This window comes from Theobroma cacao, chromosome 9 (genome assembly GCF_000208745.1).
Source record: "Theobroma cacao cultivar B97-61/B2 chromosome 9, Criollo_cocoa_genome_V2, whole genome shotgun sequence".
Classification (NCBI taxonomy): Eukaryota; Viridiplantae; Streptophyta; class Magnoliopsida; order Malvales; family Malvaceae; genus Theobroma; species Theobroma cacao.
The window spans coordinates 17,060,495-17,132,583 of NC_030858.1; the positions used below are offsets into that span (position 1 = coordinate 17,060,495).

Below are 72,089 nucleotides of genomic sequence, written 5' to 3' on the forward strand. Positions count from 1 at the left end.
AAATTTTAATATATGTATATATATATATATATCTTCTTTACATTAAATCTAAAAGTTTTAAATTTATAAAAGAAAAAATCTTATTATTTCAATAAAAAGTTAAGTATTAAAATGAGATATTATCTGTCTTTCTTTTTTCGGATAATTGAGATATCATCTGACATTTATGACGTATTGTCCGTGAATTTTACAAATTAAGTTGGGTATTGGATGGTTCTTAAAGTAAAAAGCAAGGAGTGTTTTATACAATAATAAAAAGAGTAAATTTCACCCTCACTATTTGTGGTTTCAATTTTTTTCTTATTGTATTCTTACTTTTTTTTTTTTTTTACAGTTAGCACATTGTGAATATATTTTTTTTTCGAGACCCTACAGATGACTTCTATTTTCACAAAAGGTTAAGTTAATAATTTTGTCTGATAAGACTGTAAAAATACTTTTGAATGTGAACAAATAGATTAATTTTGATCTGAAAATATGTTGGCAATTTTATTAGGTAAAATTAATAATCTAACCTCTAGTGTCATGGATCTCACAACAGTAAAAGATTGAAGTAGTTTTGAATATATAAACATGAGTTTTCCTTCAGTTATTATTGTATGTAAGATCCCATAAAAGATATAAAGGTCGAAGTAGACTCAAACCAATGTAAGAGATAAAATATCATGGATCTCACAAATAAGGTGGTTCTTAGGTATTTAAATATGAGCCTTCCTCTACCCAACAAGTAGGAACATAAATTACATGATGTAAATTAGGAAAAACAGATATCCATAGAGTGTCAATTGCAAAAAACGAAATTACAAGTCACCATATGAAAAAAGTTAAGGCCACAATGTCAATTACAAGTCGCCATATGAAAAAAGTTAAAAACCACAATGGGCTGGTGACATCAAGTAGGAACATAGGTTGCATGCTGTTAATTGGGAAAAATAGATATCCAGAGAGTGCTAATTGCAAAAAAAAAACCAAAAAAAAAATTACAAGTCGCCATAAGAAAAAAGCTAAAACCATAATAAGTATAGGTGGAGTTTATCCTGTGTTAATTGTAAAAAAGGAAATTACAAATCGCAATTTGAAAAATGTTAAAACCACAATAAGTATAAGTGGAGTTTATCTTGATAAATAATAAAAGATAAAGTTCAAATTTACCACTTTACTTAAAACGATCGATCGAATATACCACTCATCTTTTTAAAGATGCAATTTTAATAGTCAAAAGTTTATAAAAAAATTCCATTAAAAAATAAAGAAATCTTTTACTAAATATTTTAATTTTTGATCATAATTAAATTAAATTAAATTAGGAAGTACAATGATAAAATTGCACTTGATAAAAAAATGAATGGTGAACTTGACCCATGGTCATAAAAAGACTAATAAATTTGGATCTTATCCCAAATAATATTTTTAAACAAGTAAAACATAAATTTAATCTTTGTGATAATAAAATGCATAATCTTTTAGTTGAATAACCTTTTTTGGGATAGTCTCTAATTCTTATCTCTGTAGTGTTAATTAACTAATGGACTTGACTAATCCTTTAATGTCTTAGCCTTTCTCTTCTTAACGTTTAACTTGCTTTTGTTTTAAGGCTAAATAAAGATTTTTGCTAATAGAATACCTGTAGACTGAAGCACACACGTTAAACACTAAATGAGGTATGGTTTATTATCATAAAAAAATAATATAGAATTAACAATCTCTTCTTTTTTTTATAGTGACAAAACACTCCTTGATAAAAGCGTAACACCAATTAGATTCAAAAGAATATAAATAGTCTATGTGTGTTTGTATCAAAGTAATATCAAAATACTAACTTATTTATATATGCACGGTTAGGGAAATTTTGAAAAAGAAAATAGAGACATTTAATATCAAAACTCTTCTTGAATACGTGCAATAATATTTAAAGAATCATAAAAAGTCAAAACAACATAAAAACTCCCATGTTTAGTAGACACAACAACAGAAGAGATATTTTTCATTTCTCATTTCTCCAAAGAATATAAAGCTCCCCCTTTATCATTCAACTTCTCCTATTTTTGTAAGAATAAAAAAAGCTTAAAGAGAAATATACTGCATAATAAAGATCATGCAATATCATATGCTGCAGTATGATTACACATACACATATATCAAATGTCACTAGAATCATATATATGATTCTATGCAAGTCATAAGGTGTAAGCACACAAAAAGTTATCACGATCAACTACTATCCTATGCGTGAACCAAAATTCTCGAGTTGGTGAAGTTTTTTCATCAAAACTTTGAGATCAAGGTTTAGATTAACATGGAAGTCTAGAGAGGTCGTCAGCAAGAGAGATTCCAAGATTAGGATTCTATTAAAAGCCATCATAAAAACAAGGTCGAGAAGATTAGGATTATAGATATCCCTTTCGACTTCACCCAACCTTATTTTAATGTACTCCAATATTGTGTTAAATTCTTCAAGTCTGTTAATAATAAAATTCATATTTTTCTCCATTCTTTTTACAGCTCTAGGTATGACCTCAAGTGTTAATGCATGTTGCCTTTCTTTTGCAAATGATTGTGAAAATGAAGGAGTGATAACTTGAACTACAAGCTATTCTTCACAGTTTGAGATTTTCTTAACTTCTTCCCTTTTTTCCAACTTGTATTGCATTGAGTGAAAGGATTTGGTTCCATAGATAATAGCTAATTGAGTAAGTTTAAGACTGTATCTCTCACTCAAAACACCTTTGTTCATGGCAATAATAGTAATGATATTTGCATAAGGAAGAGCACCTTTCTCAAACCTTTATAAAACGTGACTAAGTACTCTTTGCTTTTCATCTTCTTTATTAGCTTCACTCTTTATCTTCTCAAATTTTCATACTTTAGTATTTAAGGTTAGTCTTAAAACATTCTTATTTTTAACTCTACTTTAAAAGATCAAATTTTTATTTAAGAAACCAATTCACCCCTCTCTTGATTACTTTACTTTAAGCTTCTTTATCTAACAATTGGTATCAGAGCTTGGTTCTCAAGTTTGCAGGTTTAATGACCTTTGAGTGATATAAAAGAAAGATTAAAGTAACAAAGATGGCACTTTCAAGCTTTTTGGGGGAAGGTTAGTCCATGATAAGGCCTCCTCTATTTTCAAAAGAAAACTACATCTTTTGAAAAATGGGGTTTGAAAATTTTATTTAATCTATTTATCTAGATTTATGGGATATCATTAAAGAAGGACCCCATGTTCTTAGTAAATTTGTAAAAAGTATAAGAGTGATTAAAACTAGAGCTGAATGGGATGATTAAGACAAAAAATCAATTCAACTGAATCACGAGGCAGTAACAGCTTTGCAGTGTGCACTTAATGAAAGTGAATTTAATATGTTAGCAATGTATACATCAGCTAAGGAGATTTGAGATACCTTAGAAAACTGTTGTGAAGGATCTAGCCAAATAAAGGAGTCCAAAATTGGATTGTTGCCTCTAGATTATGACTTTTTTTAAGATGAAGGGGGAAGAACCAATAAAAGAAATGTATGAGATGATTACCAAAATAATAGGTGGATTAAAAGCTTTAGGAAAGGAGTTTCCCAATGCCCAATTAGTTAAGAAAATCCTTTATAGTCTTCTAGATCATGGAAACCTAAGGTTACAAGTATAGAAAAAGCTAAGAATTTGAACAACCTTAACCTATATGAGCTGTTAGTTCTCTTCTCACTTATGAGATGACACTAAATTATGAGAGTGTAAGAGATGAAGCACTTAGAAAAGATAACAAATAAAAGGGTTTTGCTCTTAAAGCTACCCAAGAAGATGAAGAAAAGAGTATAGAGAATGATGAAGAAGAAGATTAGGAAGTAACCTTGTTAACTAAGAAGTTCAATAGATCTTTAAGAAACAAATAAGGTGGTAAAGTTAAAAGACCTTTTAAGAGAGATGAATCAAAAGGAAACCTAAGGAAAAAGCCACAAAATGGAGAATCAAGCAAAGATCACATCATTTGTTATGAGTGCAAAAAATTGAGACATACCGAATATGAATGTACTAATGTCAAGAGAAGTTATCCAAAGCATGCAAAGAAAAAGGTAATGAAAGCTACTTGGAGCGATGAAGATGAGTCATAAAGTGAAGAGGATAAGGATGTTGCAAATATTTGCCTTATGTGTCACAGCCTAAATTCCCGGGCCATGACCGGCACATGGGCCCAATGGGCATAGCCCACTAAGCCCAAGCAAGCCTCTTTATGCAATTTTGTTTATCATTCCCATCCATCATCTTTAAAATGAAGTGTTGTAACTCTCAAAAGTAAATGTTTTAGTAATATTTTATAACAACTGAATATTCATTTTTATATTATATCAAAGTACTGTCATCATCAATCCAACATATACATACTTCATTTTTAACATGATTCTTAGTAGTTTACATTACATATACATATTTACAAGTAATAGACTCGAGACCGTCAGCAGAGTGACTCTAGATGAAGATACAGCTACTGAGATGCCATAGTACCTACCAAGAAGACGAGCATATGTATGCGACTCAATCTAGGTCCCAACTACCTCCAAATCTGAAAACATGAATTTTAAAAACGTGAGTACGAAACTCAGTGAGTGAACATAAGAAGGGAACAAGCAATCAATAAGAAGAATTTGGAAATCATGATGCACTTGTTTCAAAAACAATGCAATTGATTTAATTTCTTACTAAAAACCCCTCATTTCAAACTTTGATTAATAACCTCATAGTGTTGCAACAACCCATGATCAATCCATGAAGTTAAATGGGTGAAAAATATGTCAAAAACCGAATAAGGTAGCATGCAGGGCATAATGTTTCTCGTTGCAGCGAGAAATAGTATTAGTTTCTAGCATATATCCCGTTACAGAAGTCAAATTGACCTGATTTTTAGACCATTAGAAAGCTAAGAGGCAGGGCTACAACTTTGATGTTTACCACTTTTCCCAGTTCGGAAGGGAACATGGTAAAAATCTTCATCAAAATGAAAGCACTGCACTAGAACCTGAGAGTTTCTCACTGTAGCGAGATTTATTTTCGTTGCAGCGAGTTTTCTGCTGTCAAAACATAACGTTCCTCACTGCAACGAGAAAGCATTCTCGCTGCAGTGAGAAGCAGGGCACCTAAGTGAAAAAGGGACCTCTTTTGCACAAAAAATCCATTTGGTGCTGCAATAAAGATCAATTTGCAAGAAAATAGGAATTTCTCAAGATTCATCATGCCAAATTTCACATGCATTTCAATCATATATCATATTCATGAACTTTCATTTCATAAGCATAGATATGCATAAATACATAGATAAACATCAATATCATCATAATCACACCCGGCTCATGTGCATCCCCCCACATCGTGCACATAGCCGGCGCCATTGTGTGCATCCCCCCACATCGTGCACATAGCCGGAGCCATCGTGTGTATCCCCCCACATCGTGTACAATCAGTGCCATTGTGTACATCCCCCCACATCGTGCACACGGGCACTATCATCATCCATCTCCCACACCACCATCATCACCGGCATGTGCATCCACCCACATCGTGCACACACACGATTATAATCATCATACACAATATCAATTATCATGCACAACATATATATATATATATATATATATATATATATATATATATATATCATCATAATACAATAGTGCATGAATCCATAACAACCACATATCACAACATAAAACCATTTAGCAAAAGCTTGTTCCCAAGGCACTTGTTTTAAGAAAAAGTTGTATAAAATCATTCAAATGCTTTGTACAAAACAATCACATTCCCAAAATGATTTTGAAATGCAGTTCACTCACCAGTATTGCTGAACCTCTAATCGACTCTAACCTCCACTAATGGTTCAAATGGGCAAGTGAGGCCTTGTTGGAACCTATACACACACAACATCACAGCCAATCCAATTTACATTAATATCACTCCAAAAGCTAGTTACTAATTCAAATTCTTCTAGTCATTCCTAATTGGCTTTCAACTATATCAAATGGCTACTCCTTGCACTACTCTAATCACACTAAAAATGAATAAACAACTCAACAATAAAACAACTTATAATCCCAATTACTAGCCATTATCAACAACTTAAAACCAAGCCTAGTTCATCACTCACCTTACGGTTTCTTTGTAGTTAAATTATCTTCCAATAGCTTCCAAACAATTGTGAAAAATCTCTCGTTCTCTCTCTAAACCTCCAACTAGTGAGAGAAAGTGTTGAACAAGGACTTTTTGAGGGTTTTAAAGTGAGAGAGTGAAAAAGCACAAGGGTTCTAGTCAAAAGGGCACAAAGGTATAAAAATTAGAGCTAGAGAGAAAAAGTTGTGAAAGTTTCATATCAAGCTTCCATGGAGGATGGAAGCAACATGAGATGGAAGAAGAAGAAGAAGAAGGAGCTACTAGAGAATGAAAAGCTGCTAGAAGAAAATGATATTTATAGCTCAAGCTTATCCATTCCACTTGAAATTACGAAAATGCCCTTAGCACATTAACTTGTTCTCCTTCAATCCTTGGTGCAATCTTTTTACTCTTTTGATACTAAAACAAGTCCATAATAGTCTAGACATGCTCGGGTTTAAGAAACTTAAAAATATTTACCCGAGATGAAAAATGATCATTTTGCCCTTATGGTGAAATTATTGAAACTTCTAATTTTCTTCGTGTTTTCATCATTACACATTATTTATTCGGTCTTATGCCTATCTAGACCTTAAAATATCATAAAACCTTCTTCTGGGAGCTTTTTAGAGGAAATGACAAAACTACCCCTAGCCCGTGTTATTGGGTCTATGCGTAGTTATGAGCCTATAGGGGTTGAGGTCTCACATTATGACTCTTGATGATCACAAGAATGAAGAAGATTATTTGAAATCAAGTTCACATAAAAAGGAATTATATACCTTGAGGGTGAATGTTCAAGCCACATAATCGGTGTCAAAAAGCAAATTGTGGACTTGAAAGCAAAAGAAGAAGATATGATATTTGAGGACAACTTAAAAAGTAAAGGTGAAGAAAGTCATGTTATCACTTCTATGGCCATTGACTTCATTGCAACAACCTCCAACAAAGGATAATCAAGTGTGAAGCCTCCAACTTTCAAGGTTGAGAATGACATATATTGGAAAAATAAAATGAAGTTATTTGTTCAAGTAAATGACTATGAAGTTTGAAAGATAATTGAAAATGGTTCACTCAAGTTAACCAAGAAAATGGGTGAATGGGACAAAAATGACTTAAAAGTACTAAAACTCAATGCCAAAGTCATGCACATCCTTTTTTCTGCACTTCGAGATAAAAAATACAACAAAGTCTTTGTGTGTGATAGCTTTAAAGAAATATTGGAAAAATTAGAAAAGTTGTATGGAGAAAAAAAGAATTAGAAAAAGAAGATTGTGAGAGCTATTGTTCAACAAGTGACAAGGAAACTAAAGAAGATGAGTCAAGTAAAATCCAATCCTCAAACAAAGAATGGAAGGTAAACTCTTCAACTTGTGGATTCTTTTCTTATTCATTTGGAGAATTGGAAGATGCTTTTAAAGATCTAACTTGTAAGTTTGAGAAAACAAATTTAAGACACAAAGAAAAGATTTCAAAATTTAGTGTTGAAAATGAGTTTTTGAGGAATGCAAAAATTGATATGCAAAATGAAAATAAAAGATTGAAAATAGATTTTAAATTTTTCTCAAAAGAGTCTTGATATTTTAGGAAAAGAAAATAAAAAATTGAAAAATGCCTTTGATACTTGCAAAAAGAAAATGATTAAGTAGGCACCAAAAATTAAATTCAAGAATAAATAAATTCTCACTTTTATTATTAAATGGATTCATAGAATACTTTATTGATTTATGCATGCATGTAAGAAATATCTACCTTATAGAGGTAAACAAGTATATATAGCAAAAAAGGACTTTGTGTGTTGAGACTAACAAGAAGGATCCAAAGAAACTTGATACTAAAAACAAATGAAAATGATTTTTGTAGGTACGCTAAAGCAAGGAAGAACAAAATCTTGAAGTTTAAATGTTCTCTAGACACGCAATGAAAATGGTGATTCATAAAGTGAACAAGCTTATTTCATGATAACTTGTTGATGATGAGATAAAGACAATGGTGATGGAATCTTGATGAATTGTCTAATATCTTGATGAGCAAAAAATTCAACAAGTTGAGGAAGAAACAAAAACTACTCATCCTAAAAAGGAGAAACTATGCAAGTCTTGAATACAAGAGAAATGCTCAAAGATTTGGCATGAAAAAACACTAGATGATACAACATATCAACAAGTGTGTCATCGAGGCTTAACAAAGATAAGCAAGGTGAGGTTCTTGATCAAAAGCTCTATAGGCCTACAACTAGTTCATTACTTTACTTAACCATAAGTAGACTAAACATAAGCCTTAGTTTAGAACGGATGGACATGCCCTAGATATATCTTTCTGCCTAATATTGTGATATGTTGATTATTAAAATGAAAGTGTGTGCTTAATTGTTGCATTCATATCCTTTCATGCATGAACGTCACCCAAGCCAAAAGAGCTATGTTGTTGAACTTATTCTATCTCTCAAAAAGGTACTTTGCACTTATTTTGAAATAAAGACTTTAAATTTTCAAAAGGTTCAAGTCATAAGTCTGATTCTCTAGAATCGATCTCTACTCACACAAGAATCGATTTTTCGAGAAACAGAATGCTTTTGATTGTTTTTCAAATACCTAGAATCAATCTCTCATCATATGAGAATCAATGTTTCAAAAATACAAAAAACCCTTAAAAGTTTTCAAAGTATAAGAATCAATCTTTTTCTATCACAAATCGATTCTAAGGATTTTAGAATGTTTTTTAATTATTTTCAAGTCAAAGAATCGATGTCTTATACTCTAAAAACCAATTCTTAAAGAATCGTGAGAACTTTACAGGAGTTAGGGCATAAGAATCGACCACAAAAACACCAAAAGTCAATTCCAAATCGTTAAAAAGAAAAAGCGTTTGAACTTCAAACTTTAAAACATGATTTTTCTTCATAAAAAATCCTACCAACAACCTTCAAACAACATAATTCTTCAAAATGCTTTCCCCAAAAACTTTGATTCCTAAAAAAGCAACCTTTGGGCATTGAAAAATTTGAATCTTTTCAACAAAATCTTCCAAATTTTGGATGATAAATAGGGGTTCTCATTGTCATCTGTCAAAACATAAAAACCCATTTTCTTGAGAAAGAAAGAGTCAGTTAAAAGTACAAAGAATTGATTCTCAAACTTTAGACTCTCAATTCTCTAACTCCAAATAGCCTTCAAAGTCAATTCTTGATACTCAAACCTCAGTCGATGGCTCGCAAACGATCAAGAAAGGAAAAGGGGAAGACGTCAATGAGCTCTTCAAAGGCTCAGAAAACTCAAACCCTTGATCCATTTGACATCAACTTCTCCAACAAAAATGAAAAGAAGAACTATGATGATATCTATTCCTCTAAAAACGTAGCTCATGGAAGAGTAGTTGATTTACACTAGTTTGAGATTGAATTCAACCTTTCGTATACTAAGAATCTTAGGGAGTTAAGGTGGTTTGATTACTTGATTATGAAAAGATTTGTATATGAAAAGTTAGTTAAGGTCTTTTATTCCAATGGTACCTCCATGTATCGAGGAGAAAATGATAAAGATATTATTGATCATGAAGACTCCTTCTTCACCATCTTACTGGAAAGAAGTTCATCATTACTCCCACACTACTACAAACATGTTGAAACTTAAACCTATTATCATAAATGCAATCACACACATCACTAAAAAGAATGTAATTTTTGAAACAGAGCTATCTATAGAGTTTTTGGTAGGTCCTATCACCACAACTAAATTTCCTAACAGTGCCTCTAAGCTAAGTTTAAAATATAGGATTTTACACTTGATAGTGACTCATAAAACATCAGACAATTTAGGTCTAAGCATGCAATTGTGACAGTTGAGGAGATGTGGTTCATACACCATATTAAAAGAAGAACACCAATTGATCTAGCATAATTCATCTTTAGGGATATGGGTTACTTAGCTAAAGGGTTAAGAAACAATTTGGTTTATGGAATGGCAGTATTTAAAATGATTGATCAATGAAGAGTTGAAACCTCAATTGACAAATCTGTAATGTAGAACAAAATTAACTTCTTGGACAAATGAGGTATGAGTATAATGCTTCCACAAATAGCTGGCTGAAGAAAACAGGGGAACCAAAAACACTACCTTCACTAAAGAAAATAAGGGTAGCAAAAGCACCATCTCTACAAGCTACAACTGCACCTCCTTAACCTTTAGTTGATCCTTCCTTAATGGTCAATCTAGCTTGCCAAGCACCATGTATATCAGAGAAAGCCTATATTACTTAAGTGGACAATCAACGGAAATTAGTTGAAAAAGGTATCAATACAATTAAGAAAAATATTGAAGAAATTATAGGTGCATATGCTCCAAAATATCAAAACATGTTTGATCATTGCTACTATTTAATCAACAAAGTAAATGCCACCATATTCAAGCTTAAAGAATTAATGGTATAACTTACAGACAATCAAAGGGAATTGGCTCACAACCAAGAGAAGTTGCATGATAGACTTGACAAACAAGCCTCTACCTTCATTATAAACCTTGATGATGAAAGCTTTGATAGTTCTGACTCTGAATAGCCACACCCCAATCACCAAAACCATAGCATTTGCATACATACTTATAGCATATTTTGTATTTGTTTAATCCATGTTGCTATGCTTGCTAACTTTTGTATATACTTTCTCTTATTTCTTACCATTTATTTTAAAAGCTTAATTAATTGTGCTATTAATCTTCTTACGTTTTTCCTTGAGCTTTAAAATTGTCTTCATGCTCTGTTTTCAAACTCTATAATTGAAGCTAGAAAAGTGAGAATTTCACTCATCAAAGTAAGTTTGATCTCATTTTGGTTGGTTTGATTAATTAATTTCAAGAAAGAAAGGCTTACTGCCCCTATCAGAGTTTTAAAGTTCCTATGGATTTTTAGTCAAGCATTTAAGTTGAGTTCAAGCTCATTATGACCTTTTTAAGAGCTATTAAGCTGAAAATGAGCTAAGTAAGTTAAGTTTACTCCCACTTAGCTCAATCTTGAAGCAAGTTAAATATATTAGCACAATTCTAAGAATTTTGACAATGATAGATCCATAAATTGTCGGTTCATTGAAAGAAGCTTACCAAGGAAAAGAGCAAGCTGAGAAAGAGGATAACTAAGTTGAGTTAAGGTAAGTGTGATTAAATGGCACACTAATGAGCTATTAAACTTAAGAGTGAATAGCTAAGTATAGCTATGTAAGTTGGGAATTGGGTTAAGAAGTAAAAAGACATAAAAAGGAGAGTGATCAAGTAAGTTAAATGAAATCATGGCAGTTATGAATTTTAAAATCCTAGGCAAAAACCCAGTTAGAAATATGATGGAGAATTAAGCACATTATTGATTTTTATTCTTTGACTGAATGATAGACTACCTTTGGAGCGCTAAGCCTTGTGGACAGGTTTAATCATTTGTGCTAGCTAACACATGGTATAGGCAAATGCCAAGTGAGTGATATTGCATCCAAATGGTTTTGGGAAAACATGAAATAAGATTTTGAGACTATGATAATATGTAAATGATTTTATAGAAAAGTGCAGGGAACGAGCTGTTTTAAAATGAATTCTATGATATTATGTGAACCCTAGGTTTGGGCGAATGTTTATACACATAAGTAAATGTGTTGAGATATGAACAGCTTATGATTGGATGCAATGTTTATGCACATAAGTATGCATTGAGCTATCAATGGTTTATGATTTGATGTGCACTAAGGGGCATGGTAGCTGAGCTACATGCCATTTGATATATAATGATTTATGACTAGATGCTATGTTATGTAGATATGATGTTATGTGTTATGTGCTATGAATGATATGTTATGTTTGATGATGCATTGGATAGCAGTAGTGGGACTGCAAATACCACTAAGATTATGTAGCCAAAAGTAGGGATTGAAAAATACCATTAGTCTACAAAAAGGTCAGAGTACGCAATTAAAATGAGGGTTAAAGTACCTTAAATGTGCATTTAGCCTTGGTGGGGTCTATAATACCACTAAAGATACATGCACGATGATTAAAGATAAGCATGCATTCTGTTATGAAATTGCAAGTGATGTATGTAACGTTTATGTATGTTACGGTGGGTAAAACCCAATTATTTTAAGGTTTATGTATGCTATGATGGATAAGACCCAATTGTTTTAAGGTTTATGTATGTTATGATGGGTAAGGTCAAATCCTTTTTAAGGTTTATGCACTGAAGTGGAGAGCCAAGAAAGGTAAATGGCAACTAAGGTTAATGTGCAGATGATAACTCTATGATATAGAGTTATTCGAACTTAATTTTGATAGTAATTTAGCTAAGTTCTCATAATAATGCATAAAAATTAGTAAGTTTTATTTAATCATTTTAAGTTAGTTAATTAGGTGAGTCAATCTAATCTTAGTTAAATTTGTGCTTAAATTGATGTTAATGTGCCTAAGATATGTTATTTCTGATTAATTTGTTGATTTTGTAGGTGTGCAATTAAATGGGTGAAAAGTTGTCAAGATAATTGTTCATGAGATGCAGACCTTCACTGCACATGTCTTGGTATTTCAACTATAACTTTCTCTACAAAACTCAAAATGTGGTGATTCTTAGACCATGGGAAAGATAAGAGAAAAAAATACAACTTTCATGTTTACTACTTCGACCAGTTTGGCCTGGAAAGTGGTCAAAATTCTTGTCATAATTGAAGCACTACAATAGTCCAAGATAGAGGAAGTGAGGCTGCGGCCTTAGAGGAGGTAGGCCACAGCACCCTGACATGAAATCAATGTTTTGTTCACTTTTAAATGGTCAAGGCCACAGCTTAAGAAGAGGTTGGCCGCGACACAACTGTTGTTGATTGGAAATCCTTGTTGATTCGGACTTCTTTCTTAACGCAAACTCGAATCCTATTTATGCAACCTATTAGATGTCTTTGAGAAGGACGAAAAACAAAAAATTTAGAGCTAAGATTCAGCTACAAAATCATTGAAGAAAAAGTCTCATTAGAGCTAAGAAGAAATTGAAGGATTTAAGAAAATTTAGAGATCAAGATTTCAACTCTTAGAGTTTCTTTATTTTTTTTTGTTTGGTTTCAATTATTAAACTTTATTTTATGATGATTTGTGACATTATGGAGAACTAATTTAGTTATCTAAAATTATGATTGAACTCAATATATGGTTTGAATTATTTATCTCTCTTTTGCTCATATTTGATGATTTTAAGTTGTTTATCTTATTCTATTCTTAATTCTTCTAATTTCCTTATCTCTAATTAGATGAAATTGGAAACCTAAGTTAAACCTTGACAAAGGAGATTTAGGGTAGATCTTGAATGGAATAGCGTACGATCGAATGGACTTAATTGATTAGGTGGTTTGATTTGTATTTAGGATAGACGTACACCTATAAGCCATACATAGCTAAAATTAAAGCATGAACTTAATGAATATTTCTTCAATTTAATTTACATAGGCATATAGTAAGTTAATTGGGAGAGATATTTTTATGAGAAACTCAATAGAGACTTGTAAATAATTTAGAACTCTGGGTTAGCAACTTAATCTATTGAAGTAAGCTAAGAGAGAGATACAATATTCAAATGAAGTATTGAAAGATAGCATAATCTTAAGTCTAATAGTTGATTGAATTTATAAAACAAATTTGCTAATTAATTTTAGATTATTTTGTTAAATTTAATTTTACTTTTTAATAATTTAAATTTGATTGTTTGAATAAGATTAAGGTGTGTCAATTTTAGTAATTAACAATAAGAATTAATTTAATTCACAATGGGATCGACACTCTACTTTTCACTATATTGCTTATTTAACGATGCATGCACTTACGTGGATAATTCGACAACAACGAAAAATTGATATTGGAAAGGCTTGGATAGTCCTCAAATGGATACATTTGCATAAGATCTCGTACATTAAATCAAAACATCAAGATAGGTTAGGTAAGATTGAAAAAACCTTCTAGGAAAATTGCCTAATTACTCTCTTAACATTTAAAAATGCATTAGTTGAAATTGTATATGAGTTACAAGCACGGCAAGAAACTAGAGTTTATGAATGACACCAATGGGCAAGTTTAAGGTTATACAAGTAAGTTTTATTCCCAAATGCATTCATGGATTTGCATAGGAAAACGTGCATGTCTTTAAGAAAATAAGCATGGTTTATAAAGTTTTTAAAGTTGTTGCTTATTCCCCTCTATATCCCTCATTAAGTAATTGTACTCACGTTTTCAAATATCATGTTTTGTACATTCGATGCTTCCCAAGATATAGACATGCGAAGGATTTGCATACATATTATGGTAGGCTCAATGACTAAGGAATTTAGTAGTATCTTCCGCACCTTAAAGTCACTCCACCGGTAGCTAGTCGTTTAATTATGTTATGTGACAAGCCATGTGGCCTTGTATGTACAAATGAATGTGGGTTATGGGAAATTAGTGAATTATCCAATACACATTGATGTAGCCATGTGTTGGTAAATGATAGATAAGTTAATAAAATACTAAATTTTAAGTAACGACAAATGTTTTTGGCGTAATGTAGAGCTTTGTCTGTATGTTTAAAAAAATGTTATGTATGTCAATTATGCCTTGTGAATCAATGTTAAAGGTTCTCATTATGGACTAAGGAATCAAGAAAGATAATGAATCTTATGTGGGCTTGGTGGATTACCTCCATCGCGTCCTCGTGCTAGTCATGGCCAAAAACAGGGTCATGACAGCAACCTTCACTCAACTTTGTAACAATAAATATAGTCTCAAAACACAAAAGATTTCTTTATAATTTTATATTTCAAAATATAAGATTTCTCTTTTTGTAAAATGGTATCAAAGCCATCTTAGACGCCGACAATCATCTTTCACACATCGATAGCTTCTGTTTCATGTGTTAATTGTCCATGTATAGACGTTTTCTACCATGCATTCTGCCACATCTGTATTTTGTATCATGTAGTATCTTCTGCACCTTAAAGTCACTCCAAGTATTCTATCACGTATTTTGACAAGTATTCTACCACGTTTTCTATCATGTATTTTACTATTTGTTTTATCACATTGATTTGCACTTTCATAAGGTCACTATTTCTCCTCATTTTCACTTCTTGGTTTCGATTTCAATCTTCATTTCTGTTAATTTTAATTGTGAGATGGAGAAATATAAAATTGTTAGGTCAATTGCAATTGTTTTGATAACAAGTAACCACAATCCATAGGTCTAGGGTATAAAAAGTTTTCTAATTCGATGCAAACATTGCTATATTGTCACTAGAAAACATCTTTCAGCCATTAGTCGGTTTCAAGACTTAGTTTCTAAATTCAAATTGGCATTTAACATACCACCTTGTATTTACCGGGATGTTAAAATAATTGTACAAATTCAGTGAAACAATTAGAATACAATATTATTTGTTGACTAGTTAACTAGTTAGATTACAATACTATTAATTTGTTAGAGTTAAACTATGAATAGTATTAGCCATGTGTGAATGTGTGTGTATTATATATATATATATATATATATATATTGTTAGCTTTAAAATTAATATAGTTTTGAAATGATAAAAATGATCAAAATTGGTTGAACTTATTTAAGTGATCCTTAGATATTTCTTGAAGTTATTGAACTCCCATACACATGTTTTTCAAATGCTTACAAGCTTAATTGATTTAGTTGTAGAAGTGTTTAACTTACTTGAATAAGTTGTATGACCTCCCTAACGTTTACTTTTAAGATGTTAAAGTGTTTGGTTTCCAAGATAAGTTCACAAAGCAAAGAGTTTACCTTAAAATATTCAAGAAAGATCAATATTCACAACACCAAGCTTGATTCAAAGTTGAGATAGAATGAAAAGATCATTTGTAAGCTTATATGTCACAACCACTGGTTTAAAATTGACTTTTGATCTTTGAAACTTGGTCCTACATGCACGAAAGAAGGAAAAAAGAAGAAAGCCTTGGGTTAAGGATCGACAATGCATCTTGAAACTCGATCCTAAGGTAGAAACCAAGAAAAATGGAAAAAAAAGCTTGAAGGATCAACATTGGACAAGCCAAACTCGATCCTAGAAGAAAAAGAGATGAAATTACACAAGTCTCGAAAAGAGGATCAACATACCCTTTAAAAACTCGATCCTACAAGCATAAATTTGAAGAAGGAAAAGCTCTGAAGCTCTAAAGGATCGACTCTCATAATCTCAAACTCGATCCTAGATATCTGTTAGACACAGATTCAAAATAAAAATGACTAGTTTTTTCTTTGAATCACCTATAATGGCTCTAAACTTTTTCCAAACATAAAAACGACTTCTCTAACACATTTTAAAAGAAAGAAGAATGGAGAAAAATATCATTTGATTAAGAATAAAAGCAAATGAAGAAAAAGAAGTAAAAGAGAGAGAAACCAAGCTAGAGCAAGTAAATTCAATTCTTCCACCAAGTCTTTAAGCTTTCTTCTACTATAATTTCATTGTACCTTCATTTCCATCCTTTTAATTATCTTTATCACTATCTTACTCTTCCAACTTTGTACCTATTTAGCAAAATCCACCTTTTAGAGGTACATATACTTTAATCTTGCAAGAGAGAAAAATACCTTAACCTCCAAAAGGTATTAGTATGGATTGTGCTTGAGCCCGTAAAAAGGCATTATAAAGCTTGTGCTTGCTCTTTTGAGAAAATATTGTAAAGGTTGTGCTTGCTCCTTTGAAAAAGTATTGTGTGGGTTGTGCTTAAGCTCATAAAAAGGCATTGTAAAGGTTATACTTGAGACTTAAAAAGGATTTTTCATAGTGGATTTGAAACTCCTTAGCTTGCTAAGGGAGACGATGTAGTCACCTATAAAGATGGTTGAACCTTTATAAATTATTTATACATTTTCTCTCTACCTTTTATTCTTTGAACTTGTGCATTTTACTTTGAAGAGTTTGAAAATTTGTTTACAACTTGATTACTCATTATTTTGTTTATCAAATGACTTTTGGCATGTTTTAAAGTGAAAACAAAATTTGAGAAACTTGTATTCAAGCTTGGCTTCGTCAAAAAGTTAAACTTGTGGCAACTTGATTTGTATTCAAACTTGATTTGTTTACAACTTGCTTATTCCTTTCTTACACCTCACTCTTCACATTTGAGGATTCTAATTTACCTTGAAAATTTTAAGAAATTAGTTTTTCATACTGTTTATTCATTAATTTATCCTTGGAACAATTTGATTGAAAAACACAAATTGAGAAAATTGCATTTATCTTTTCTTTAATGAAAAAGTTTTTAGATTGCCTTCATTAAAAGTTAATTTGTAAAAAAAAGTTTTTAGAAATCTGATTCACCCACCCCCTCTTGGATATTTCTGCTTTATTATTGAACCAACATTTCACACACACACACACACACACACACACATATATATATAATTCACTTCTATAATAATAAATATAACTTTAGAATATAAGAAATTTCTCTATAACTATATAATTTTGAAATGGTCAAAGTGACCCAGGATGTCCTTGTACTATAACATTTTGTTCAATTTAGTCTTTCTATCCAAAATTTCGTTAATTTAATCTCTATTTTTTGACATTGAGTGCAATTGGGTCCTTGTGAGCAACTTCATCTAAATTGGCTGTTAAAGACACTAATGTGGTGTTGACATGTCAGACAATGCTGACATGGCTTTAACATGTCAAATATATAAAAAAAATGAGTTAAAAAAATTGGACACGAGGCATTTTTGTACCATGTCATACGGACCAAATTATACCAAACAGAAAGTATAAGGACTAAATTAAAGAAATTTTAGAGGGACTAAATTGAACTCTATAGTACAAGAACTTCTTGGGTACGTTTACCATTTTTTGTTTCATGTTATATATGGGTATAGGTTGAAATGGTGTATGAAGTGAATGGAACATGAACATAATTTGGACAACTATCAAATGTAGTAATGTAATTCGTTTGTACTTGAACATAAACCAAATTTTTACACTTTTTGTTTACTAGTCCCAATGGAGTGCTAAAAGAGGGTAAATAGCACTAAAAAAAATTTGAAAGAAACTCTTAAGTTTGAAAAACTTTTGAATGATTTTGAAATGGAATGTTTAAAATTTGTTAAGGTTAAAAGACACCAAATAAAGAGAATGTCAAAAAAAATGGACAAAACATAAATGTTTATAGTGATTTAGTCCTCTTAACCTACATCCACTACCTTGATCTCCCAATCAAAGATTTTTCAACCCAACTTCACTAAACCAGTGAAATTAACAACTTCCACCGAGCTTTTACAAGATGAGCTTCTCACTTAAGCTTTAAGCCCTTACAAGATTCCTTGAGCTTAATCTACTCCTTAGAGTGCCTCGCACACTGCAAGTAAACAAGGAGTATAGAAAAGATAAAGTACAATTAATCACTTATTTGATCTAAGATGTACAAAGTTTAGCTCAATATACTTTTACAAAGATAGGAGTGAAACACACTTAAAAGAGAACTTCTTGACACTTGTTCACTCTAATCTTTCCCTTTAGTGGCTCTCTCATGTAGTTGTGGCTATTTAAAGCCTTTTTTATACATAAAGGATGAATTCTAGCCATTAGAGATAGTTTAAAAGAAATCTATCAGTTATTTTGTCCTTTAGTGGTTTTGTGAATCTGGTTAACTGGCTTGTTTAATCGATTAAAGTGAGCTTTAATCAATTAAAATCTTTCTGTCTATCTACCTGTTCTTCAAGTTAATTGATTAATCTAGGCTTTAACTGATTAAAACCTCTCTATTTCCTCTTTAATTAATTAATCTGATCTTTAATCAATTAAAAACTTCTTGAATTCAAAATTCTTCAAGTGGCACCCTTCAACGGTTTACTTAAATGTGAATCTTCACTTTGAGGCACTAAAATACCTTATGTTTGAATTTTAATCGATTAAACCCTATGGTTAATCGATTAATTCTGTTGTAGTATCTCTTCCAGTACCTTTTTAATTGATTAAACCTTGTGTTAAACGATTAGAATCTTTCTGTTTGTCTCAATGAGCCTTCTAGTGTCATTTTAATCAATTAATTCTTGTGTTAATCAATTAAAATCTTTCTCTCTGTCTCAATGTCTCTTCCAATGTTACTTTAATCGATTATTTCTTGTGTTAATCAATTAAAGTCTTCTCTAAAGTTTCGAATTTTTCCTTTTAGACGTGATTGATCAATTAAACTGAAATGTTAATTGATTAGACTTCACAAAATGTCCTCTAACTTGCTTGAAGCACTTTCTTTGGACTTAAGACTTATCTTAGGGCATTTAGGGTGTGAGATAAATAATAATATATCAATTTTACCCCTGCACATTCAAGCAACATAGTTAGACTTTAAGAATGTGGAATATTTTGCTATCATTAAAAATATATGAAGTCAACATTATTTCCCAGTATTAATGGGAAATTAATACAATGATATCATTTCATGATATATTTTTTCTTGGATTGCATAAATTTATAAACAAGATAAAAGATAGCAGGGTTTCATTTTACAAGCAAAAATTGCATCCAACTACATAAAACAGGGTTTCAAGATTTTTATACACTTCATTCACCATTTCAGTCTATAGAGAGGGCCAACATTCCGAACTTTTTCCTTTCTTCACCATGTTACCAAAAAATACAAACAGAAGAATAACCAAAGAAAAAATCACAGCAAACTTAAAAACATTATTTTATCCCTTTCTTTTTTTTTTCAGCATCTGTTGCACACTTCAATTTTTCTTGCAAAACTTCGTTTTGAACCCTGAACACATCAGTCTCATTTAAGCTTGCTAGAATTTCAGTTCTCTCCCTCAATACTCTATTTTCAGACATCAATGCTCAGTTTTCAAACTCTAGCTGCATGATCAACTCACGAGCATGTGGACTATCAATTGGACCATCATGCCAACTAAAAAATCAAAAACCACGAGCAATCTAAGAAATTGTAAAAAAAATAAACTCATCAACTTTTCACATAAAAAGCCCACATTATTTGAAATCCCAAAAATTACCTTGTAATTTGGACAACCATGGAACGCAATATTGTAATTGGTTTGCTCTTGAACTATATTGTTACATTTTTTGTTTCCCATTACAAATGAGAAGTTAATACAATGATGTCATTTCATGATATATTTTTTCTTGGATTGCATAAATTAGATCAACAAAACAAAAATTGCATTTCATGATATATTTTTTATACTACAAGCAAAAATTGCATTTAACTATAGTGTTTCATATTATAAGCAAAAATTGCATTCAACTACACAAAATAGGTTTTCAAGATTTCCATACAATTCATACTCCATTTTAGCCCATAGGGAGGACCACTATTCCCATATGTAATGTAAAACAAAAACAATAAAAGTATCTATTAAGTCCCTATACTATAGAGTTTTGTTCAATTTAATCCCTTTATCCAAAATTTCTTTAATTTAATCCTTGTACTATACTATTTGGTGTAATTTGGTCATTATGACATGACACTGGAAAGCAATGTAGCCAATTTTTTTAATCCAAATTTTTTTTTATATTTGATATGTTAGTGCCATGTTAGCATCTTTTGATATATCAACGTCTCTAACGATCAATTTAGACGGAATTATTCATAAAGACATAATTGCACACAATATCCAAATACAAGAATTATATTAACAAAATTTTGAATAAACAAATTAAATTGAACAAAATACTATTATACAAAGGCATTCTAAATACTTTGACCGTTTTGAAATATAAACTTTCTCTTTTTTAACAAAACTATTTGCAAGTATCATTAATCGGCCACAGTTATGGGATTATTTAATAGCAATAGATATTTTCCATATCTTTTATTTCTTTTTAACAGAGATATTTTCCACATGTTAGCCTTACAATCAAGTTTGCTAAACGTGTGTACATAAAATGACACCAATATTTTCGTATATGAATATAACAGTTATCTTTATCCTATTCCACATCATAAATACAATGTAGATATATTTTTTTAAGTAGAGAAAAAATTACACTATTTAATGTACCTATTGAAATAATTAAATGTAATTAATTTAGTCTTTTGGTGTCAAAATTAAAATTTTCCTTTGATTAGAGAACACATGTCAACAAAACAAAGCATTCACATAAGACTATTTCCTCTTTTGTCGAATGTTTTGACTTTTACATATTTTTATTAAATTAGATGAATTCATAAAATGTTTTGAACTCTACAACCATAATATATTTAATAATTATGTCTATCTATAACATTATTCTTATAGTAATCTTAATATAACTAATGATATCCATGGAAAAAAATCCAATTTTAAACATTTGTATAATTATCTACTAGCATGTACACAAATATATATTATTCCAAAACAAATTCTTTATCAACAAACAACTTGATTAGAATAAATAAACACAATGATCTCCAATGCGATCTTAATGGTCAAAATCTCAATATTTTTCTATGGAAGCTTCAACTTCAAATCTGGAAAAAAAAGATTGAAGTTTATAATGGGATGCGTGATATGTACCTTTAATTCACATCCAATGAACTCTCATATATATATATAACTTTGACATAAAAATTAGTAACTTTTTTAATCATTTAATATTTTTTTTCAATTTATATCTTATTAATTTAACCTTTGGATTTCAGGTTTTGTTCATTTTGACCATATATGTTAGTTTCAAGTTAATTCAACATGTCTAATTATTTGTTTGTTAGTAGTAAAATTTCGACCGTTTAATATATATTAAAAAGGATAAAATTTTGGTGTGGTTGATGTTGGATTGATTTGAAAATTTTATTTTCATGATAGATAAGTTATTAAATTCATTTGTTAATTTGTTAAAATGTTAGTTATACCAAAATTTATAAAAGAATGTAACAATTACTAATTGTTTCACTAGTTTACACGAGTATAATTATATATATATAAGGAAATTCTAACAAGAAAAAAAGAAAAGTGGAATTGTTATTTGCAATAAAAAGTTGGTAAGAAAAAGAAAATAATTATAATAATGTGGCAAGGATAGAAAAGTCTCAAGTTGTCTTTGTCAAAGTAGACAGATTAAGATACAAGGAAAACTGCACTTCAACTGTTTAGCTATTGGATGACGACGGACCACTACGAGTGCTTAGGGAAGAAGTAATTCCTATTATTATGTAGTCTTCTACCTCTAGTTGCCAAGCCAATTCTTATTTTTGTTAAAGTTCTCATCCAAAAGCTTTTTCAAGTAATACTAGTAATAATACACATATGTCTTCCTTTTCTCCAATAAGAGGAGGCAGCTGATTCCGTCGATCACTGGTGGAAGACTTTTGCCTGCAAGTTTCTCAACAAGGTAAGTATCTTCGACCACTGGAATCGACATGCATGGAAAAAAAGATCACTTTCTTATATATTATTATGAAGATCATCGTGATTTCCTGTCTGCCTTGGGCACATATATAATCTTTATTCCCCGCTACACACGCCTTTTAGAAAAGCAAAAGATTTGGTTCACACCTCCATTGCTTCTTGAGTGGGTTTTGAGATATGCTGTTTTTATCTTGGAAATGTGCGTTGTTTCTCTTTTTGCTTGATTATTAGTTTTATTTTATTTTTTTTGCTTTGAATGAGGATTCAGGTGGGTGATTAGATTTGGATTTAACGTGTCATTATTAAAGTTTAAAGGTCAAGCAAAAAGACTTTAATGCTAATACAAATCCTTGAGTTGGAGTAACAAGCACTGCAACTAGAGGGGGACAGAATCGATAAATGTCAAGTATTGACTTTCATAGTGAACCGACTACAGCTCCATTGCGTGTGGACCGGGCTACCTTTCTCTCTTCTTTTCTTTAATTTTCTTCGGAGTTGAAGGTTAGTCGGTTAATGCTGGCCTGGCAACGTGTGGGAGGTTGGAGAAGCTTGATTTGGTTGTTACCGACGTCGAATCCAACGTTGTCAGAGTCAGAATCTTGTAGGGGCCGAAGACACCTCGATGTGATAGGTTAAGTCTGACTATGGTATTGTCGGCAGATGCATCTCGATCACTATCTAAATTAGGAGCAACAAGAAGATGTGAAAAAACCAAAAAAAAAACAAAATTTAAGAAGAATATTGGAGCTTTTGTCGACCGCTTCCCTTCTTTCTAAAAATTTATTTATTTCGCGGAATGATTGTTGTTTTGGAATGATCAGTCTTGGAAAAAGTCTAAATAGTTACTGTCAAAGGCAGATTCAGTAGTAATAGTTGTTTCTAACTGTGGAGGAATAGATAAAAAATATTTATTAGATAAAATTATCCTTAAACAAATTTAGAAATCATCATCCTATACAATATGAAACCTTCTTCATTTTTCGCATTTTTTCTCTCTCTACCCATCTTCTGTCTCTCTCTCTCTCTCTTTCTAAATTCCCTCCGTCACCACAGGACAGCAAAGGGCAACTGACAGTGACAGTAAACCACTGCCAGATCCGACAACGAAGAGTGATAGATGCGACGCTCCATTACACCAGTTGTATCCCTAGTGGTCGGTCGGTTTGAGATGAAAGAAAAGAAAATACATGAAAATCCTATAATGGAAAACTAAAAACAAAAATTAAAAATTAATATTTTAAAATTTAAAATTAAATTAAAATTTTAATTATAAATCATTAATATTTTAATATTTTCAAAATAAAAATAAAGAATATAAGAGATTCTATTTAATACATTAATGGTGTATATTTTTTATATACTGTCAAGTTATGAGATAATGTCATTTCATCTAAAATAAATATAATTTTTAAATAAACATAAAAATAAATATTTCTAATTTTTTTAAAAAAATAAAAATACTTTTTTAAACTAACAAAAACTAATTTTTAATCTTTGTCCAACTCTCTCTCACCAAATCTCATCTTTTTCTCTGCTTTTCTGTCCATTATCACTAATAAAAACCTAAATCTAGTGATTGCTACTAAAATTAAACTCAAACTCTATTAAAACTTGAATAGAAAAGCCGATGTTTATAACCGTTCATAATCAACCTAGTAAATTTTAATTGGTAACTCTTAATTTTCACATTGGAATATATTTAGTAAAACAAAGCAAATACAAAATGTATTGAAACATTGAGACTTGATGTTGTTATTTAGTCGAAAGATAAAAGAGTCATCAAAAAATCAACAAACAAAATTGATCCAAAATTAAAAATAAAAAATAAAGTAAAACTAATTAAAATTCATTTTCAAAGATAAAACCGAAAGAACTGAAGTTGAACTGAAGTCATTGTCCCGTAAATACTACATCTAAATTATCAACTATCTAGTAAAGACACCAAAAGAACCAAAGTCAAAGTAAGCTTAACCATTTAATAGTTGTTAACTTTTCATAATTTTCTTTCCATTGAAAATTAATCATTAGTTTTTGTTGTTGATTTTTCTGATGATTCTTTTATCTTTCTGTTAGACAACAGTATCAACTCTCAATGTAGCACTTTCACAACATTTTGTATCACTTTTCCTTTACAAAATCTATTCCAATGAGAAAATTAAGGGTAACCAATTCAAATTTATGAATTAATTATGAACAATTACAACACCAGCTTTTTCTTTCAAGTTTTGATACAGTTTGAGTTTAATTATAACCACAATCACTATATTTAAGTTTTTATTGTTGATAATGGACAAAAAATGAGAGACGAAGAAGATGAGATTGGGTGAGAGAGAGTTAAAAAGAGATAAAAAAATATTTTTATCTTTTTTAAAAAAATTGATAATATTTATTTTTAAGTCCTTCAAAGAATTATATTTATTTTTTAATGAAGTGGCACTATCTCATGGCTTGACGGTGTACAAAAACTAGACACTGTCAGTGCATCAAATATAATCTCTAATTATAAATTATTAACATTTTAAATAAACTATAAATTATTAATATTTAAAAAATAAACTAAAATAAACAATCATATTTAATTTTAAATAAAAATTATTAATATTTTTAATAAATTATGAAATTAAATATTTTAAATTTAAAAATTTATCTATTATAATAAAGGATATTTTTTACTTTTTATCACTTATTCATTTACTATTCCAAAGCTATTTTTACCTATCAAATATTGGAATAAGTCATAATAAAAATTTTTATACTACTTCATTCCATGAACCAAACTATTTAATAATTATTCTTACTTTTTTCTATTCTCACAGAATAACCATTTTATTATTCATCTATTTAATTTCACAAACCAAACATCCTGTTAAGGAAAAGAATGGATTCGCCATAAAAACAGAATTATAGTTAAAAGATTGCAAAATTCATTATATTTAAAATTTATTGAAAATATATCGATATGTTCCTTCAACTTCCAGTTCAAACATAAGAGAATTAAATTTTGATATGCATAAAAGCATGTGAGGTGGGTGTTGTGATTATCAATTTTTTTACTTTAATTTCATTTCTTGTCATTTATTTTTATTCTATTCTTCACAAATTTAATTAATCTTCATGTTGAAAAATTTTAAGAATCCTAATGCTTAGGTGGATCAAATTGTTGGTCCCAAATAAATGTGTTAGAAGGGGGTTAATAACACTTTTTAGCTCTCACTAAGCTTGATTTTTAATTGGGGGCAAGTTGAAAGTCAATAATTAGAAGTTCAATGCAAGATGAAGGAATGATTTAAGAAAAAATGAAAATGAAAACTAAAACAAAGGAGACAATACACAAATATTTATAGTAGTTCGGTCAAAGACCTACATCCACTACCTTGATTATTCAATCAAGGATTTTTCAAACAAAATCACCAAAATGGTGGAATTCCCAAGCTCCCACTAAGCTTTTATAATGACTTTTCATAGGCTCAGCCACAACCTTTAACAATGGTTTTTCCCGATATCAACCAAAACCCAAAACTAACTTTTCTAAGGCTAAGTTATAACCTATACACTTAATCAAGCTAACCCAAGGTTGAATGAACCCCTTAGAGTGGCTCGCTCACTCTAAGTATTTAAGGAGAAAAGAAATAAGGATGTACCTATGATCACTAACATGATCTGAATGATACAAAGTAAAGTGTTTATCTCAATTACAAAGATTGGAGTGAAGTGCAAAAAGAATACAGAGAATTTCTTGTTGTTTTTGAGCTCTTTTTGATCTTGAAAGCCTTTAATCTTGTTCTTAGCCGTTGTGAAGGGTTTTTATACTTGAAGAATCAACTCTAATGGCTATTTGACAGTTTCTAACTGTTGGAAAATAGTTTGGAGACAGTTCTAGCCGTTATTTTCTCTTCTAACATTAAATTCAAATTTTCTGACAGAATGCTCTTAGTCGATTAAGTCGTCTCTGTTTCTGAACTCAGTTTCTGACAGTAAACTCTTAGTCGACTAACTAAACTTCTTAACTATGATGTAAACTTCTTAACTAACTATGCTCTTGTTTAAAATCTAGTGGTCCAAAATGGTGTAAAGGATGAAAGAGAAAGAATAGAGAAAAAAAGAGCAAAAAAAAGGCTAACAATAGAGAGAGAAAGAAAGCGTTTAACCATTTAGGGAAATGCTTTGGGAGTTTAGGCTTTTAAACTAGTGTGAAAAGTCCATTTTACCCCTATTCTTTCAAATTAGTAACATAAGCATCAGTACTTTTGGAGTAAGTATCGATACTTTTGTTATGGGTTTACAAATATTGATACTTTATGAACAAGTATCGGTACTTGTTCATCAAGATGCATTTCTGGGTTTCAAGTATCAATACCTCATGAACAAGTATCAATACTTTTGATCCATAATGTAGTTTTTAAAACTAAAACAAGCCTTTTGACCATTTCTAGGTCTCATTTTTCAGGTAAACTCATTTGGTTATCAAAATGTACATTTTCTAAGTTGTAAATGTTCAAAATATCATAAAGGAAACATAATTTTCCTTGTTCACTAAGCTAAGTTACAATTTTAACCTTAAGTTAAAATTGGGGTTTCACATAAACAAAGTTTCCTTATTTGTTCTGTATTCTTTGGGGTGCTCAGTGTTTACCATTCTTCCTTGTGCTATGGGTTCCTTGCTCACCTTCATTTTGAAATAATTAGCCGATCTGAAAAAAGCTTGTCGCCTCTACCTTAATTTATCGCCCATCAATGATTTTTCCGTTGCCATCTCTTATCGCAACTTACATCTCTAACACAAAGCAATGCTTGAAAATGGAAAAGTCACTAACCTTGTTTTGTCTCTCCTTTAGGGTGTTAGATGAAAACATCTGTCACTGCCCATAAAGGTTGAAAATGTTCTTTAGTGCATCCCATGCAACCTTAAGGTTGAGATTGTCCATGAAAACCATGAACAAAATACTTTCCACTCATCTTCCTAACTTCTCCATTCAGGTTCCTGTCCATAGTACCACTAGTTTTCTTTGTAGTCCCTCCAACGATAATAGGTCGAGAGATTCGTTGTCCTTTTTGTCCCTTCCTCATGACTTGCTAATAAGAATTTTTTATCTTAAAGGTGATAATAACCCTCTATTCATAACTCTTCTTTACTAGTTTTTTGTTTGGAACCTCACATAGATTAGCTTTTACGTTCCTGTCTTTTTTTAGGAATACTTTAGATTATACTTTAGTAGTATTTAACCTAAATAGGGATGTCAACAAGTAACGTGTCTGTTATTTTTTAAATACCTGAACCTAAATCGTATTAAATTATAAAATACTTGAACCCCACAATTACTAGTATAAAATTTACAAATATTACCCAAACTCTTACCCTAATATCCTAAAACTACGTTAAATACTTAAACCTATTAAATACTCGTTTAGGGTTAAAGACAAAAATAATTAATCAATTATATATATAATTCCTTTTCATATAATATCAAAAAATGGATTTGGTTAAATTGGCAAGATTATTGGTTGTTTAAAAGCATAGTCAAGGTTCAATACCTTTTAAAAACATACAATATATTTTACATATATTTATTTATAAACAGGTCCAGGTATCGGATGTCCCAAGGGTGATACTTGTACTTTAACTCGAAGTCAAGGTGGATAGTAAAATTATTATTCAAATCAATCTTAATACGAATATAGGGTATCTGAATCCTATATAATCGGGTTGAATACCTGCAGGTACCCGATTAAAGGGTACCTGTTGCCATCGCTAAATCTAAATTAAAACTTAAGGAAAGTAACTCAGTTTGAACTAAAACTCTATTAATTATTTAAACTTCAAATTTACATTTATAATAAAATCAATTTTCATCTAGCAAAACTTTATACAAGCCCATTTTTTTTGTCCATTATAAATTATAAACAATGATAGATCCAAACATTTAACATTAAGGAGGTCCAAATTAAAATTTCATAATTATAAAATATTTCATGACTTTTTGATTAATTTAATTTCTTAAGGTGTGTTTGATACACCATTGAAAATTCTCAAACCATTAAAAATGAAAATTTTCAGTTGTTTAATTTTTTGAATGCCTTTGATAATTCATTTTAGAAACCACTTAAATGGAAGATTTTCAATAACAAAGTGTTGAAACTCTTAGCTACTTAATTATTCAATCTTTTTTTATTTAAAGAAAAAATTGTCATTTAATTACATTAACCTTATAATTTCTTTCCTATTTAATTATTTATTTTTCCATTTTTACTTTTACTAATGTAAAAATACATAGAAGAAATTCAACAAAACATCTATTTAGTAATTAATTTTCAATAGAATACCAAACAATTTTTTCAGAAAAAAATCTAACAATTTCTTTCAGAACTAAAAACAGTACTTGATTTTGACTATTGAAATTTTTTGATAAATTTTTAGTCTGTCGAATAGAAGTTTAGAAAAAAATACTAGCAAGAAACAACATATATACTCAAAAAAAATATAAATATTTAAATAATCAATTCATTTAATTAAGTGTTGAACCAAATAAAATATGCTACCTAATAATTTCCTTAAAAAAATTTTAAGCAACCTTAGTTTAGAAAATAATATTATTTTAAGTATAAATAAGTTAAATTTACTAATTATCTTAAGGTGGCATTTGGTATGTTATGATCCTTAATATTGATATTCAGGTCATTTATACTCACCGTGATTAGATCATATTTGGTAGTAACTTGAAAATTTTACAAGGTATAAATGATATTAAATCACTGAGAACGTTTAAATCGTTTTCTTAAAAAAATTATCTAAATTTCATTTCAAAGGATGAGAAAGTTTTATTTATGAGAGAGAATAATCTTTAAAATCATTTTTTTGACAAATTTGCGTTTATAACGGCACATACAAAAGCACATTTTCTTAAAAATGTATGTTTTTATAAACGAACCTCCACTTTTTAATTAGTTCAATTACTAAGCAATCTATTTAACAACTTTTTGACCTTTGGGAGCCATTAATATATATTTGGATTAGTTGTTTCATAGAGAATTATATATCCTGGTTAAAATTAGTTCATGTCTGCAAGTATCCAATAGTTTTCTCAATCAGAAATGTAGCAAACCTCGTTCAAGAAGCAAACTGGGTTGTCTTCATTGACACGTGCACATATCCCAAAAACATGAAGGAAATTTGGTAGAGGATAAGGGGGGAAATTTGGTAGTCCATGGATGGAGAGTGTTGGTTGTTACCCCTAAGTTTATACCTTACTTGAAAGCTGAAGCTACATAAAGCTATAGCTTAGAGAATATAATTAATATGACTAAACTCTACAATAGTTGATCAACTTCATACTCAGGTAGTTTCTCTTATTTTCATGATTGCTTTAGTTCTTGTCTTGACAACCGAATTATTCCACTGATTTATCGATTAATCATATATACTTACTTTTTGCTCTTTAATACAAATACCCAATCTTTTCTAAAGCTAAGTTTACTAATGTAGGAGTTTTTGTTGGACACTTCACTGCTCATGTGAAAGCGAAAAAGGAGAATATGTATTTTGCTAATATTAAAAACTATATAGAGCCAACACGACTCAATCCTCTTTCTTTAGGTAAGACTGCGACACGAAAGCAAATCCTCTGCCGTCTTCTCATGCCTCCTTAATTTCTTGCCAAACCTCCAAATTAATACCACCACGTATCCTCTTATAACTAATTATGGTAACCTTTCTTTAATTTTGTCATCTATCAGAAATTACGTCGAATTTGCAACGAGGATTCGTTAACTAATAGTTAGACTATAATATAATTATGGAGGTGACGAGTTTGGTGTTCCTAACCAACTAGCTTGGTGAAATGATCAGTAAATTTATAAAATAAAAAATATATAAATGTCATATAACCTTCCTATTTCTTTATGTAACTTTGTTCCTATACGAAAGTGGCGGTGGTATTATTTGGAAGGTAAGGCAGGAGATGGGGAGATATTTTGCATTCAGTTGGCATGCAGCACAAAATAAAGTTGTTGTTGGTATATCTAATTCTAGCTACGTTTTGCTTTGGATGAAAAGATGAAAGAAAACGTTGGGTGGAATATGCAGGGCTACAGAGTTTACGCCATCTTTAAGACTGGAATCAAATAAAAGAAGGAAAGTGTTTGGGGTTATAAAAAAAGAGGAAATCAAAGAATTCGAAGACTAAAATAAAGTTCTTTGGTTGAAAAATCAGCGAGTTCAATTGTCTTCACTGTGGTACAGATGTAAAGTGCATAAAAAAGTATAGAATCATCTTGTCTGGAAGCCAGGCCTGCAGACTGCAGTGCCCATTGTTTTTGTCCTCCCCTCAATATCTTGATTTCCAGATATGCCCATAACCTTCTGGGAATCTTATTCTTGTTTGATATACGCGCAAGAGTGATATTGGTGTGGACTATCTAACTTCAAATCATACAGGCTTTGTATCTTCTTCTTTTCCTCTCTTTTCTCATATATCCATAAGCTTATGGCTGCATTAGCCAGGTCTTTATATATTCATAAGCTTCTGGAAGCATTAGCCAGGTCTTTATATACTTTTACGTAAACATTCATTGAATTTGAGTTACATAAAGCGACACATATAGCTGTATGACTCTCTCTTTGTTCCATAAACCTTGGCTTTCCCTCACCAAAATTCTCAGCTTAATTACAAGTTTTCAACTCCTAGTAGGTACATATTTGCTTCAATTATTTATATTTTTTTCTTTTTCAATTATATTATTATTATGAAATCTGCCACCAGTCTTCTCATTAATGAGCATATTAACCTTACTTGATCATAAATACAAAATATATGGAATATTTACATTAATTGTACATGATGCTGCATGCGACGTGCGAATCCTAAAGGAGAATATATATATATATATATACGCAGGATTTGTTACTAAAAGAGAGATATCATCATAGAATATGGCACCGCATCTCATTTACCTGATTTTCTTGATTGATGCAGAGTGCAGAGGCTAGGAGCTAGACCCTTTGATTCTTTTCTCATCAGCTGTACCTTGTTTTCGGAGTCTCTGCATTTTCCAGGTATGTATCTCCATCTATTCATCCTTTGCTATGTTATTAGCTTGCGACCATTTATTTTACAAAAATTAATATTCTGTTTGGTAAGAAGGAAAGAAAATGGAAGGAATGTAAAAGGGGAAAACATGAAAGAATTAAAATTTGTTTTGCTTTTCCAGATTTTGGTGCAAGGGATAGAAAAATGGAGGAAAAAAAGGACTTGAGAGTAAAATTATAAATAAACTCGTTGATTTAAGTTGATAGATGAATACATGAATGATTAATTACATAAAACAAAATAAATAAATATTATTTTGCTCATTTTGAATGTGTGTAAATGTATTTTTATTGATTTTATTCTTTTCATTTCAAAATTATATCCACTTTCATTTTAACACTTACAACTCTTTCTATATTTGATACTAATTTTTAATAATTTCTTTTACTTTTTGAAATAAAAATTGAAAATTTTCAGTGTTAACAACAAAGTTTAAAACATATTAAAAACTCTAATGTCAAAGCGTTTTTCTTAGTGAAATATGGATATCCAATATGAAACAAAAAGAACAAAAATAACTAATATTTTGATATAAAAATAATTTTTTTAATTTTCGTTGAAAACCTTAAAGCTTTTTAAATTTTAAATATATTATAAAAGTTGATAAGATATCAACTTTAATTTAAAATTTTAATTGTTATTCTCTTTTTTCTACATCCGCACCCGTTCCATCACTATCCTCATCAAACACATAACGCTCTGCTATTGGTTTCAATCTCGCAACCTTTCCAGCACGTAGCAAATCCTATAATTCCCTTACACCAACCTCAGTACAGTAATCTCATTTTTGCCAGACAAAGCCCAACTCAAGGATATTATTAGATTAATAAATAATATATTTTATTTAATTTTAATTTAAAATATAATTAAAAATATTAAATTAAATATTATTATTATTATTATATATTCATAGGCAGACAATAAGATTGAGGTTGGACTCAAGTGTAGGTTTTCAATGTGTCAAGAGAACCTGGTTTGGTCCCATAAACAAGCGACATGTCTATTCATTATTCCATAGAGAAAAAGCATTAGTTAGCTTCAAACATATTAGAGAGCAACATGTGTTGAAAAGATAGAGGTGAATTCTTTTCTTTTAAATTGTTGAGGAAACTTGGAAAGGATTTGGATTGACATAGAGGACGAATCGGGAGAGAGAATTAGAGGAATTGGAGAGAAAGGCCATGGCCCAGAGCGTGTTAATGATTAATTTGGTTAAAATCTTCTTTTAATCATATTAAGTGAATGCGTTTTGAAAATTAACCGAATCATAAAAAATAAAATTTTAATCGATTAATCAATTAATAAATTAGATTGATTCAGTCGGATATGATGTAATCATTTAATATATTTATATTATTATATAAAAATTATATTTATATATATTATAATTAAATAATTTATATACAAATCAATTAATTCGATTAATCAAACAAAAGTTTCAAAAAAATAATTGTATTAATTCATTTATAATTTGTTTCTTTTGAATTAATCAAATAATCAAATTAATTTAATTATTTTAATAAAAATTTTTTAATTAATTTAATTTTAATCGAAAGGTGCTCACTTTCAATAACTAGGAACAAAAATGGAATTAGAGGTCGATGGAGGGAAAGACATTTGGAGATACAAGCAAAATAGTGATGGAGAAGGAATAAAGGATACAAAATAAAGATGTAAATACGTAGGGTATTCATTTTTCAATTTCATAGAAGATATTCGTATCTTATCAAAATTTGAATAAAATCACAAAACATTATAAAATATTGAACCCTATTAATAAAGCATTATCTACGAATTATCCAAATTCGTTAAATATCCAATTAAATATTTCAAATAATAACGACTAAGAATCATATAAAAATTAATTTTATATTTATTTGTTTACAAAAAAGAATTGATTAAAATGACAAAGATTATGTGACAGGTAAACAACATAAAAGTTTGAATTTCATAAATTACAAATTTTTGAGATATTATATATAGTATTAATATATATAATACACACAAAAAAAGTCTGATTGGGAGTAGTGATGAGAAAGAAAGAAAAAGAAAAAAAAAACTAAAAAAGTTTATTTTTTATATAAATATTATTTTTTACCGTATTTCCTTTGCAAACGTTATTATTCATAAAAGAAGTAATATATATAAATATATGTAATCGGATTTGAGTTTAAGTTATTCTAAGAGTAATACTAGAAGCCTATTCAACTTTTGAACTCTAATTGGATATTAAAAGTTTATTCAAATTTATCTATAATCGAATATAAAATACTTGAACCTTTTATCTCATCTTCTTTTTTCTTTTTACATTAAATTACTAATAAATAAACTTATTATTTAATCTATTCTTTTTCCTCGTTCTTATTTTTTTTTCAATTTTTTGAGAAAAATATTTTTAGAAATTTTTTTTTGATTTAGGCAATTTCCAAATTGCATATCTTATTTTCAATTTTTTTAATTTACTCGAAATAATTTAATATGTTTTATGAACGATTTGATCTTTCAAAATTACCATTTAATTTCTTTATTACGTTGTTTATTGATTGAATCATCATTAATACACACACTTAAACAAACATTAAAATAGAAATAATTAATAGTATATTTTAAATGCGTAAAGCGCGGAAAACAAACTAATAAAGTGACTGACAGACAGCGGACTTTGATTAACACCGGGAAAAAGGAGTATGATTGGGGTCTTTCTTCTTGACACCGCAATTCGATAGCATTTTCTTCGTTTGAAAACATGACACCTGGACCGCCAGAACAGACCACATCCTCCATGGCTTTCTGTTTTTGGAAATGCAATTTGCCCCCACGTCTTTTCCCCTTTATATAATTACATTGGACACGCACCAAAGACACTCCTTAAAGTTATTTTAAATATTATTTATAATATCTCATATATTATATACCAAAATCGGCGCAGATCCAATTATTATGTAAATCAAAGAGGAAAGTATAGAAAGACAGTTGGGCTTTAGACTAAAAGGTAACTTTTACGTAGTATATAATTCCAAATTATTCTTTTAAAACATTTTAGAAAGGCTTTTTGAATTTTACGCGTAGGAACGATCAAGTGTGTTGCTTGGCCTTATGTCTGGCCAGGAATTGCGCGGCGTGGTTGTAGCCATCAGACCATGCTACACCCACTCTTACCACGCTTGCATCATTGTATCTTCATCCTCCATTTTCTCGTTTAATTTTTGTCCTATTTTTTTTATTTAATTTTAAACAATGATCTGTATTTTGATACACGGACAAGATATAATTTTTATATTTATACATTGTCACTTCAATAAATACTGTCATTTCATTAATAAAACAAAATTAAAATTTTTTAAAAACTTAAATTAAATATTAAAAGTTTCTTAATAATTAATTAAACAAAAAATAAAGTATTTTTGTCCAACTACAACTACAAGTTTACTTATCTCTACACTATGATGTTACAAATTGATGAGTCACACCCTTATCTAAGAGTGTGTAAAAGATTAGTTTGGTGAACTCAGTTCTAAAAATCTCAAAATTAAAAAAAACGTAACTCTTTTAAAAAACAAAACTAAATTGAAATATTTGTACTAACCCAAAAATCAAACGTTGAACTATTTCGGTTAGTTTGATTTAGTTACCAAATACTAACTTTGTAAATATGGAGGGAACAAAATTATGAGGATGTGTATTTTTTGACTGGATTTCATATTGAGATATTTTCTTATTTTATTTTTTTAATTAAACAATTAAAAATGAAGAATAAAAAAATTTGTTTTGTTTTTGAAGTCGAAGCTCATATCTTCTTCAACAGCGTCTGCTTTCAATATATTTGTTTCCTTTAATTAAGACACTGTCAATAGAAATATGAAGTTAATATTATATATTTTGATCTTAGACTTTGCACATGAAAAATATATACTTTAATTCCTTAAGGTAGGAAAATCTCAAATTATCCTTGATTATGTAAGTATTACTCAATTTGATTAATTCTATTAGTTTGATTAAGAAAATTCTAAATCAAAAATCGAATCGATTAAACTGTTTTAATAGAATTTAATTAACCAAAATAACTAAATATCAAACTAATCGAATTAAAAAAACTAAACTCACTTTGATTTAGATCAAATCTTCCATTCGATTTGAATTTGGACACCCCTACCCTTACCATACAATTTTGTTAGCATAAACTTATATGGTTTCTTATTAAAAATTTAAAACTTGTGCAGTACATGGTATAATCCGAAGAAACTGTAAGATGTCGGTGGTATAATCGAAAATATAAATTTGAAGTCGTTGATAGATTAGCAGCTGTATAAAAGGAAACTAGCAGCTGTATAAAAGGAAACTATCTATGATAGCGGAAAATGATCCCCCGCTGGGACCGTTGTAGACGGACGTTTCTATCGCAAGACACTCGTGTCAATAAATCAAAATCACGCGCTGCCACGTTTAAACTTAGCAAATTTTTCGCTTCTGGGTCGTCACCAAAGCACGGTCCAACCGTCCAATGACAGCTTTGCTAATCTTTTGCCCCTCCCCCTTCGCGATCCGCAGCTGGCTTAAGGATGCAGTCTCCGTTTGTTAAACCAAAAATTAAGAAAAAAAATAGAAACAAAAGAGGAAACCACGTTCGCTGTAAATCGGAGTATGCACATTCAGTAGGATCCATTAATTTCCTTTATTTTCTGGCAAAAAAGAAAAAGGCAACTAAATATTCACATTCTCTTCTTTTTCCTTTCTTTTTTGTTCTTTCCTTTTTTTCAAGTACCAAATCATCGAAGCGTAAGCTTTGATTTCTTGCCTTCATCGTCTATATTGTAAGGCTACTGTTTTATTGAAATAGTTTCAGAGGATTTGGAGTAAACTCGAGGGGAAGCTACGAGAAGCGTAAGGAGAAAAAGAAGAGAAGAAGCCAAAGAAGCAACAAGTGCTTTCGGCGTTTTGTTATAGTCATAGAGAAGAGAACCGTAACGCAGGTACAGTTGATAAAAAAAAAACGCCATTTCTCTTTCTTGTTTGATGTTTTTGTTTTCGTTATTCGAAAAAAAGCCGTACATGGTTGGACGGCTCGGCGGTCGGTTTGTCTTCTTCTTCTCCCCTCGTCTCTTGTTTAATAAGAGACGGTTGAAGTAAGTTATACGAGGCGCTTTTCGGTGCGTAAATCAAAGACCGCCTTCGTTACTGTGGACTGCTTCTTTTAATATATTCTTATTAATTAATAATATATTTTATTAATTAATAAGAAAGAAAAAGAAAAAGAAAAAGAAATGGTTTGGAGTTGTGAGGCTGCGTCGGTTTTCTCGTGAGTGGTTTTCCGAAAAAAATAAAAAGAAAAACTGTGTTGAGTGCTCCCCGTAAAATATTACTTTTTATCCTCACTAAGTCGCAATGTTTTCGAAGTTAGTAAAATACCCATTACTGAAAGGGGAAGGCCAACCGGTAAACCTAGAACTTACCTTCTTTAGTTGATGGGATGGGTTTTCCACTAACTAATTCTATTGTTGTTTGGAACATAGGAAAAGAAGAGAAAAATCTCTAATCAGTTTAGTTTTTGTTATTTCTAAGCTTTGCAAGCAGACCAGTATTGGTATAAGCCAAAATAGTAGTAGGATTTGAATTTTTACAGGGCGAGAAATTGGAGATTTATTAACAAAGAAGATCCCTGCAATCTCTCCTTTTTGTCTTTATTCCAAATCGCATAAGAGAGAGAGGGAAAAGTTTAGAGAGACGAATCGGTAAATCGAAGAGGCGAGAGCTTGAAATGAAAACAAAGTTTTTGTGAATATTGAATGAAAGATAATACTAGTGATAGTGAGAAATAGAGAATGACGGTGCCATCTCTCCTGCGACACACAGAGTGATGAGTAGCTTATTCAAGGGGTCGCCTTACCGGCGGCCGAATGACGTGGAGGCCGGAAGCAGCCGCTCCGTCCACTCCGACAACGAAGACGATGAGTTTTCCGCTGGTCCTTTTGACATCACCAGTACTAAGAATGCTCCCATCGAACGTCTCCGCCGTTGGAGGGTAATGCCCTAATTTCTCTCTATTTTGTGTAAAAAATTTGGATATATTCAATGCTTTGTTAAGTGATGCTGATTATTACTTTATGCTTTTGATTTTAATGGTCTTGGGCTACTAATTTTGGGCGTACGGAGAATAAATTAACACATTATATTGCCCCTGGATTAACTCTCTCATATTCCTTCATAAAATAGTAATAAAAAAAATAAAAAGAACAGATGAGAGCTGCATAACCTTCCCGACTGCAAGGGTTTAATACTGCTTGGGGTTGTTCATGCAAATAAATCAAGAGGGAAACTGAACTTCCATTCTCTCATAAGCTTGTTCTCATCCCCTACCCTCAATTTCTTTCACTTTTTGTTTTTATTTCTTTTTTTCTTCTCTCTCTTTCGCTCTTTTTTTGGGCCTTTTCCATTCTGTTCGAGCCATAGAAGTTTTGATTGGTTTCACCTGTCTTTCATAGAGCAATTTTTTGATTGTTTTGCTGTCTTGATCCGGTCTTGTTGCTTTTTCTACTTGCTTTATGGTTTTTGCTTTTTTCTGATTAAAAAGTTAACAAAAAAAAAAGAAAAGAAAAGGAAATCATACAAAGCATTGCAATTGATTAAAATGCAACACCAATTTTAGCATAATTATTCTACATATTTGTATTTTGTTCTTAAAAATACATGTTTTTTAATGTTAAAAATTCTCTTCACTTTGTATTCTAACACCCTTTTAGTGTTTTTTTTTTGTTTGCTGTTGGAAGTGAATATGAGGTAGTGAAAAAAATAAGTAAAACGGTACCCTAATGAGTCAGCTTAGGATGGCAAGTGAGATAGTTGTGTAAAAATAGGCTATATTTTTACAAAATCAACTGTAGAAACAAGTAGCAATAGGAAGGAGTTTCACCCAAGACAGCTTAGGACTCTTGGCCCGTTAATTTTGGGATTTGTTTTTCATTTTACATCTCTACTTCTCCCCTGTTTACAATCAATAAAATTTGAAAACCTGTGTTTGTTCTAATTTTCTAAAAAGTAGACAACTGTTTTAGGTTGTTTTTCTTTTTTTTCTCCTTAAAACTAGAAAACAAGGCTTGTCAAATACCTTATTTTATTAAATTATATGTAAAGAAAATGCAAGATTGACAATGGAAACTATTTTTCTGGAACTAAGTGGGCCCTAAAAATTGGGACAACCTCCCTAAAATACCCCATCTTCAAATAAATGAATCAAAGAAAAACCTCTTCTTTAGCAACTAAGTAAACTTACGGCTGTTTCAAAACAGACAATTAATGCGATACCCTATCTGGCACAATCCTGCTCCAGTAAACTTAAATGGCTGCTATTTTGCTTCTGCACCTAATATTTAAGTTTTATGATTTAGTTTTTTTGGCATTATTGAAGGTTTGCATTCCTTTGCTCTTGAATTTGATGTTTTTCTGTGCTTGAGTTTGGCCTTGTTTTGATGTTTGCACTTCAGAATTTTATGTTTGCTTTATCAAATAGATTTAGCTGCTCCCAATTTGCTTTCTAGTCTTCTTAGAATAATGTTGAGGTTAATTATCATGTTGGTTTTAACTTATTTTTTTTTTCTTTTAGGAAAATTCTTTGAACTAGATGCTTTTGAGTAGCACCATTTCTTCTCGCAAAATTTTATTTGAAAACTATCTACTATGTAGTGGAAATCTCCTAGTTGCTAGTGAGCATTGTCACTTGGTGGTTTGAGCCTAGTTGCTTTTTCTGATATAGTTGGGTTTCTAGTCTTTTCCTTATTTCTTAGAAAGTGATAATTGTCATAGGTTCTGAATGGTGACTTAATAAATTGTCTTTTGTAGCAAGCTGCACTGGTGCTTAATGCTTCTCGTCGATTTAGATATACCTTGGACTTGAAAAAGGAAGAAGAGAAGAAGCAGATATTAAGGAAGATCAGAGCACATGCGCAAGCTATACGAGTATGCTATCCTTGATTGAGTAGTGTTCTTTATGGGATTGAGGTTGAAGCTTTCTCCTCTAATTTTTTGTTTTTGGCTATATTAGGCTGCATATCTTTTCCAACAAGCCGGTGAACGAGTAAATGGTACTTATTCTGCTTATCTTATACTCAGCCCAGTAGAATGATTTGTAAGGATAGTGCTTATGTTTTATAGCTTTGGTTTGATATTCTATTCTTGCATTGTTGCCGTGTCAGCAGGTTCATCCAATCGAGATTCCGCTATGTGTTGTCATTACTCTTTACTACCTTGCTTCATATTCTACCTGCATGTCTTTTTTCTTGTTTTTTTTGGTCTTTTTGAACTTAATTTTTTATATGTTCCAGATTTCTTCCCTTTCTTCTGTTGAGACATAAAATATTTCTCATATTTTCATATGAGTTATTTATACTTTTCATTCTTCAAATGGTGGTCAACCTAGAATTTAGGCTTGTCATATCTTAGTATCTCTGTTGCTTTTGTGCATTTTATTGTTTATCTATGGGATTTTTTGGTTTACAATTTGAGTCACCCAAATCTGGAATACAGATTGCTGGGTGAAAGAGAACAAGAATAACTGAGAAAAGAAAAGAAAAGAGAGGCATGAAGAACTGGTGGAGAGAAAGGGCAAGAGAAGAGGATTTGACTGAGAAAAGGAGAGAGATGCTTTGGTCAAAAAAAAAAGAAAAAGAAAAAGAAAAGACAAAAATTCAAGGAAATTGATAATAACGGTTAGGTGCACAAATTAACTTTTTTGTTGATATTGTGTTTTAAGTAGGCTTCAGGCTCATTAATTGCTATGTAGTTCACTTCAGATGTACCTCATTCTCAACATTTCCCTTTAATATTCTTTGATATAGTTAGCCAATCAAATTCTTTAGTAGTTGGCGCAAATAAAAAAACTGCTTCTGAAATTGACCGTTTCTTATTTGCCTCTTAAAATAATTTAGATGTACCAAAAGCACTAAATAAGATGTAATGTTGATTGCTTTCTTTCTACATTCATATAAAGCGTTGATTTTTAAAATATCTGTATACTTGTATGTTTACATAGAAATGTACTTATGAAATAAAAAAAACACCTATGTTTATCACCAAATAACTTAGATAATGTTTTAAAGTGTGCGGGGACATGAGTTAGCAAACCAAGCCTATCCCCTTGTTCCATGGCACTAACTATGTCATTTACCCCGTCCCCTAACCTGTAGATGATCTGAGACATGCTGCACTTTTGAAGACTATGGTTAGGATTGACTTTTTAATACCTATCTAGATCTATCTCTGTAAAAGTCATTGTTGGTTTTTGTTGACACTTTGTTATTTTCTTTTTTTGATATCCAATACTATTAAATATCTAGTGTTGTCCAGTCTTTGTAACTCTTTCTATTACCTTGTTACATTTTGTGTACTTCTTGTTTCTTCAGAGATGCCATAGAGTTGAATTAGCCATTTGATTTGAGATAGTAATTGTTTGAGAAGGGCTAAACGAAAGCAGCATTTATTGATTAAATGAAATGATAATGCATTTGCAAATTTCATATCTAAGAAAAACTGCCGTCTTGATATTATATCATAATTCATTAATCGATGTTCATATAAAACAACCTCTTGGGTAAAATCTTACTAACATAGCTTTTGTTTTTCTGTGGCCAAGCCTTTCCTTCAAACAAACTCTGCTGATCAATTCCTCTGTTTTTTGCCGTCTTTCATCTAGACTAGTATCTATATTAATGAATACTATGTATAAAGCCATTGATCAAGTTGGTTTTGACCAACTTGAGCTTTTTATTAGCATTACATATAAGTTGATACTATTTTAGCTTTCTTTTAGGTAATGTATCTTACTGTGTTGCATGTAATTTATCACAAAAAATATGGTTTTTTAAGAATGTTGTATTATGTGTTTTACCCACTGCTTTTTGGTGGTGCAACTGCTTATAAAGCTTATTGTTTTGATTTAGATGTTTATCACAGTGCTTTGATTTTGCAGGGATTCCAATTCCACACCCACCTGCTGGCGGTGATTTTGGAATTGGACCAGAGCAACTTGCTTCAGTGACTAGGGATCACAATCTTAATGCTCTGCAGGAATATGGAGGGGCAAGTTTATGAAAATAAAACTTGCTGATTAATATATATATATGTTTTTTAATGATTTTCCACTTATCTTAGGTTTATATGTTTGTTGTGTTTTTAAATCAGGCTAATGGGCTGTCAGAGTTGCTGAAAACAAATTTGGAGAAAGGGATTCATGGAGATGACACTGATTTACTGAAACGGAGGAATGCATTTGGTTCAAACACATACCCTCGGAAAAAAGGAAGAAGTTTTTGGGTACATCTCAGTTTCCATTTGTCTTTCTTGTATTTTTTTTTTGGTTCCCTCCTGTTCATATTCTGTTTGTATGCTTATAAATTTAATTTTGTTTAGTTTTTGTTCTGTGAATGGAATATTTATGATCCATTACCTTTACTTTTTTGCACACAGAGGTTTGTCTGGGAAGCTTGCCAAGATCTTACTTTGATAATTTTGGTGGTAGCTGCTGTAGCTTCTCTGGCTTTGGGGATAAAGACAGAGGTGAGCTTTCTTATGCATGTTTAATTACATTGTATTTTTATTTTCATGAGCAAATGTTGCTAAGTTATGATTATAATTCTTTTCCTTTTTTCCTTTCGAGATGCAATAAAATTATTTTTTATAATTTGATAATATTACTGTATTGATAAAAGCAACACTATGCATATGTAAATAACACAATCGGAAGAGACATCTTTTGTTTCATAAAATCATAAGGAGGATATTCATAATGCTGGTCTACTGTGACATGACTTCATAGATTTATGTTGTGTTCTTCATTGATGTGTGACATGGTTTCTGAGACTAGAATGTCATGAGGTTGTAAGTATATATTCAACTAGTTACTAACATGAGGTCAGCAATTGGGTTTTTGGTTGGCAAACCTCACTTTTTTACATCATGAGGTCAGCACTGAAATTTATGACTGGTGAATAGAAGTCTTTAATATATATGTTCAAAGCATATTGTACATTATCTCTGCATTAAGTATGGGACTCAAGCAAATGCCAAAATTTCTTCAGGCATGAGTATTGCATAATATCAATTTCTTTGTTGTGACCAACAAAATATGTACCCTCTGCATCAGTTTTTTTGTTTGAAGTAGATATTTTCTTCTTCAAGCTGTTTGTGTTGTTCTACGTAACTAGGCCTTTTAAATAAGAATTTTCAGTTTTCATATATGCTGTCATTTTCATTTTCAGGGTCCCAAGGAAGGCTGGTATGATGGGGGTAGCATAGCATTTGCAGTTATACTTGTTATTGTTGTGACAGGTACTGAACTGATTGTGTAAAGTTGTTGCAGTTTTTGGCATGATACATAAAAATATACACTTTTTTTGTTGTTAATCTTTCCCTTTGTTCTACTTGATTCTATTTAACTACTCATTTTTGAAAGCATTGCTGGAAATTGTTGATTGAATCAATATATGTAATTTCAGTTAATAAATCCCTCTGGTAGATGAACTTAATACACTGATGCAGATATTTTGCATTTTGCCTTTTAATTAGTAGTATGTGATTACAAAGTTCATTTTTAGGCGTGCATTCTTTGCAATAAGATTATTTCTGCATTCTTAAATCATTTTAGTAGTTAGCTCAACTTTAAAGCTAAGCAAAAAGATTGTCCTTTTAGTGCTTAATTGACATGTGAAACAAGGCTAGTGTCTTGTACTGCAACTGTAACTTCCCAAAACCATGCAGTTATGTGGTGCCAAGGCTACTTATAGTCAAGGACAGCCTTTCTTGTTCTTGTTTTCCTTTTGGGATATCTGTTTTCTGCCTCTGTTACAAACAAACCTGTCAACCTCACTCACACGATTCTTGTGTCATACACTTGGGCTACCATTGTGCTTGGAGTTTAGTCCTAGTTACCCAACAAGATAGACCACAATGCAATGAAAAACTTGGGATATCACCAACCTGTTGCCAAGCCAAAACAGTGAGTGGCATGGGCTTCTACCCTATGTTAGTAACTCCTGTCCTGAATTTATGCTGTATATCATACTTATTTGATTTTCTTTTTTTTGTTACGTAGGCTTTGAGCTACACAAATGGAAGTAATCTCTGGTCCTATACACTCCCATCATCTTCTTAGTAAGATTTGAACTTAAGAGTTAAAGAGTTTTAGCTGCTAAATAAAGCTAGGAGAAACTGAACCATGTGGAAAAACCACCGAACTTGACTTTAAAAGTCAATGACGAGAACCTGTCCTGACTCTTAACCTGAACAAATACGAACCCAGAGTACCAACACAAATATGAAATGACCCTAAACTTATTTTGAGCATAAAACATATTCTTTTCTCATTTAAAATTTCAATTTAACTAGAATTGATAGTTATAATGATTATTCTTTTGGTACATGGGATTACATAATGGGAGGTAACCCTCTCCCATCCCATAAATCCAACCCTGCTCTCTCAGGATTCAAACTTCAGACCTCCAAATTGGAGTCTCAAGTTCAAACAATTGGTGTGTTTCTATGAATGATAATGATGCCATGAGGAATAACCATATAGCAACTAATATTTGCCAAAAATTTATCTATTCCTTGCTAAGCCTTGTTGGTAAGTGCATTTGATAATCAATATTCGTTAGTAAGGGTGTATGGCAATTGAAGTTTGCATTATCTTATGTTATGGCTTATTTTAGATCTTGTTTTTGAATTTTCATCCCCATCTTCTAAGTGTGGATTGGTTGAGCATCAAGCCACAAATGTAGAAACAGAGTTTTTGTATTCTTTTTTTTTGAAGTTCTTATTACTCCAATTTAAGTGTTGATGTTGCTGCATGTTTTAATACTGGGTGTATAATTTTTTATATCATGCCTTTTTAAATCTGCAGCTATTAGTGACTATAAACAATCTCTTCAGTTCCAAAAACTAGATGAGGAGAAGAGAAACATACATTTGGAGGTAGGTTTCCACTGGTTAACAATTGATATGATTATAAACATTATTCTTTTGGACTTTATGTTTGAATGCTACATGGCAGGTTGTTAGAGGAGGTAGAAGAGTTGAAATTTCGATATATGATATTGTTGTTGGTGATGTTGTACCCCTCAACATTGGTGATCAGGTATGTGGCTCTAGTTCATGCCTTTCACTTCTATTATCCTTTTAAATGCAGTGTTTGGCTGGAATTTTTAAATCTGCCTTTTAGGTCCCTGCTGATGGAATTTTAATCTCTGGTCACTCTCTGGCAATAGATGAATCTAGCATGACTGGAGAGAGTGATATTGTAAGCCTTAAAATCCTTAGTGCTATTTAATGATATGCTTATTCTATGCATGCTTGCAAATTGCAATTTCATCTTGTTTCAAAAAAAAGAAAAAAAGAAAATTGCTATTACACCTTGTTGCAGGTTCACAAAGATACCAAGCAACCTTTTCTAATGTCTGGCTGCAAAGTGGCAGATGGAAGTGGCATTATGCTGGTAAATTTTAGGACTTGTCTTCTTTATTCTTGTACCTTCCCTTTTTATCATTGTATTGTGTATGCGGCAATCAGCCTGTTCAAACTTTTAGTATTCACTTTACACACAGTGTCTTAAAGGTATTAGAACTTAATTTAATAAAATCTGCTGTTCCTCGCAACTAACTGTATTTGTGTATTTGGTGTACATGGGCAACATTCTTAATACTCACCTACATTTTCACCAAAATCATTTAGGCTGCATTTTTTGCTGTTTTCCTTTGTAACAGATGCATATGATGTTCTCTTTTACTATCTTATATTTGTCTATTCACATTGATAACTTGTAGACTGTTACATTCTAATCTTGTTTCTGATAAATTGAAGTATGCACTGAAACCTTGTATCTGTTTATAGCTCAAATAAGTATTCTCTCTGTTTAATTCCCAGGTAACTGGGGTCGGGGTTAATACTGAATGGGGTTTGCTCATGGCTAATCTGTCAGAAGACACTGGTGAAGAAACGCCCTTGCAGGTTTCTGTTTCCCCATGATGGTAATTGATGAAGTTTTAGGCTTTACTTGTTATGTTTACCTTGATTTAATGTTTATAGGTACGTTTGAATGGAGTTGCGACTTTCATCGGTTTTGTTGGACTCAGTGTAGCTTTTGCAGTCTTGGTTGTCCTTTTAGTTAGGTAACTCAGATTTTGGCTTAATGACAATCTTTTCATTCTTTCCACTCTATTTTTAAGTCTCCTTGGCCATTTGATATTCATCTTAGAACTTTGGATTCACTCAGGTACTTCACTGGTCATACCAAAGACGAAAGTGGAAAAAAGCAGTTTGTTGCGGGCAAGACTAGTGGGGGCGATGCTGTAGATGGAGCCATTAAGATTATCACTGTCGCAGTATGTGCTCCTTGTTTATCACCCTTTGTCCAAATGCATGTCTGTATGTGCACACTTAACTGGATATTTGTTCTGGCATGTATGACTAATATCGAATGATGTAGGTTACTATTGTGGTTGTTGCGGTGCCTGAAGGGCTTCCGTTAGCTGTCACATTAACGTAAGTTTGCTTTATGTAAAAGTACTTTGAATTTCCAGAATTGCTTTGTTTCTCTAGTTGTAGTGTTTTTAATGTATACTTTGATTTTGGGTTGCATTTTTTCAGTTGTTCCTTATCTCTAGCCCACGTTTTGTCAGCTGTCTTTTTTCTTCCCCATGTCAACCTGTCTCCTTTTGGTTTTGTTTATTTGTTTTACTTAAAATTTACTGTGGTAATAACTCATGGTGACACTTTGTTGTGTGAATGCCAAATATCTCTTCTTCCATCTTATCTTGAAGATGCTGCAGCTTATGACTTGTAATTGTGCCTGCAAATAATATGTTCAAAAAATTTTAATTTGGTCATGTAAATAATTCTCATTCATCTATTCCCCTTGCTTCTTTTTACCTATGATAATAACACAAGTAGTACAATGCAGCCTTGCTTACTCGATGAAAAAAATGATGGCAGATAAAGCTCTGGTATGTATGATGAATTTTTTTGTGCATCCTTAGACATTGATGTAAAATTGTTTCATGGGAACAAATGTGTTTCATGCTTCTTAATTGAATTGAAATGCAGGTGCGCAGGCTTTCTGCCTGTGAGACAATGGGTTCTGCCACAACAATTTGCAGTGATAAGACTGGAACCTTAACTTTGAATCAGGCAAGTAATAATGTGCTTGCTTCCAAAACATAAGGGATTTTCTGTTACTTTACTTTCTAGTTGAACTACTTGAAAAATATAAGAACATCATCCATTTTGAATCTTTCCCACTGTTTTCAAAATAAAAAAAAAATGCTTTTATGTATTAATAATAATTAATAATCTGCAAATTGATGTGAATGCGTATTGCAGATTAATGTGGTGTGAGAAAAAGATAGTGCTCTTTAGTTAGTTTACAAGCATAGTGTTGATAATTGTAGCGGGAAGAGGAAATTTTTATTATTTGTCAAAATCAGAAAAGTAGAATAATGATGAAAGTGACAATGTTGATATAATAAAGTTGCTTTTGGTTTTCCCGAAGCAATTAAATTTAGATTTTTTTAACAAAATTAAAATTATTTTGATGATTGAAACATACAAGTAAATTGATGATTGAAAATTTCAAGTTACAACTTCCACATTATTAGCTAACAAGTTGCACTTATTAAGGCATCAGTTGTCCCGATTTCTAAACCATTCAAATTGATTTATAGTTGCAAATTAATTGACCAATGTAATCTTTTGTTTGTAATTTTAGATTATTAGACAATTGTTACAGTCATTATGGTTTTAAGTCACCTAAATTTACAACAAATTCTCATAATTTGTAATTTATACTTTCAGTCAACTATTTAAATACATATCAATTAAACTTTTGAACCCATCATGATCAATCAAGTTATTGAGTATATTCTAATACCACAACAGCACCAAAGTCACTCCACCAGTAATAATTGATATATCAATAAAACTAAGTAATAAAATGATGATGAAACAACTTTATCTTCAAAGTTTGGTGTTTGAAGTTAAAGTAGAATTTAGAAACTTTACAACATTCAGAAATTAATTATAGAAATTCTAAGCCTAAAATCTAGAGGAGTTATAAAAAGATAGATGTCAGAGGTGGGATTGGGCTCAGATAGAAAGTTAGGGGAAGGGCCATAATAATATCTATCTCTTGCTATGTGTGTGTGTGTGTGTGTGTGTGTGCCTGTGCCCATCCAATAATAAAGTTTATTTTCTGAACAGATGACAGTTGTTGAAGCGTATGTTGGTGGGAGAAAAATTGATCCTCCAGATAGCAGCTCAGAGTTACCTGATATGCTAACCTCATTACTTGTTGAAGCCGTTGCAGTGAATGCAAATGGCAGTGTCTTTACCCCGGATGTAGGTTTGAATAATTTATAGTTTTGCTGAATCATATTTAATTAAGCAGAATCTTTAGTGAAATGCCTTTTCTGATCCCTATGTTCGCTTTCTTTAGGGAGGTGGAGATGTAGAGGTTTCTGGATCACCAACAGAAAAAGCAATTCTTAATTGGGCAATCAAGGTTACGTATCTCACCTGATGTTATATTCTTGTCATTAATTATTTGTAATTTTAATACTAATCTTTAGTCTTTGAATCGTTGTAGCTTGGTATGAATTTTGATGCTGTCAGGTCGGGATCTTCAATTGTTCATGTATTCCCTTTCAACTCGGAGAAAAAACGAGGCGGGGTTGCAATACGATTGGTAGTGTTACTATATTGTTAAGTTTGATAAGCAATTTTATCATAGTTCCATGTATTTCAGGCGGTAGCTGCATTTTAAATGCTTTTTGGTCTTGGTTTTTAAACAAGGATTATGATGTGGTCTGTTTCTGTTTGGTTTGCAAAAGCACCACCCTTAGTTTTCTTGGCATTTTCTGTAGTTTGGCCCATGCAAGGAACTTTGATCAACAGGAACATGTTTCCTAGTCAATTGAAATTGCATAAGGAAACTTAGGAAAACCGAATTTTCAGTTCTCATTCAGGAATTTGTTTCACTTAAACAGATCAAGCAGAGTCTTCTGCCAAAAGAAAACTTGGGGCCCCCTCTTTCTGGTCTTCTGCTTTTGTGATTCACCAAAGAAATATGTTATCCGCCTCCTCCATTCTCTCATGATGCCAGCCTTTCACCAAAATTTGCTTATTCTTCTTGTTTCTTCCTTGTATGAATCTTGTTTATTTTTTACTCATTCACTCTTTTGTTCTTTCTACTTTCGCTGTTTCTTCTTTCTTTGGGCTGCCATGGCAGCTGTACTTGCTTCTTTTGCCTCTTTCTTCAGTGATCCACCTTCTTTTTCCCTTTTCTTTTGACAAATTTTTCTGCTGTTTGTACAAAATCTTCTTTTGCTTTGACTTTTAATGTACACCAGTGTTGTTAAGGTGTGCTAAGGCACGGTGCCTGAAAACAAAAGTGCCTCAAGACTCTTTTGGGTGAGGCAGATTTAGTCAGGCGCACAAGCGTGCTTTTTTTTAAGACGGTAGGTGCAAGAAAAGCCCTCCTGATAGAAGTTCTTTTTCATTTTGAATTTTTCATTGTTAGCTGTACCTTTGATAGTTAAAGGAGGGAAATATCAAACTTTTTAATTTTTAATGTTTGAGTAGTCAACAACAAACTTGGGACCATAAGGAAATCATGCATATTGGCCAAAAAAGAAAGAGGAAACTTCGCATGCACACACAAACATGGAAAAGACGTGTACTGGTTATACCGTTGACGATACTGGTTGTAGGCATGCATACACAATATCAAGTGAAGTTGCATTTAGATTGTTGATCATTGTTTTTGGTGATGAAAATTGTTGGATTCGGTGATTTCAGGTAGTTGTAGGAACTTCAAGTTTAAATGGTGATGAAATTGAACTTAAGTTTCTGTTTTAGGGACTTTAATGGTTTATTAATGGGTTAGTTGCTTTTTTTTTTTGAAGGGGGGGGGGGGGGGGGGGTGGGTTGGTATTTCTGAGACTTTGGTGAGTGCTGTTTGAGCTTATTGTCATTGTTTGAGAACTGTTTGGGCAACTGGTGAGATATAGGTGGTGTTTCTATTATACAAACTATTTGTTTTGATTTTTATCAATTCATCCAGTCAATAGTAAACATTCAGATGGAATTCTCCATTAACCGAACTGAACTTAGCCTGATTAGGTATGCCTTCTAGATTTCTTGTTGTAGATCAATATATCATATGACTTAGAACAACATGAATCGTCTAAGAAGAATGAATCATTCTGAGACTTTGGTGGTGGTGCTGTTTGAGCTTATGGTCATCGTCTGATAAGTGTCTGGGAAACTGGTGAGATATAGGTGGCGTTTCTATTGCACAAACTATTTGTTTTGATTTTTATCAATTTATCCAGTCAATAGTAAACATTCAGATGGAATTCTCTGTTAACCGAACTGAACTTAGCCTGATCAGGTATGCCTTCAAGATTTTTGTTGTAGATCAATATACCATGTGACTTAGAACAACATGAATCATTTAAGAGGAATGAATCATATACATTATTACAGAATGCAACTGAATCTGAAAATGTTTTGGCTTGAAAGAAAATGGTGAATATTTTGAAAATATTTTTATAGTTTTTTATAATTATAATTTCTGCCTTTAATCCACATTAAATGGCTCTTCTGATTTTACTATTTTTGATTGTTTATCTACCAGCCGGACTCTAAAGTTCATATTCACTGGAAAGGGGCTGCTGAAATAGTGTTGGCTGCCTGCTCTTGGTACCTTGACACTGATGATGGCGTTGTAGCTATGGATGAAGAAAAGGTTTGAGCAGTGTAACTTTGAAAATTGAAATTAATGCTTTCCTTGTCACCTTCTTTTTTTCAGTTATCATCTTCTGGGATGGTGGCTGCATTCTATATTGTTTTAGTTTTTTATATTTCACCTATGTAGTCTGTAATGCTTGTAGTTAGATGCAATTGTTGGTACTGTGGTTGATAACGTTCGACAAATGAATTTCTGTTTGTTGAAATTCCCTTGTTTTACAGGTGGCCTTTTTTGAAAAGGCGATTGAAAGTATGGCTGCTGGTAGTTTGCGTTGTGTTGCTATTGCATACAGATCATATGAAAGTGAAAAGGTTCCAACTAATGAAGAAGAGCTTGCTCGATGGGCTTTACCTGAGGATGACCTCGTTTTACTGGCTATCGTTGGTCTAAAGGTATATATCTCAGGGAAGAAAATTATGTAGCTTTGACACAATATATGCATGTCTTTATTTGTTTGGTATATTGTTTATTATTTTGCATAAGGGGAAGGAGCTTAGTCATAGGTCCTTATTGTTTGAGGTAGTTTATGTTTACTTTTGTGTTCACATACGGAGGATGGATTGGACAATGTGGTAGAAGCACCAACGTCGCCTTGTGAGTTTCAGGGATTAACTTGTTGAAATTTCTCACTGCCCTCGATGTCATTTTGTACTGAATATTCATTTTCTGCAACTCTTTTTCTATCCTCTCTGATTTGGAAGTAGCTTGCATATTCTATTATGTTTTTCCCTTTGCCAGTTTTGCCTAACACAGAAAATTATAAATTTCTCTAGTAATCAGTGAAGTCCATATGCTAGAGATGATTTTTACTACTTTCTTCTGTAGCTTTGTTTTCTATTTAGATAATGTCTTTTACTATTGTAGTTTTAATTTTTCATCCCCAACTCCTACACATCCTTAAAGTTTAACTTATGTCTTGTATTTGGTGAAGTTCCATCTTGAATTGTGTGTGATTGCTAAATGCTGAAAGTTAAAGAAAGTTTTAAAGACAGCAAGAAGACCAACAATGCATTTCAGAATTGAATGTTAGTTACAAAAGTATACCCAAAAAAAAAATCATGGTTGAGAAGAGAATGCTATGATATTTTGGATATATAAATGAAGATATAGTTGGGAGTGATTGTGCAAGGAGGAAAGTGAAGTGCAGATCCAATGCTGACAAAATCAGGAAAACATGTGTCATTTGGTTTGGACCTGTAAAAAGGAGACCCACAAAGTCTCTTGTGAGAAGATGTGACTTAAAGAAGGATACCCATGTTAATGGAAGGAGAGGAAGATACGGCTGGGAATCGTAAAAGATGACTTCACTTTTATTGAGCTTACTGAGGATATTGCTCTAATTGAGCTTAGAGGCCTAATATTCATAAGTTCGTTGTTTGTTTAGACTAGTAATTTGAAGTTTCCTTAAATAGAAACTCAGACATCTCACTTCTGCATTTCTTTTCTGACAATGTTGCTAAGATCTTTTGTTTCAACATTCATGTTCAATTGTGTCATGAATGTAGTTTTAGCTTGATTTGTTGTATGTTACATTGAGAATTTATGCAGGACCCTTGTCGGCAAGGTGTCCAAGATTCAGTGCAATTATGCCAAAAGGCTGGTGTAAAGGTATAATTATTTTATCCACTATAACTAATCATTCTGTTTATACTTATGCTAATGCTTGTTTATAATGTTTTTTCAATTTATAAATGTAGGGTTATATTGTGATTGCAAAATGCTTGTTATGGATTGAGTATTTTTCTTGTTTTTAAACCTTTTAAGTCTGTATATGCTGCATTTGAATTCTTTTTTTTTTTTTTGTGGTGTCTTTTGTGTCATTCCCCTTTTTTTTTTTTACTCTTGCTGCCCCATCCTGATTAGAAGATTTCAATGTTATCAAAAGGTTTTAATTTGCATTTCTCTGTTCATTTCTGTCAACTTGTAACAGTCTCTACCCCAGTCCATTTTTTATATTTCTCAAAAGCATTTCCCCCCTTCCCACCCCCAACTTCTGCAAATCCAATCACAAACAAGAGCAAGAAATCTTTTGTGGTCAATTCTTCTGCTCCTCATTTTTTAAGAATCAGAAGAATGCTTTGCAAGTTTGAGTTTTTCATTTAATCTGGTTTCCTTCATTTTTGTCTGCTTTCCTTACACTTGTATCGGGAAGGAGCTGTAATCTTTGTACGCTGCTGCAAGTATGCTTGCTAAAGGCTTTCGGAGCTTTTTTTGGTATAGATACATCTTAACTCTCTAAATGTTTCTGAATTTTAGTTTGACTTTTTAAAACTTTTAATTAATTTAGATTGGTCTATGAACATATTAAAAGTCACAAGAGTGACTCATGGTGAATGGTCTGTGCGATTCTTAATTATTAGTACATAAATCTTGTCGGTGTGGTTCGTGATTTCTCTTTGACATGATACTGGTTTATCTGGTAACTTGCCGTATAATTTAACAGAGTTCCCATCCGTGTGCCATAGGTACGCATGGTCACTGGTGACAACGTTAAGACAGCAAAGGCAATTGCTTTAGAATGTGGGATACTACATTCAGATGTAGATGCTTCTGAGCCTTATCTCATTGAGGGGAAAGCTTTTCGTGCACTATCCGATATGCAAAGGGAAGAAGTTGCTGAGAAAATATGTGTATGCTCTCGTTCTGTATTCTTTTATGAATTTGGCTTGAGGCACCAAACTAAGAGCGGAAAATTTAAATTAATTGGGTTGTTTATGCATAGGTGATGGGCCGATCATCACCCAATGATAAACTTCTACTTGTGCAAGCATTGAGAAAGAGGGGACATGTTGTTGCTGTAACTGGAGATGGCACCAATGATGCTCCAGCTCTACATGAGGTATGACAATGTCTTAGCCTTTTATGTCATCGATGAAAATATTTTTAACTGAATGCTTTATAACACTGTTTTGTTATCATGTCATTCCTGAATCTCATTATACTTTCTTTTTTTTTTAAAAAAAATCCATTTTTACTAAGATGATTTTAAACGAGATAGTGTAGTCAATACATTCCATATCGGACTGCAATTGTGAGTTCTTAAGTTTTAATGATGGAAAAACCAGCCTTATTTGACTGCAATGATTATTGCTTTGTGGAAAATTGCTTTTTAAGAATGATTGTCTTATGATAAGCTTTGACATCTGTGGTTAATAAAAGTTGCTTTGTAAACCCATTATTCTGAGTTGCAAAGAATTGGACTAGATTGAATTTATTGGCTTCAGTTGGAAAATCATGGATTATAGTAACCCTTTTTAAGAATGTTGTAGAAAATGAATTTCTTTGGGATTGGGTGGGCGATCATAATTCATCAAAAGGTTATGTGTGATTATCGTTCCGAAGGCTGACTTCTAAGTCTCTGATCTACAGGCCGACATTGGTCTTGCAATGGGTATTCAAGGGACAGAAGTTGCAAAAGAGAATTCAGATATCATCATCTTGGATGACAATTTTGCTTCAGTTGTGAAGGTATTTTTTTTCTTCCTAGTATATTACTTTATGATCAACGTTGAAAGTTTCTTTTCTCACATCAACCTTTTTCATTCATAATCTTGAATTTGTGATGACTTTAGGTCGTCCGATGGGGTAGATCTGTATATGCAAATATTCAAAAGTTCATCCAGTTTCAACTTACAGTTAATGTTGCAGCTCTTGTTATAAATGTTGTAGCTGCAGTTTCGTCTGGTGATGTTCCACTAAATGCGGTCCAGGTTTGTTCACTCTCTGTGTTTATAAGCACATATATGTGCATTAGCTCGTATGAAAGGAGATGTGTACTCTATCATACTCTCTCTTCATGCAGCTTCTGTGGGTTAACCTTATCATGGATACTCTTGGAGCATTGGCATTGGCTACTGAACCACCAACAGACCACCTGATGCACCGGCCCCCTGTTGGTCGAAGGTATGGGATTTTGATTAATCTAGATTCTTAACAAACATTAGCAGGTCGCCCAGGTTATGCCTTGGCAAACCTTTTCTTGAGGGCTGGAATATGGTGTTTCTCTAATTATTGGTCATAATTTGTCTTCTAGTTAATAGGGTATTGATTATTTTAATAGTTTGCATTTCTTCCTTAAACTCACAAGAACTGGTTGGTGAAAACTTAAGTTGGCTAACAGTTGATATCCCTTGTTAGGAGGGTTAAGGTTCAATGTTTGAATCCCGGCTCCCATCTTGCCTCATATGTACAAAGAAAATGTAAAAACTTAACTTAGCAACCTTTCTAATTCTTGTCTGAATTTCCCACACCTAATTGGAATTTGGCTTTTGTTGCGATATTTGTCTATTTATTTTAGCTTTTTCTTATTATTGCATTCTGTTAATAGTATTTAAAAGTTTATTTTAATTAGTAAAAGTTCACTGGCTGTACTCAGTGTGGTCCCTTTAGATTCAATTGGAAACATTTGATTGTAAAATTTGACTTTTGGTGCAACTAAGGAGAACTGTTAAAACGTACCTTTCATGGTTAACTATCCAATATGGCACTTCTTTGGTGGCATGTGGCTTTTTTATTTGACGTGGATTACGTGACATAAAAGTATAATTTTAATAATTTTCAAAAAGTTGGATCTGTTTTAGAACTAACAAGTATGGTGCCAAATTTAATTTGAACATACGTTTTATCTTTGTCCTGATTTTTTTTTCATTTGTACATATTTCCTTTTGTTTTAATTTTTACTTTTAACATATTGAAAAATATCTAATAAGATTACAACATTTATCTAATGTATGATCACAAAAAAAAAAAAAACTCCATATATTCATATATTGAAATATTATTATAGATTGTTTATAAATATTCTAAAGTAGAAAAATGAAATTAAAAAAATAGGGATTTAAATGGAAACAAAATTTAGAATTGAAGAAACATATTTTAGAAAATAAATTATGTTATAATTTTTCACAAAATTGTTAAATATTCTTTGTTTTGAATTGGTTGTCTATCTCATTGTCAAAGGGTGTTATTCACTTTTGCAAAGTTTTTAATGTCATTGAGATAACAGATGCTTGTTAATAACAAAGTGTGGCTTTTTTTAATTTATTGTGTTATTTTAGGAGGACTACACTCTTAAAGGGTATGGAATGTATGTGTTTAGAGTACCCATACATAAAAATTTGTCTTGTATGGGGTGGACATTTATTTTGAAACAAAGTAGTTATATGTCATGTTATTACCACATAGGGGAAAAGAGTCACCTAGGTACAACATCAATGCCAAGTAACGTTGTTTAATTGCGAAAGGTAATGGTGTCAATGCTATTGGTTAATTGGATCTAATGTGAGAGTACAGGCATTAATTATCTCATTGAAAGTAGAGGGGCCATGGTGAACATTAATTATCTCATTGAACTTTGTTTTTTTATTGATGGATTCTATAGACAACTTGCCTCTTTCCAAGATTAGTTTGCTTCAAAAGTTGTTTGTTGTCCTCTAGCAAAAAGATTGCATGACAAAGCCTGGTGCTTTCCCTCCTCTTTATCTTCTTTTCTTCATGATGGTTATACTAATGTGATGATTGTGTTCCAGAGAACCTCTAATAACTAATATCATGTGGAGGAACTTGATTATACAGGTATGTATTCATCTATGCAGACATAATTGTTTATTTTCTGGCTGTTAATGATTCTGGTAATTTCATTCCTTGCCCCCCTCACCTACCCTCTTTCTTTCCAATTAAGACCATCTTTCTAAGCTGGCAATGTAAATTGTTCATGGAAATTTCAGGCTGTATATCAAGTGAGTGTTCTGCTTGTTCTCAATTTCCAAGGCAAGAAGATATTGCATCTGGATGATCAGAGTAGAGAACATGCTAGCAAAGTGAAGAATACACTTATTTTCAATGCATTTGTCCTGTGTCAAGTAAGTCATAGCTACTCACATAAGCACTTAACAAATATTTGTTGTAGTTGGATCAAATTTTATGGGTGGTTCTTATCTGTTTGACGCATGTGATGGATTTTATTTGAAGGAAGTAGACCAGTGTTTGAATGTGCAAATAGCTATGATGTATTGATGGAAATTTAAATATATGGACTGCAGATCTTTAATGAGTTCAATGCTCGGAAGCCAGATGAAATGAACATTTTCAAAGGACTTAGTAGAAATTATCTCTTTATTGGAATAGTGGCAATAACTGTTGTACTTCAGGTGAGATTTGTTTGCAATTTATCTGGTTGTAATCTATTTTATAGATTTTGCTTGGTATTACATTCTGTTTCTTGTTTTCCAGGTTGTTATCGTCGAGTTTCTGGGGAAGTTTGCTAAAACTGTACAGCTTAACTGGAAGTTGTGGCTAATCTCAATTGCTATTGGGATTGTCAGGTCAGTAGCTTCTTCAATTGCAGACTCTAAGATTAAGTTAAATTTAATCTATATTCATTTTGCTAAATAGTCTCATAGCTTTTAGCTATGGTCTGTGTAATGTCTTCACAGTTCATTATCTTATTATTATTATTTTCTCTTTAAATCAGTTGGCCCCTTGCGCTCCTTGGGAAGCTGATACCTGTTCCAGAAACTCCAGTCAGTAAGTTCTTTTCAAGAAAGTATCATGGTCGGAAAAATCGAAGTAAGAATCCATCAACTTTACTTATTTTAAGATGAAAATTTAATGATATCTTAAGTTTATTATTTCACTCAAATTTACAGGTAATCGAGAGAAAGCATGATGGCTCACATCATTAAAGACATTGGCACTAACACTGTCTATACGTTTACTGATTTGCTTGCCATATCTCATCTTTTCGGTGAAAGTATCAACACAAATCTCAGTATAGTTTTTGAAGAATACGAAGGCAAACCAGGTTGAAATGTTTTGGATGACGAGAAAGGGTTCTTCTTTCGAGTAGCGTTTTATACATACATCAACATGATCACATCAGTTAAAGAGGTAAGGATGCCACACTGCTTCTGTTTATTGATATAAATTCTTTCTTTTGGACTCAGGGAATTTGTCACAGTTATGTGACAAATTATGTGTATCTTCTTTTGAATTTTGTGACAATTACGTGTCAAGTAAATTACAAAAGGTGGTTGTTGAACTCTGATCATCACCTTATACAATCTGGCAGTTAAAAACATTGGATTGAGAACAACTGAAACTTGTGTTGTGGCCGTTGCTGTCGGCAAATCATGTGCAATTCCTGTACACTTCTGTAACAAAGAAATTTGCTTAAAGTGATAAATCATATATAGTTCGTTTTCATGGAATTGATATCATTTTAAAGTAAATAATAAAATTTCACATCTTATCCAGCAAATTATTCTCATCCTGTTCAATCAGAAAGGAAATGCGTATTGTTTCAGAGTTTTCTTCTATGTAAAGATGTTCCAGATTTACATTCTGTTAGGGCAAGTTCGTGACAAGAATATTCGTAATGTGACTTTTACCATGTAAAGGGTTCTCACCCGAATTATCTGCAATAAAAACAGGGTGCAGTCTAACTTTGGGATTAAGGGGTACTACTTATAATTATATCAAGCAACATTGAATCCACTCCAAACTCGTACTGTAAATCAGGTAACTGAGTCCGGTCTAGTTTGATTCTTTTCTTGATAAATATTTAATAGTATTAACAAAAATCTAAAAGAAAATATAGAAAATTATTAGTATGTAATATGGGGCTTGAAGCTTTTTGCTGAGTAAAGATTTCACTTGAAGGTGACATGAATTTGCCATCATTTGAAAAGAGAAGATCAGAAAAGAATGAAAAAAAAAAAAGAGAGAAAAGGCAAAATATTGTAATTAGAAAACGAAAAACATGAAGAACTAAAAAAGGGGACATGCAATGAGCATAAGCAAGCAGGCTAAAACCTAAAACTTGAAAAGGAAAAAGTTGATCAACAAATGTAAACAATATACTCTTACAAATCATTTGGTGCTTTATAAGAATTTGTTGGAATGTGATTGTTTTTTTCTCTTTTAATAATTGGGGAAGGGGAGATTCGAACCTTACTCTTCAGGCAGGGGCATAATACACCAATCAATTAGTCAAATGCTCAGGTGCGTTGAAATGTGATTGTTAACATTAAAATATTTGGTATATATGAGAATGTGTTGATTAAAATATTGTGAAGATAAATTTTACAACTTATGATTTACAAGCATTTTATTGAGAATGTGTTGGTAATTTTTAAAATCATTCTTTTTTTTATGAAAATGCATATTTAATATACTTGTGTGTTCTCTTTTGATGTATATTATTTTTTAAATAACTCTATCTATTCTTTATTTTTAATAAATTTTTGAGGCACTCTAATATATTGATGACATATATATTTTTTAATCAATAATTTGAAGTTTAAATTTATATGAAGAAAAATTAAATTAATTTTGTAATATTTTTTTTTTATTTTTTTAATAAAAAATTTGTGTATACTTTTGTATTTTATTTTTTTATAATTCAAAGGCTTATAGTTCTACACTTGACATGTGTTTTGCTAAAATATAATTCCAAAGTTTTATTATATCCTTTTTTTTGAAAAACAATTTCTACATTGTGAGACTTGAAAATGACTTATGTTTTGATTTGATAAAATTATTTTGAGTTAAGTTTGATCACAAAGGATTCGAAATGTTTTGATTCATCATTCTAATCCCCTAAGGTCTTAGAAAATGTTTGACAACTTGTCTCTAACGGCTACAAACTCTTAAGAGGATATAAAAGAAGGACTACCCCACCTCATTTGGACAAGAGAGAAGACTTAAAAAATTGCTCCAACATTTTAAGAAAAGCTTCAACTTCATTTACTCATTTCTAGCACTTCATTGAAGTCTTCCCTTCAAAGCTTTCAAAGCCATTCATTGATATTCTTGAGCTGATATTGTGAGATTTATTGTACCCATTGTATTCAAAGCTTAAATATTTACCTTATCGACCTTTTAAGAGGCATTTGTTGCTATTTCTTCATTGTAAACACTTTTGTAAAGGTTCTAATTTAGACTTGAAAAGTTAGTGTGGGTTGTGCTTGCTTCCCTTAAAAGGCATTGTAAGGGTTGTGCTTGAGTTCGGTAAAAGGCATTGTAAAGGTTTTCATTTTCCATAATGGATTTGAAATTCCTTAGTGAGCTAAGGGAGAGGATGTAGGCATTTGAAAAAGTCGAACCTTTATAAAAATACTTGTGTTTTTGCTTTTATTTTTGTTTTGGCTTTCATAATTGCAATTTTATTTGAAGAATATCAACTTCTTTATCTTCAACTCAAGTAGCAAAATTTGGCACAAGAAAGTTTGGTTTTCGATAAGTTTGAAATGATTTTTCAAAAAGCCCAATTCACCCCCTCTTGGTCTTAATTATTTTGAGTTTATTACATTAACATGTTTTCAAATACTATTAAATAGCAACAGTTATTATATTTCATAAACTAGGCTATGACTTTCATTTTTAATTCTTAGTCAATTTAAATTTAAAATATGAAATTTTTAGTAATACTAATACCTTGAACACATTTTATATGGCAGTAGTGTAGGATGCATGGATAATTCATTTGATTATTTTGTTCCAAACATTTTAAATTACTTTTTGCAAATCTTAGAAGTTGCATTAGCATCAAGCTAAACATCAACAACCAACTATCAAGTTAAAACAAAATATCCTGTATCAATTTAAGGATTAGCATCCAACTATCAAGTTAAAACAGCATGTCGAACATAAGATCAATACCAAAACCATAATTGAATATCTTAAATGAAGTTCCTTGATTCATGTTTCAAACCAAAAGTCATAAAATTCTAGTAAAACCAAAGTTGAAGTTGCTTGAATGAGAGACTCATCATTGTTAAAATACAAAAAAAGTTAGAAGATAATAACAATATTAAAGTTCATCGTAAATCGATAACTAGTTGTCTATTGCGATTGCTCTATATTGAGCCACTAAGCAAATCTTTTACATAATTTTTTTTCAATTCATCTAATAATGAAAAGAGGTAATTAATCTTCCGCATATTATTAGAGATAATATATCAAATCCTAACAACTTCTTTAAGAGTAAATCCTTGATCAATATCCTTGATGATATTAGGTACTTGTATTTTCCTTTTTGCATCTCTAACCATATATTGAAAACAATTTGCTAATTTACCAATTTCTTTCTTTGCACCTTGACAGATATCTCCAAGCTTTTCCATGTTGGTAAGAAATGCATCATCAACTTTCTCACCATTTTTCCTTGCCTTAGTTTTTTTGTAAGGCACCTTTTTGTCACGTTGCTTTGTAGTCTTTCTTGTAGTAGTGGATGATTCATTGTTGGTAGCTTGAGTAGGAGAAAATGTGTTTTAAATGTTTTCTACTTCGATGTAAAGATAACCATTTCATTGACTTTGTCAACATTCAATGCATAAAAGCTTTTAAAGTTACCTTTGCGGCTGCAAATGTAGCTTCCTCATATTCTATGTTCTCCATTGCACTAGCTGGTGACTATGCTCTTTCTTCGGTTGCTCTATCCTTCCTTAATATAATGGCCAATTGATAAAAGTGAGGGAAAAGTTTTTTTTTCTAAGTCTTGCAACGACCGGGTGATAACACAAATTAACTTAGGCAAGCTACCTTGTAAAATGATTTACTCTTGAACATCTCAACTCTCCCATAGAAAACCAATATGATCTAGCAATAAAGGATAAATTAATTTTTCATTTCTATTGCTTTCATAATAATTCCTTGCCTTTTTTTTTAGTTATTGCTCTATAATCATGATTGTGAAACCCTAATTTTTCATTATGTGGAACTTAAGGATGTTAAGCTTTTATGAACTATATCTTGGTTATGATTATTGAATGAGTTTTCTAGCCATTTGATGTCAAAGTTCTTCATAATATAGTGTTATGTTTATAGATGATTGATGGTTGAAAAAATGAATGAAAAAAGAACCAAAAGATGGTTTTTTTGCAAGTTAAAGCATGAGAGGTCAATCCCATGCAAAGAGGGTTGATCCCAAGAGGTTTTAAACTTTACTTAGCTTCCAAAAATGTCTAGGATCGACCCTTGAGGAAGGGAGGGTTGATTCCTACAAGCAAAAGTGTTGGAAAAGCTTCTAGAAACATCTAGGATATGCCCCCAATGGTTAAAGGGTTGATCCCTACAAGTTAGAGTTTAAGTTTAGCTATTGGAAATCAGTAAGATCAACCCCTTGAGGACAAAAGGTCAATCTCAGCATCCCTAGATTGGAAAATAAAGCCCAAGGATTGACCATCAAGGTTTAAGGGTTGATCTTTAGGGTCTAGCGTGAAAAAAAATATGAACCTAGCTCGAGCCCTAGACCTCATTTTTCATTCCTTTAGTTTCCATTTCATCTCTAACAACCCTTAAACGCTCCTTTAACCTTTCAAGACCCCATGTGGCAAGGATTCAACCTCTCAAACTTGAATCTAAGGTAAGATGTAACATTTTTGGATTTCAAAACTCATAGTATTAACCTAACTCAACATTTCCACGAATTTAAGCTAATTAATCCTTATTTGACCTGAGGATTTAGGGGATTTTTACTCTTAAAAAAGGTTGGGGAGGTAAGAATACTTAAGGTTGTTTAATATATGGTTTGGGTTTGAAGTTTGGAAACTTATTGGAATTTAAATGAAGAATATTTGATAACTTGACTAGTTTCAAATATGGGTTTTACTAGAAACTAGGAGACTTACTATAGGATTTGTTGTACTAGGTGATTGTTAGAGCTTGGGATCATAGAATGAGCATGGTTTGATGACTTGAAGCTTAGAGGAAGTCACTTTTTGTCAAGGTGAGTGGATATACCGTTTTCAAGTATTTTACTACATAAAGCTAAAAACATGATTTGTTCAGTTATTTGGTTGACATAAATTCTGTCACTACTTTATAAATGAAAGGTGTTTGTGATTGATATCATGTTTTGAAAGAGTTTTTAACTTAAATATATATATATATATATATATATATATATATATGTAAATATCTTATTACGTATTAGTTTTCGACAAGGGGGACAAGTCTTTTCAATTGTTTTGAACTGAACTACCACCATAATTAGTTATGTATGAATTGCATGAAGTATGCTAATTTACCATACATATGTTTTAATGCATCCACATACTACATGAGATTAAGAATGAACACATGATGTATGATAAGTTGCTATTGTATGTGATGTTGATTCCATATACCACATGAGAATAAGAATGAGCATATGATGAATGCTATGTTACCATGTATGTGACGATGTTTTTGCATACCATATGAAATGAGTATGAGCACTAGAATAAATGCCATGATTATGATGATGATGATGATGGTGATGATGATGATGATGATGCATGATTATGATGAATTAAAAGAGTAGAATTTCTATGTTTGCTAGATGTAGAGAGCTTTGCTAGATAACCCAAGGGTAAAGGGGGTTTTACCATTACCAATAGTTATGATATGGTGTGAGGCGGTGATTCCACTCCCATGGTGCACCATAGATGTTCAAGAGTGATGGGGACTTGTCATGACCCAAATCAGGGGGTCAGTGATTGGCACGCATGAGCCTGACAAGCAAGCCTACGAGACTTGAGGAAGCCTTCATAGATAAGTCCTGATACCATATATCATAATGATAATGCCTCATAGCCAACATCATTTCATTAAACTTGAATCTTTTAGCATTCAACATTAGCCCTCGGCTCGTAATAACGTTCAAGATTTAAACACGACATACACATAGCCATACATTGGCTAATTTACCAAGTCATTAAACATCCATTATGTATCATAAGGCAATTGCATGCCATCATATTTCCTTTATGACGTACTTTATATATATAGTAGAAGCGCACATAACTATGACTCAAATTGTGACACAACAGAGATTCATTGACAGTGGATAACATATCACTTGTCAAAATTACGTGTCTGATGTCGATAATGCTAAGTCACCCAATCCTCGATGTCTATTTATCTGCACAATACAACTGAAATGGGTGAGTCACACTAGTACTTAGTGAGTGGGAGCATAAAACAGTTGTAAATGTGTAGGGATAGTTGCTACATATATCCTCTAATAGATATAAGCACTAACAAAGTCTCATTTATAGGAAAAAGAATAAAGAATATGTTTGTTGCATTTTTGAGAATCTTGAAATCGATTGTGAAACATGTCTTGTAGCAAAAGTTGAAAATGATGACTGGCTATGGCATCGGAGACTTGGACATGTAAGCATGCAAACCATGTCAAAGTTAATTAAGAAAAATCTGGTTATAGGATTACTTAAGCTTAAACTTGAGGATGATCAAATTTGTGATGCATGTCAATTAGGTCAACAAACTAGAGCATTTTTTAAAACCAAGAAAGTTGTCTCCACATCTAGACCTCTTGAATTGCTTCACATTGATCTATTTGGTTGAATAAGTATAACTAGTCTAGGAGGAAAATCTTATGGCTTTGTAATAGTTGATGACTACTCTAGGTTCACTTAGGTCTATTTTCTTGCTCATAAGAATGATGCTCTACCAGCATTCATAAGTCATTGTAGGAAGGTTGAAAATGAAAAAGGACTAACTATAGTTAGTATTAGGAGTGATTATGGAGATGAGTTTGAAGGAGATGAATTTGAGAATTTTTGTAATGAAAAAGGGTTGGATCATAATTTTTCTGCACCTAAAACACCCTAGTAAAATGGAGTTGTAGAAAGGAAAAATTGAACCTTGAAAGAAATAGCTCGAACCATGCTATGTGAGAATAATCTACCTAAATACTTTTGGGCAGAAGCTGTTAACACAGTAACTTATATCCTTAATAGAGTGTCTATAAGAGCCATGATATCAAAGACCCCATATGAGTTATACAAAGGTAGAAAACCAAATATCTCTCACCTTAGGAGCTTTGGCTGCAAATGCTTTGTGTTGAACAATGAAAAATAGCCTTTAGGAAAGTTTGATGGAAAAAGTGATGAAGCTATATTTCTAGGATATGCATTGAACTCAAAAGCCCATAGAGTCTTCAACAAAAGATCTTTAACAATTGAAGAATCCATCCATGTAGTTTTTGATGAATCGAATACCTTGCAAAAGGAAATTTCTGATGATGAAAATGATACGGTTGTCCTTGAAAGACAAATGGAAGAGATAAGTTTAAATGATAAGAAAAATAGTGAAGAAAATACCCTAGGTAGGAAAACAGAACCTCCACCCTTTGAAACCTTGCAAAAAACTGAAAATCAACATCATGATCTTCCAAAAAACTGGAGATATGTAAAAGACCATCCATAAGAGCTAATCATAGGAGATATTACACAAAGTGTCAAAACTAGGAGAGGAGTTAGAGAGACATGTGAGTTTTCAGCTTTCATATCTCAAATTGAGCCTAAGAGCTTTGAAAAAGCTGAAAAAGAGGAAAGCTGGGTAATGGCCATGCAAGAAGAACTTGATTACTTCAAAAGAAATTGTGTGTGGTCATTAGTCTCTAGGCCTTTAAATCACCTTATTGTTGGGACAAAATGAGTGTTTAGAAATAAGGTAGATGAGCAAGGAAATGTGATTAGGAAAAAAGCTAGGTTAGTGGCTCAAGGATATAACCAAGAGGAAGGAATTGACTATGATGAAACCTTTGCACCGGTTGCTAGAATAGAAGCTATAAGGTTGTTGCTTGCATTTGCTTGTTTTATGAACTTTAAATTATTCCAAATGGATGTAAAAAGTGCCTTTTTAAATGGTTTTAGCCAAGAGGAAGTTTATGTTGAACAACTTCCTGGATTTGAAGACTTTGAAAAACTAGATCATGTTTTCAAGCTTCATAAAGCCTTGTATGGATTAAAACAAGCTCCTAGAGCTTGGTATGAGAGGCTTTCAAAATTCCTAGTTGAAAAAGGTTATGTTAGAAGGAGTATTGATACAACTTTGTTTATTAAAAGATGCTTAAATGATTTAATTATTGTTCAAATCTATGTGGATGATATTATTTTTGGTGCAACTAATGAGGCTTTATGCAAGAATTTTCCCGAAGAAATGCAGGGTGAGTTTGAAATGAGCATGATGGGAGAGCTGAAATTCTTTCTTGGGCTCAAAATCAATCAAAGTGAGGAAGGAATTTTCATCAGGCAAGAAAGATATATTCAAGACATGCTCAAAAGATTTGATATGCTAAAGCTAAAATCAATTTGCACACCAATGAGTCCATCCACCAGACTTGATGTAGATGAAAAAGAAAAGGATGTTGATCATGTTGGTCCCAATAATATGTGCTAGAGGGAGGTGAATAGCACAATTTGGCTCTTTCAAATATTGTCTCAAAGTCTAAATAAGGGCGAGACAAATGAAGTAAAAAAATGAAGCAAAACAGAGTAAATAAAATACAGTAGAATTTAGAGTGGTTCGGTCCAAGACCTACATCCACTACCTTGATTATCCAACCAAGGATTTTCCCAATAAATCCACTAAGAACCGGTGAAATTCACAAGCTTTCACCAAGCTTTACAATGGCTTTTACAAGGCTCAGCCAAAACCTTTTACACTAGTTTTTCACGAGCTAAACTAAAACCCAAAGTGGTTTTTCGAAGGCTCAACCACAACCTATAACAATCAAGCTATCCCAAGCTTGAATAACCCCTTAGAGTAACTTCCTCACTCTAAGAATACAAGAAAATAAGTAAAAGAAAGTACCTATGATCACAAGTTAATCTAAATGGTACAAGGTTGAGTGCAGAATATAATTTCAAAGGATGGGCGTTGAGGTGCAGACAAGTGCAGTGAAGACTTCTTAGTTTTTCAGCTTTCTATGGCTCAAATCACTTTCAAAAACTTCTCCTTTTCTTTTTCTAATTGTTGGAAGACCCTTTTATACTTGAAGAAACATCTCTGATGGCAGTTTGATAGTTTTCTAGCCGTTAGAGACAGTTGGAAGTCGGTTCTAGCTGTTACTCTGTCCTTTAGTGCATATTTCAAACTTGCAGGCAGAATGCTTTTAATTGACTAATCGATATCTTAGTTGACTAAGTTGTCTTTGTTTTCTGCTCCCTATCTCTGGCAGTTCTTGTAGTAAGCACTTAGTTGACTAACCAATTTCTTGGTCGACTAAGTTGGTTCTGTTTCTCAAACTCTTCATCCTGCCATTTCTCCAATTTGAATCTTGACCAACCAACATTCTTCCTTATTCAACTAATGAGCTTCCTCCTTGCTAATCAGTCATGTCTCATTATTTTTATCTCCCTTTTCCTTTTGATATACACTTTGAAAGATTGATTTATTAATTTCATACATTAATTTTCCTGCACACTTAAGTAAAGGCATTAGACACAAATGAATGAGAATGTTTTATTATCATCAAAAACTAATGGAGCCAACAATTTCCCCATTTTTGATGATAACAAAATATTCATTGATTAACCGCATAGTGTCTTTTTACTCATTTTAGTTTCTGCAGAAAATGAGGGTTGCTCCCCCTAAGCATATACTCCCCTTTAGTGTGTGCATATTTTGCTTACTTGATTCCAGGAGATTTTATTCTTGTTACACAGAAAATGACATTGTACATTTAGAGTATACATATGTGCATAAGTTTGGGGTGATTTATAGTAATGAATGTTGACAGTTTTTCATAGAAAATTCAGTAGGGTCTGTTAACAGCAAATAGTCATCAGATTTTGTCTATTCCCTTCATAATTCAGTCAACACACTATACACAACATCCATAATTATTTACAAACACAATTTGTTAAATTATTAGCATACAGCAGCAGTTATCAACATGCAGTCAAATATGGTGCAGCAGCAGATTTTGTTAATTAACAGTTAAAATATCATGGATAGCAAAATAACAACAAACATTCAATTTTCAGCAATCAAACATCATAGACATATCAGCATTCATGTCTCACACTACCATATAAACAACAAAATTAAAATTGAGTGTTCAAGTGCCACCATGGCACAAATAGCAGTTAATCAAAAAGATGTTCTAAAATTACCCCTAGACTATTTTTGCTTCATATCCCCTATTTTTCTAAGTTCCTGCTCCTGGTTCATTTTTGCTTTCTTTCTTCCTTGAGTTCCTTCCTGGTTCCTCCACCCTAACATTTTTTTAATTATTTTCTAGTTCGTGGTTCCTTCTCCCTTTGTTCTGCCATTCTACTTCCCCTTTTTGTTAGCATCAAAGCAAGGGGCTTCTAGTCTTCTGATGTGTCAGAGGGTATGGATTCAATGTTGTAGAAATGGTTCAGAGGAAAAGAAGAGGGTTCTCTTAGAGGTGATGATTTTTTAAGGGAAGGTGCTGGCGAGGATTTGTCAAAGACATTGACTAGATCCTGAGGAGAAGAGGCTGGAACTGGTTTGGATTTCTCTGCCAATCGAGAGGACTTCCTTCTCTTAAGAAATGCTATCTTTGTGGCCATAGTCTTCTTGCCCTTGGTTGGTGGCTTGGATTTTGCTGCAGTGGCTTCCTTCTCTTGTGATGGTATAGTGACTTTGTGCTTCTCTTTCCCAGATTTTACTTTTACTTTAGGAACTGATGGAGATGATGCTTTCTGTGCTTTTTCCTTAACTACCCCTTTCTTAACTTGTTCTTCTTGAACCATTTGTTGGAACAAACTCATGATTGAAATCTCTTCAGAGTGTGAAGGAGATGGTTGAGGTTCTAGTTGAGGCTGAGGTTTAGTGGGGGTATTTTCTTGCTCAGATGCAATCAGTTCAGTACCTTGCTCAAATTCATCCTTATCCGGTAACTCAGGTGAAGGTGATTTTCTTGGCTGTTCCTTTTCTGGCTCATGACCTTCAACTGGAACACCATAACTTACACCATGAGGATCAGATCCTTCTACTTGCAATCTTGAACTTCCAGCGCCTTGTTGTGCTGGTGAAGCACTTGGTGTTTCAAAGGAATTTGCAGTAGTAGGTTTTGATGGCTTTTCTTTTCCTTTTAGTTCATTCTCTAGTTCAACAATTTTCTTTTCAATTTTTTATAATCTAGCTCCTTGATCAGTGAGCTTTCCATCTATCCTCATTATAGATTAAAAATCATTTCACTAGAAAATTGAAAGGATGGTGCCTCTGTAGGTGCTAGAATTGCATAGACTTTAGGTGTTTTAGTGAATTTCTCTTCATCCAACTTGTACCCCATTTTGATCAAACTGCCATAATAAATGGCTTGATCTCTAGACTTCACCATGTCCATTTCATTCCTCTTTGCCCAAACTCCCTTTTTTTGTACAAGGGATGTGATGACATTCCCATAAGGTAGATTTACCTTCTCAAGTTTGCAAGTACCTCTCATTTTCTCAATCATAAATCTACCTGCATTCAAAGCAACCCCATTGAAAGCATGTTCCATCAGCCAAAGATCTTGAAGGCTAATGTAACTTAGACTTCCACTTCTGCCCTGGATGTTAGCCTCAACAAAATAGTGTAAAATCCTAATCTTTGTCACAACCCAAATTCTAGGCTATGATCGACGCATGGGCCCAATGGGCATAGCCCACTAAGCCCAAGCAAGCCTATTTATACAATCCCGATTATCATTTCTAAAATCACATATTGCAATTCTCAATTATAAATATTTCAGTAACGTTTTATAGCAATCCAATATTCACATTTGTATTATGCTAACATAGTATCCCTCATTTGCCACTTTACAGTGGCATCAGTAATCAAATATACATATTTGATTTTTAACATGAATATTAGTGGTCTTCATTACTTATATATGTACACAAGCATAAAACTCTTGACCGTCAGTGGAGTGACCATGGGTGAAGGTACAGCTACTGAGATGCCATAGTACTTACCAACAGGATGAGCATACGTGGACACTCAATCTAGGTCCCAATTGTCTTCCAAATCTGCAAAGATGAAGTTTAAAAACGTGAGTATAAAACTCAGTGAGTGAACATAAGAAGAGAACAAGCAATCGATAGGAAGAATTTGAAAATCATGATGCACTTGTTTAAAAAAAAATGCAATTGAGTTAATTTCTTATTAAAAACCCCTCATTTCAAACTTTGATCAATAACCTCATAGTGTTGCAAAAACCCATGATCAATCCATGAAGTTAAATGGGTGAAAAATAAGTCAAAATCAAGCAAGGTAGCAAGCATGGCAGCAAGTTTCTCGCTGCAGCGAGAAATAATCTTAGTTTGTAAATATTTCAGTTTTTCTATCATATGTCCCACTACAAAAGTACAATTGACCTGATTTTTAAACCATTAGAAAGCTCAGAGGTAGGGCTACAACTTTCATGTTTACCACATTTCTTAGTTCAGACAGGAATGTGGTCAAAATCTTCATTGAAGTGAAAGCACTATACCAAAACTTGAGAGTTTCTCGCTGCAGCGAAAATAAATCTCGCTGTAGCGAGAAACAGAGCATTTTAAGTGAAATGGGTCTTGTTACATCAAAAACCATTTTATTGTTGAAATGAAAAGCAATTTGGGAGCAATTAACAATACCAACACACAACACAAGCACAATTATTTTCATAAACTTTCTATAACACACATATATATATATATATTTGTATATACATACATCATCATGCATACCATCCCACCACACTAGACTCAATGCAATATCATCATCATGTGTGCACTCCCTACTTGCACACTCTATCATCATCATGTGCACTCCTTACTCGCACACTCTATCATCATCATGTGTGCACTCCCTACTCGCACACTCTATCATCATTATGTGTGGACTCCCTACTCTCACACTTCAACATCATCACACAACATTTTTCATCAATACAAAACATATATTCATATATATACCTACCAACATAATATAGAAGCACACAAATTCATCCTTTTACACATTTCACATTTTTCACAACATCAAAACATTTTATCAAGGGCTTGTTCCCTGGCACACATTTTTAAAGAAAAGCTGGATAGAATCATTCAAATGTTCATTCAAATACATTACATTTCGCAACAAAATTTTGAAATGCAAGTTCACTCACCGATCTTGTTGATTCTTTTGCTTGATTCTAACCTCAACTAATGCTCCAAATGGACATGTGAGGCCTTGTTGGAACCTATACACACACAACATCACAACCAACCCAAATTGGCATTAATATAATCCAAAAGCTCTTCCCTAATCAAGTTCCACTAGTTATTCCTAACTAGCTTCCAATTGCCATTATGTGGCTAGTTATTCACACGACTCTAGTCACGCTAAGAGTGAATAAACAACCTCAATGATAAAACACTCAGAAACCCCATTGTTAGCCATTATCAACAACTAAAGAAATTTAACCTTAACTTATACTCACCTTGATGGTCTTTGTAGTTGAATTCTCTTTCAAAATTCTTCAAGCTAACAAGGGAAATCATTCTCTCTCTCTCTACATGTCCAGCTAGTGAGAGGAAGATGGAAGTAAGACTTTTTAAGGGTTTTAAGGTGAGAGAGTGAAAGAGCACAAAAGGTTCTATGAAAAGTGCTCAAAAGCATGAAAATTGAAGCTAGAGAGAGAAAGTTATGGAAGCTTTAAAGGAGGCTTCCATTGAGATGAAGAAAAGTGAGATGGGAGAGGAAGAAGAAATGGCTAGAAGCTGCTGGAAATTGCTGGAGCTTTAGATATTTATATCTAAAGTTTATCCATTTCTCACACAAATTACCAAAATGTTCTTAACATGGTGACTTTGTGTTCCTCCTATCCTTTGTGCAACCTTTTGCTCTTTTGACACTGGGACAAGGTCCATAACAGTCTAAAAATACTCGAGTTCACGAAAACATAAAAATTTAGACCCGAGATGCAAAATGACCATTTTGCCCCAATCGTGAAAATTATCATTATTTTTATCTTCTTCATTTATTTACCATCATAAACATCATTTATTCATTCCTTAAGCCTATTTAGACCTTAATAGCATAAAAAAAACCCATTTGTAGGAGCTCACCAAGAGAAATTATGAAATTACCCTGGTTCGCATTATCGCGTCTACTTCTAGTTATGTGTCTATGAAAATTGAGATTTCACAGGTTCACTTTTGGATTACCCTTTTTAACTCGATAATTAACCTCAATTGGCCTCTGTAAACTTTATTAGACACCGTATCAAAATACAGGGTACTACAATCTCCCCCACTTAAAATGAATTTGTCCTCGAATTCAAATCGGCGTAGGGTGAATAATCAAAATTCTAAAATTCTTTTACATCACTTCCGTTGGCCATTCTTAACATAAGATATATAATTATGTGTACTACTCTTGTTGGATCAAAACGATACCATTCTTCATCTTATGAAGAGAATTCAAATATGTTATTAATTCTGGTCACATATCAATCAAATCATCCTTAAATCATCAATTATACATGTTTACTTGACCATCCGCAACTCCTCTACCTTGCTTCGTTATCAAACCTTCCAATATTCAAGAATCTATTCCACCATTGACTATGGGTCTAATTTGTCAATCAATCTCTATTTCATTTTTCATTCTCCCATACAAATTCCATTTAAGCATTTCACAAAACATAAAGATCAAACGCTCTTTATTCATTTAATCTATTTTTTAATATCAAAGATGATTCAAATCTAGTAACCATTAGTCATCATATTCCCAAAAACAAACTCCAATACTTTCATGATCGAGTGCTCACTAGATAAATCTCAACTTATACCACAAGGTATTTCAATAAATCATGACATTCCACATACCCCCTTATAATCTTAACCAATCTCTTTAATCAATAACTCAACCTCTCAAGATGAAAGCTGCTCAAAATTTTCCTTTAAGGTTCTTTTCCAAGTCTCATCTTGATCACTAATCATTTATATATTTCCAATGTCATAGCTAAT

The 72,089-nt window shown here is 32.0% G+C and overlaps 1 protein-coding gene across 4 annotated transcripts; it reads left to right on the top strand.

Moving 5' to 3' along the window:
- Nucleotides 22,340-57,560, top strand: LOC18589453 (calcium-transporting ATPase 10, plasma membrane-type). Of its 4 annotated transcripts, XM_018127329.1 has the most exons (37): nucleotides 22,340-22,465; nucleotides 31,452-31,531; nucleotides 36,403-36,535; nucleotides 37,416-37,584; nucleotides 39,399-39,515; nucleotides 39,601-39,640; nucleotides 41,524-41,633; nucleotides 41,736-41,867; nucleotides 42,021-42,110; nucleotides 42,812-42,881; nucleotides 44,452-44,522; nucleotides 44,602-44,685; nucleotides 44,770-44,847; nucleotides 44,971-45,042; nucleotides 45,471-45,554; nucleotides 45,633-45,715; nucleotides 45,820-45,928; nucleotides 46,033-46,088; nucleotides 46,507-46,549; nucleotides 46,650-46,733; nucleotides 47,802-47,939; nucleotides 48,037-48,102; nucleotides 48,187-48,285; nucleotides 50,239-50,349; nucleotides 50,574-50,744; nucleotides 51,901-51,960; nucleotides 52,818-52,982; nucleotides 53,075-53,191; nucleotides 53,722-53,820; nucleotides 53,925-54,062; nucleotides 54,155-54,255; nucleotides 55,881-55,926; nucleotides 56,079-56,213; nucleotides 56,394-56,501; nucleotides 56,584-56,675; nucleotides 56,825-56,919; nucleotides 57,000-57,560. In XM_018127329.1, the coding sequence occupies exons 4-37, from the start codon at nucleotides 37,420-37,422 to the stop codon at nucleotides 57,017-57,019; spliced, it is 3,249 nt and encodes a 1,082-aa protein (XP_017982818.1). In that variant the 5' UTR covers nucleotides 22,340-22,465; nucleotides 31,452-31,531; nucleotides 36,403-36,535; nucleotides 37,416-37,419; the 3' UTR covers nucleotides 57,020-57,560. The 4 variants fall into 4 exon arrangements, 3 of the variants coding, with proteins under 3 accessions (XP_017982818.1, XP_007014495.2, XP_017982817.1); XM_007014433.2 differs by lacking the exons at nucleotides 22,340-22,465; nucleotides 31,452-31,531 and adding an exon at nucleotides 35,976-36,262; XM_018127328.1 differs by lacking the exons at nucleotides 22,340-22,465; nucleotides 31,452-31,531 and adding an exon at nucleotides 35,985-36,204.

Excerpts from the sequence above, each read along its gene's own strand:
- LOC18589453 (XM_018127329.1), top strand. The coding sequence starts at position 37,420 with ATGAGTAGCTTATTCAAGGGGTCGCCTTACCGGCGGCCGAATGACGTG. Across the intron at positions 51,961-52,817 it reads GCCAAAAGGCTGGTGTAAAG|GTACGCATGGTCACTGGTGA; the intron begins GTATAATTATTT and ends CGTGTGCCATAG. Across the intron at positions 54,256-55,880 it reads CGGCCCCCTGTTGGTCGAAG|AGAACCTCTAATAACTAATA; the intron begins GTATGGGATTTT and ends ATTGTGTTCCAG.